Here is a 72,089-nt window from a genome sequence, read left to right as displayed (position 1 = left end):
CTCGTGAAAGATTTAGGAGTGTAGGATCAGATCTGTAGAGTCTGTTTGTGTTTGATGTTTGCTCGATCTTTGCAATTCTTAATATTGCAAGCATGTCCTGTTTGATTATGTATAAGTATGTATAGGACTAGTATATCTTAGTAAATACATTTATGAGGAGATTATCGGGTCATTATGGATTAAGTTTGAACCTTCCCCGGTGTTAGCCATGTCTGGGATTCATGAAATCCCTTGGAACTTGTGTAACATCGGGAATACGGGGGTAAAAACTTTCCAATATTAACCTTCTAAGTATCCTTATGAATGTGTATACACGAAATATACTCGAATATACATAGTATATACATAATCCGTTGGTTTGCTTCAAATTACAATATACGTGTTTAGCCTTATTTATTGATTGTATACTAATCCTTTTCTTTTATTTTGTTGCATGACCACAGCATACGAGTCCGAGGGACTCGCTCTTCTCCCGAATTCGGTGTTGGGCTAAAAAGCCCGACGCAGTCTATCTTCTCTGTCCAGTTCTGTCCACAGCAAATATGAAAAAATATCTAGGCCAAGGCCCATATCGCGCAAAACAGAATTGCAGCCCATTCGAAGCAGTGTTAAAATGACTGGGCCAAAGCCCAACAGCAGCCTGGTCACGGCAGCCCTAAAATGGGCTGAGCCCCTTTAATTTTATTTCAGCCTCCATTTTATTTTGTGCATCTAATCTTATGTTGTTGACTAACACTTTATTTTATTGTTGTTTCACCTAGCTTAGATGAATTATAAAGAGATTAGTACGGGAATTAGTTTTAGTAAGGGGTAGTTTAATTTAAGGGAAATTAATAATTAATTCCATATTTTTTATTCTTTTCTTTCTTTTTTTTATGTTAAAACTACTTATAAGGATTAATATTTATTCTATGCGGAATAATTGATTTACAAAATAGCATGACCATATATTTTGAGTTAAAGGAATCATATTTTTATACTTACTGTCTTAAAAATTTCAAAACGTCACTAATATGTAAATAGTAACCTAAGTATATTTTATAAACATTGTTTCCAAGATTCATCCAATTATACATATTTTTAGCCGAGCATAGTTAAATAAAGTGAGTAAAAGAGAAAGAAAATTCATCACCTTTTGCATTCTATTTATAAAATAAGTCTAGATTTTCTACACCACTATCCTCATATAATGGAATTTTATCCCAAGTTTAAATTGGCTAGGTCTTCTCTTAAAAGCTTCTATTTATATGCAAATCATTATATTTTGCAAGTCCCAATTTTAAAATAACATTATTATTTAAAGCTTAGCAATACTTATAGTTTATTTTAAATAGCATTTGAAGTCTCTTTTTGTGTAAATTATCCTACAAGTCTTGTTTTAAATAGCATTTTTATTTAAAGCCTTAGCATATTTTTTCTCTTATTTTTAACAGCGTTATTATATTTTCCTTTAAAACCTTAGTAATATTATAAACCATTTTATTAAAATTTAAGAACCTTATTTAACCTTAATTAATTAACCTAAGTTTGGCCGGATAACCGTAGTTACGGATCCTAGAGGATGTCTAACCCCTTCCCTTTAGGACAATTAGAACCCTTACCTAGAATTAAAATTTAAGCAGACCATTAACGGGGTTTAGTTAGCTTTACCTTTGTTAATAATTAGGTGCCCTAATTCACCTTAAAATCAATTAGGTGGCGACTCCTTAAATAAAGCAATGAAAAAATCTCCAATATGTTGTACTCCTACTTTAACCCGTTTAAATGGGATATAACAACGGCCACTCAAATCCATTTAGAGAAACCAGTTGAATCTACCACTAACCCGATCTTGAAATAAAATCCAGAAGCCAACCTGTGGTTATGGCTCTGATACCATGTAGAGAAATATAGCAGAAGAAAAGTAAATCGGGTAGACCTTCTGTCACGACCCAATATAGGACCATGACCGGCGCTATGGGGTAGGATTCCCAAAGCAAACCTTAACGAAAATTTACAAAAAATCGGGCAGAGTTTCCCCTGTTTTTATGACTATCCAAAAATTTCCTGTCACAAAATCAACAACAGAAATAACCAATCTCAACCAAACTAACTGCAACCATTCTCAATCAACCCATTTTCAACATAATAATACTAAAACATTTCTGAAATACGGGAAAAACGTCTAATACTAGTCACTAGTCTATAATAAATAAAGAATACTCATGGAACAAATCAAATGACTGTGGAGCAACTCTAAGAGTTCAAAAGAAAAGATCATAATAAATAATAGACTCTCCGCCCATGCGAACAAGTGCAGGGCTTATCAGAAACTTTCAACTCGTGCTCTCTAGTTACCGTAATCCTCACCAATATCACCTGCGGTCTCTGTGAAAAAAAATAGCGAGGAGTGAGACGCTTGCTCAGTGACTAATAACACTTAACCACAACCGTTTTTATTGGGGACAAGTCATAAAACATGCTTATATAATATTCGATAACTATCATGAAATAAATGCCCTTTTTGGAAAAATGGTAACAATAACCAATCTTGTCTGTTTCCATGTAAGCAGAAATCATTTAGCAATTTAGTAATAAACTCTGTAAACATTGTCATATGAACTCTTATATCTGGGAGGTTTTCAAGAAAGGATCATGTAATCTATATCATCTGGACCCCTTCGTAAGAGGAGCCAAATATCAAAAAAGAAAGAAATTGCAACTGCATATCAAAATTGTTGCATGCAAAGTTGTATACACACAGGACGGAGCTACAATATTATGTGCAGGTTAAAAGAACTAGTAGCTTATGATTAGGTCAGTATTTGTATTAAAAAAAAAATCACTAATACTGTTATATCCCGTATTTTTTTTACGTCGGATTATTTGTAAGCTGAGGTGGGGCCCACACATCGAGATTTTTTTTTGGACATCTGAAAAGTCATATGAATCACATATGTGAAGTTAAACACAACTCAAGAAGGACCCTTGGGCCAAATCAAAGTGGAAGTCCTCCAAACGAATATTTTTAAGAAAACGTTTTCGGGTGATCTGACTTCTAGGGGCAAAAACGGTATTATAAGTTTGTAATTTGGAAAATACCAAGAAATAGAAGTTGTAGATAATTGAATTAGCTTTCCAACCATAGGTCGTGGGTTCCCAGGTGACATCGGTACAAGGAGATATGGACGTTTTAAGGTCGAAAGGTCAGTGGGCTAGGCCCAACTCGGGATCAACCGAGTTGGCCCAAAAAAATAAAAAACGAATTAAGGCCCAAAGGAGAGGGGTGGCCGGCCATCTTATGGCCCAAGCCCACAAAATTAATAAATTTCCCATGTGATAATTAATATAAAGGATCATTAAATTGTCTTGAAACATTTAGAAGTTTCAAGACAATTGAGAAAGAGAGAAACAAGAGAAAGAAGAGCAAGAATAAGAAGGCTATTTTCGGCCAAGCTCTAGACCAAAAAAAAAAAATTTTTTTTTTTTTTTCAAAAATCATTTTCTACCAATTAAAGGGTCCTTTACAACTTGGTGGAATTATTTTGGAAGAAAGAACACTTGTTTCTTCAAGTTGACAACTTGGTCAAGTGAAGAAGATTGTAGAAAAAGGTAAGAATTAATCCCTTTTTATTATGTTATGAAGGTTGGTTTATGTTGTAGTATGTAGAAATGAGTAGAATTTATGGAAATATGGAAGTTTACAAAGTGGGTGTGCATATATGTAAGTGGACATATATGTATATTGTTGTATAAATAATATGAGTTGAATTTTATGTTGTATTCTAGTTGTGGTTATGGTGAAATTTATATTGGAAATGGAAGAAAATGGTTCAAGTTGGCATGGAAAATTATTGGAAATAGTTATAGGAAATTATGTGATTTTAATGAAGTTTTTATGTAATTATAGAAGTGGAGTTTTAAATGTGAATTATTATGTTAGTTGGTGAATTTGGAAGGATAATAGTCCATATTGGCATGAAAGATTGGTTGTTAAGTGGTTATGAGAAGTTTTGTGATTTTATGGTAGATTTATGTAATTATGAAAATGAAATTATTAAGGTGCAAATTATGATTATGGTTGATGAAATTGGAAGATGGAAATATGTTATGAATATGTAGATTGAAGATTTGAAGTTTTGGATGGATTATGGTTTTGGTAGAAAGTTTGTATATTTTGTGTATCTTGTGAATATTTGGTAGAAATGATATGAAATGCTTCCGAATTAGATTGTAATGATCTTGATTAGTAATGAATGTAAAAACATTGAGATTGGTTTGGAAATGTGAAGTTGGAACGAAAGCTATTGCATTATGTTGGAAAGAAGACTAGTTGTGTTATATTGTGTTTTGTAGTCATGGTTGTTGTCATTGTGTTGATAGTTTGGCCGGGTTGAATTCCCGGATTGTTGTTGATAAAAAATTGGCTAAGTTGAATTTTGGGGATGGTGTATTTATAGGGGAGATGCTGCCCAAATTTTTGTAGACAAGTATTGGTTAAGATTGAAATCTTAAAGCCTTACAATTAACATTTGGTAATTGTGACCAAATTGTAGATTTTGGCGAACTTGAAACTTGATTTTGGAGACGTGTATGAAGCGGAAAAGGTATGTAAGGATTCACCCTTCCTTCTATGGCATGTCTTAAACGTAATAAGTTAGATACGAGCCTCGGGGACAACTCTATTTCCCGGAATCCGCACTTAAAGTGTCCCCTTTTTCATTCAGTAGAATTGAATTAGAAATTGTGTAAAATATTGGAGAAACTTCCTAAACATCTAGAACTGGCATAAATATGACCCGACTACCTTAAAACCCTCACAAGTGACGTCATGAAATATAATGTACGTAAATTTGGTACGCCGCCTCATTTGACCCGAGGTGGGCCCATTGTTCCCGGATTTCCCCTATTGCTCCGTTTGACTTATTTTGGGAGTAGAATCCAAAGGAAACTTTTGATCCTCGTTCCGATTATCAAACGATAAGTACTGTACCATTCTAATGGAAATATGTATATGTATATAAAATATGTATATGTATATAAGATATGTAAAAGTATATAAGACATGTATATGTATATAAGATATATATATATATATGTTTATAAAATATGTACATGATATACGTATATGTATACGATGAAAGATCCAGAGCGCTATAGACGCTGATATATGTATATGATACACGTATATGTGTATGATAAAAGATCCAGAGCGCTATAGTCGCTGATATACGTACATGATACCAGTATATGTATATGATAAAAGATTCAGAGCGCTATAGACGCTGATATATGTACATGATGTATGCATATGTATACGGGGAAGATGGGAATAAGGGCAGAGCGTTATACACGCATATCCACCTGATCAGTTGGCATTACATGACATGATATCGTCCCGGACGCGGGATGTGTATTTATGGCTAAATGGATCGGCTGCCGACGCCTCGGCAATATGACATGTTCTATTTTTATATATATATATGAACAAGAAAAGATTTTCAACGGAAAGCTAAGCTATGATATGATACGCTATGATACGCTATGCCATGATATGATACGCTACGACAAGCTATGCTATGATATGATAAGCTATGCTATGATATGACAAGTTACGCTATGGCATGATACACTATGACACACTATACTATGACATTGACATGATATAACACGATACGACATGCTGTAGTAAGACATGACATTACACGATATAATATGCCATGATAAGACACGATAGGATACGACCTGATATGCCACGATAGGATACGATAGGACACGATACGACAAGATACGACATAATATAAGTTCTATTTTCTACGTTCATGGAGGGGAAACGTTTTTAAAAGGGAAAGACAAGCCATGCATGATAGCCGCCCAAAAAGGGGCCTTCCTATGTACAGGTTACTTTCTTGCCTCGTTATATGTCCTGTGACTCCATGATATTATTAATCGCACTCTATGTTATTGCTTGCATTGTCTTCCATGCCTTACATACTCGGTACACTATTCGTACTGACGTCCCTTCTTGTGGACGCTGCGTTTCATGCCGCGCAGGTCAGCAGACAGGTGGACGTGATCCTTAGAAGCTCTACCAGCCGCACTTGACAGCGCTCCAGTTGTTCCGGAGCCTCATTCCAGCGGTACTATTTTATGCATATACATTCGGGCTTGGTAGCACCCCGGCCCTTTGTATGTATAAGTGTACTATGTCTAGAGGCTCGTAGACAGATACGTACAGTCAGTCAGGTACAGATATATGTATAGTGTTTTGGCATGTTAATATTGTTGTACAAGGTAATAACGGAGTTTATTAGTTTATGTTCAAGGAAAAAAAAATGGCTCGGTTTACACGGCTTGCTAAGAGGTACAGGTAATACGATAGATAAGGGGTGCTCGGTACAAGTATCGGGTACTCGTCACGGCCCCTAGTCGGGTCGTGACAAATACGACAATAACAACGCCTCAATCCCAAAAATCCACTAATGTGTATCAATTTTCAATTGCTAACTTAGTAGGCACTTGGACATAATAAATTGAGTGATACTTGAAAAAAGTAGCATTTAAAGTTGAAATTGAAAATAGTATTTGAAAAACTCATCTTAGATATTAACCAAACAATCATGCAAGTGCATAACCAAATAATATTTAGAAGGAAAAAAAAAACTCGTGTCCAAATTAATGGGTCCTTGGTAACAAAATGAACAATGAATTCCATAGCAAGTACAGGGAAAATAACACTCATGTCTATTTGGAGAAAATATTTACCCAAAATGGCTCATATTTCTAATATTACCCGAAATGGCCCTTTTATACATTATTATATACTACTTTTATACAAGGTTTATACATTATTTATAATGCATGTATAATGTTGTATATCGTGTGTATAAACACCACTGCAAAAAAGAATTGGCCATGCAGATGTAAATAAAAAATATGGCTATGTAAATGTAATATTTTATGTTGGATGTATATTATTGAAATTATCCCAATTTAAAACTCATAAACTTCAAAATTTGGCTCCCCTGTGTGTATCACACACTAAGCAAAAACAACAGAAAAGCAAAGATAGATTTCTATTGTCATGAAGGGAAAAACAAAAGAAAAAGAAATCAACCTTGATAGTAATATGTAGTAGGACAAAGTAAGCAATATCAAAGAAGAGATACTCAAATGAATGATCAAACTTTCTTTATATTTCTCTATTTTTTTATTATTATTTTTTTGGGTATACTCCAAGTTAAGTCTGTTGCTTTATTAATAGCAAAGGAGTAACTAAAATGAGGATACAGAAACCATTTATGTACAATAAAAGGAAAGAAACAAATAGTTCTTGGAAAACGGAAGGGCGATCTTTTCATCTTCCTCAAGGTCCTACTCCTTTTCTCATGATTTCTTTTTTTTAATTACTCCCTCCGGATCAAAAATAGTGTTCACGTAATCTGTTTTTTCTTGAGTCAAAAAGAATGTCCACTTATCAAATTAAGAAAGAGTTAAATCTTAATTTTCCAGATTTACCTCTATTAAGTGCGATGTGATTAAATCTTAATGCATATTTAATTAGAGGCAGTTTAGTTAAATTATCTCTTTTTGTTTACGAGTTAGTATTTTCTTAAGGAGTGTGTAAATTGTTAAATGAACTCTTTTTTACCTGGACGGAGTAATTAATTAACTACTAGTCCTCTATTGGAGTACTCCCTCAGTTTCTAAATAAATAGTGTTTTAAGCTTTTCACAATTTATAAATAAATAGTAGTGTTTTAGGTTTTTCATTTGTTTTCAAAATAGAGGATGCTTTAGAATTTTAAGAAGTTGATTTTATTCATCTAAAATTACCCTTACTTAGATAATCAAGAATCATTAAATAGTTTTTTTTTTCTATACATTTAATTAGGTACTCCCTCCATTCACTTTTATTTGTCCACTATACTAAACATAAATTTTCACTTTTACTTGTCCACTTTAGCATATCAATAAAAGATAAAGTTTTTTTTCCTATTTTATCCTTAACATTAATTACTCATTTTTAAATCATTCTCCAAGTTCAATGTGACTATACACCAATTAATATGGTATTATAATAAAATACATACTTCATTTATTAATTCTTAAGGAACGTGCAAAGTCAAAAGTAAATAAGTAAAAAGTGAATTGAGGAATTATAAGTTAGTAAAAGCATTTCCAATTTTTTTAACCGTGAGCACTTACTTAAAGTGGGTGCAAAAGCTTAAAAAAACTACTTATTATGACACGGAAAACGGAGAAAGTATAACATATTTAGGAGATAGTACTAGTGCTTTGAGTAACTTTGCTTCCGCTAATTATCCGAAATGTGGTGAAATCGACTGATCTTTTTTTTTTTTTTTTTTTTTTTTTTTTTTTTTTTGCTTCAAGAGATTTTAAGTTTGAGGATAAAAGAATTCTTTTAAAAAGTGGTTTTCTGTTAACGAGCATATATTACACATTTATACTATGTGAATTTGAATTAATCGGATAATGTGTTTCGAATACTAAACTGTTAAACCAAAAAAATACTCTGTTCCTATCATTCTTTAATCAGAGGTCTTATATTCTAATTTTAAAAATAAAAAACCACTTATAAGAAACACTTCTCTCTTTAATGGGACATATGCAAATCTAAATTATCAAACCAATTAATCTTGAGTACTAGATGATTAAACTAAAAAAATATTACTTCCTCATTAATACTGTGAAATCATCTGGAAGAAGGTGAATAAAGAAAATTACTTACTTGTCCTTTAATGTTAGACCAAATTAATGAGTACATTATATTGGATTTCACCATAAACTTTTTGTCAATACGTGTTTTCATATTAAATGATAGTATTAAAGTAATGTATCACCAAAGAATGTGGTGTAGTGGATGGAACTGTTTCTCTCTTAATTAGAGATTTAGGGTTCGAGTGCTGAATATGAAAAAAATCTTCATAGGAAGTTTTTCTCAATGGGTCCTACGTGGGCCGAATTCAATTCAAATACCGATTATCGGATGGAAACAACAAAAGGGTAAAGTAATGTAGTTTAGTGTAAGTATGAGTTGACTAGATAATTTCTCATATCTCATAGGCTTAATACATAAACAACTCACTAAATTTTTCCTTTTCTAAACCAAAAAAAAAAAAAACTCTTTAAATTTTTCAATAAATTTTATTTACACATTTAAATTGCCACTCGTTTCAATTGCACCTGAACACAAGATGAAGTGTTTTTATTACACATTTCTAGTGTAAAATTTTAGATTTTTTTTTTTATGTGTGTTTTCAAGTATCAATTACATAAATAAGTTAATTAATCACTTCAAATATGTTACCTCTTCTAATTATACGCAACAGCCCTAATAAACGGTAAAACATCTGCATTTCTCAATTGAGGTTGATATTATAATAAAAAAAGATGGCATATTTTATGCGGTTAACTTAACTATCTAATCGATGCTTGAGAACATGATCAATTTATTTTTTAACAATTTACATTAAAATTGTCCAATATAAACACTTTATCATGTATTTAAGTGTTCAATCGTAGTTCGAATGTTGACGGCGCCATAAGCCAGTTGGGATACCGAGCCTAAGATTACAATTCGAAGGCTAAGCATAATATGGCCGGTTCAATGGCCTTAAAACTTACAAGCTAACTCTACTCTTTTTATCTTTTTTTGTAATTTTTGGGATTAAATTAATTAATACATATCGACCTTCTAACTTGCACAATATTTTCTTTTACGCACAATTTCTTTGTCATGGTCATAAGTTATGCATAGTAAATTAATTAAGTAAATTAATTTAGTTTAACCTAAATATCGATTCACATTATGTTATTTTCCGGGAGGGGAACTAGTGCATTGACCTCTTCTGGATCCTTCAATCAATCTCAAGTACAAAAATCAAAGAAGGAAAGGAAAATTGACGGTTGAAGTGTTGGCTCATTTGAATCGAGGCTTCGAGCATAATGATTTTATTGACTTGTAAAAAGTCGGCCTAACCTTAGAGATGCGCTAATATATCTAAGAAATTATTCCACCAAACATACTCCCCTTTGGATGCAGGAAGTGTTTTTGGCGATATTAATTTCTCTCTTAAATTTAGTTGTAGAAAAAAAAGAGGTCTTAGATTATTCTAGATATTCAAGAAGATAAGTTTTGGCTAGTTGTTGTCCTTGTTACTCTACATGGGGTCGGGATCCATAATCTATTAGTTGTTTTTAGAAGTCAATTTCAAGAATAGACTTATCTTGAAGTTCTTGAATATTTGATTAATTTCTTGACCCGTTCTTAAATTCAAGAATCACTTTCTTGAATGCGTTTTATCTTTAGTGTCCGTATATCTTGGTTTCTTTATATTTCTTTTTAGCTTCCGCACGTTGTTTGACTTTTCTTTAATTTTCTTGAATTTTCTTTTTTAAGTTCTTGGAACTCTAACGTGATTCTTATCAAGGAAACCAGGAATACGTACTTCGTGCAAGTGCACAACTGAGGCAAGATGAATTCTTATGTATTCTCCCTGAAATGCCATTCATTTGCACCTTCACTTTTTAAAAGGATCAATCTTAGATTGTGAACCAACAATATTTAGTCAAAGAAATAATTTTTTTAATCAAAGGAAACAATTCTTTTACTAGTAATTATTATACATGTCCTCTCTTTTTTTTTTCTTTTTTTTTTTTCCTTTTGAAACACGATCACTAGAACAATATTCTAACATCATCTTTAGTAAGAAGTGTTTTATTCTTTAAAACTAGCCTTCAAAGGACGAAATAGGTAAATATGCACTTTCAACACCGTCTACCTAATATTCCATTGTTTTCAAAGCTATTAGACCACCGAAATAGGTAATACTTAGCTGCTTCTTTGGTACAGAATTTTCTTGGACAAGAATGCCCCTAACTAAAACACAGGACAAGTTTGGCAAGTGGGTGCTTGAATTCGGAAGATTGATAAGTGGAACCTAAGTAACATTTCATCATGAGGATAAAAGATTTGCTGGAGTTCCAAATTAAAATCAAGGAAAGATTTTTGGAGTTCGGATCTTTACAAGTTCAATATTAAGGAACAATTCATAGGGTTCAAAATTTTGTTGGAATTTCAAAACCAACAAAAATTTATGAAGGTCGAATATTTATAAGTTCAAAACAAGTAGTAATAAAGTTGGAGCTTCAAAGTCAAACATGTATCCATAGAGAACCACCTTCTTGATTGACTATATTTGAGTCTTTGGAGTACTTTAGGGTTATACTCCGTGCTAAGGATTTGTGCTTGTGGGCTAGGGCGAATATTGCAGACCGGCGAATCTGATGATCGACAATCGTTGGCTTACCAGCACTTGTTCGCTGCTCCAACGGGTAGAGCGTTGATTGGTCGCTCAAGAGACTGACTCTCTCTTTCTCTCTGTTATAGAATTAAATACAAATAGGAAAGGCGAGTAAAGTGATTGAGAAAGTGTTCATTTTCACTGCAAAACGATCCATGAAATTCAAAATTTTATAAATTCTACTGTATTTTGAAGGAGAACTTTTTATCCAAATCTTATTTTCGCATTAAAAGTAACAAATACTCTATTATTTTAAAATGGTGACTAAAAAATCGTAACAAAACAAAAAAGACTGACCGTTCCACCAAATATTTATTACTAGTACTAGTATTAGTATTATTTTAAAAGAGTGAATCTCACTTTACCCCCTAACATTTAAGGGTTGGGAAACGATACCCCCCTCACATATTGAATGGGAACGATAACCCCCCTATCCAATATTTTCCGGTGAGAATAAATAATTAATTTCAAAAAAATAATAAAAAGTCACTAAACTAGCCATTAAAACGAGATTTAATCTTTGTTAAATTTTACCTATATTTTTCTCTATATGTCCAAGTTTTGAATCTTTCGTCTATATATATATTAACAATTAAAATTGAAACACAAAATTTGGAAGACTGGAAATCAAAGAGAAGATAATTCAATTGCTTATGTAAAATAGTGTTAAGTAGTAATTATTAAATTTATCAATATATCTCACTGACAAGTAACAAGAGAAAGTTTCTATTTATATTTTGGAGGAATTCAAAATCACGACTAAAATCATATATGATATTATTTTGATTAAACATAAGATACTAAATGAAAAAGAAAATAATTAAAATATCATAGTAAGAAAAAATGAGAAAAGGGTTAGAGAAATGTGTGTGTGTACATACACACACATATTCATTATGAATTAAATCTAAAGATTAAATCAAATAATATTTAAAAACATTTAATTTGTTTCCTTTAATTTCACAGAAATCGTTAATTTGAGTATATTATATTGAAAATTAGATGATACTTGACATTTTATTATGATACAATGCACTCAAACAAGCCACGTCACAATGTAACATAGATTAGTGTCTTTTAGTATCATCCACTCGCACGGGTACTAATACTAGGCTGTATTTAGATTGTTGAATAATTAAGATCTTGGCCCTCTAGTCCCCCAAACCAAAATAATAATAATAATAATAATCATAATAATAATAATGAAGGAAATATAGCTTGAAATTTATTAATAGAATTTTTCAAGCAGTTGTTATACATTATTTTCAGAAGAATAGGTAAATGGAACAATAACAAGAGTTATATATTATATTTAATTCTAGAAAGAAAAAGAAAAAAATATTTATTAAAAATAAAAGATTCTCACCGAAAAATATTGAATAGAGGGATTATCATTCTCTTTTAATATGTGAGGGGTATTTTTTTCCAATCCTTAAATGTTAGGGGTAAGGTGGGATATACTCATTTTAAAAGAAAATATCAAAGATCAAAGAGAAAACAAAAAACAAATGAATAAGGGCCCCCCAAAATAAAGAAAAGTGTAAAGCGTGTACAAGTGTCGGAAGAAAACAGAGCAAAATCTTATCAATGAGAGAGTAATAAAAGAAGGATTCGCTGACTAGGATTCGTGTCAAACTCAATTCAAATATTTATGGCAATGGATAAGATCCAGCTGATTAATGATGAATAATTCCTCGTATTTCCCACCTACTCAATTTTTCTTGATTTTATTTCTCGAAAAAGTATTTGAAAAGTTCCCTTATTCTCCAACAATCTAACTTAATTTAATTTAAAAATATAAAAGGACCTTTCAAATTTATTATTTAAACTAAAGATAGGTATAAATATTAAAACTATTTTTTAAAATTTTATATGTATAAACATTTCAACAACAACGTACTAATTAATTATTTATTTATTTAATTAATTTAATAGTGTAATTTGACAGATGAAATATCCCTACCTCATGGAGCTAGAGAGATATATTGTATCCGAAAGATCATCTATTCAAGTAATTTTTAACATGGCATGTCATTGTTAAAGGAAATGTCATTAAAAAATAAAATAAAATTTAAAAATTGTCAAAATATATAAATGACACTGGTCCCAATTCACCTTTTTCAGTATAAAATTTTGTATCGTTAATACATATTATCAAAATAAATAAGCAGCAGTGAATGATGTAGCATATAGCCAATGAGTTCAATTCCAACATTTTCAATCTAGATTATAAGTATATATGTAAAAAGAATTACAATTCTAGAAAAAAACTATTGAATCTTTATTTTAAAGAGCCTCATACCTTCCAAGGTAAGGTAAGGTCTGCATACACTTACCCTCCACAGACTCACATTGTGGATTTTACTGGATATGTTATTGTTGTTTGTTAAAGTATATTTAATGATGAGAATCAGGTTTAGTGATAAGAATTTAAAGGAACGTTATATTTATATTTTAGATCCACCTCTTCATAAAAATGCGCCCATTTTGTCGGAATCCTAAATTTGCCTCTATCTATTTCATTAGAATTAAAAAAAAAATCCAGCATTAGAATGAATGAGTAAGGTAAGATTTGACACCCTCCATATGCTTTTCTCATTAAGAAATTTCATTTTATTATTAATAAAAATTCATGTCGACACCCCTATCAGCTAAAAAGAAAATGGAGGTACTATTATTTTATCATTGTCACCTCCACCTCAGGAAAAAAAAAAAACATCTAAAAAAATTATAGTTTTCCTTAATTCAAGAATTGTTTGGCACTAAAATCTTCTTTCTTATTGCCCTTCCAAAAAAATTAAAAATCAATGGTCCACCACATGCCCACAGTTTAGAATAAAATTTTACCTCAGTTTCAAGATTCTAAATGGATAACTCTGACACCTCTATGACTCTTCTTATCTAATCTAAGAATAATAATCCCATCTTCTTTTTTCCCCCTATAAATACTCAAACCAATCACCAAACCTTTCATTTTCCATTCTACCTAATCATAGTTGATTCAATTTGCTTCTTTTTATTTTAAGATCTCTATTTGTTTGTTTTCAAAAGGTTAAAGAAAAATGTTGACAATATTCAAGAGTGGTGTTATTGATCCACCAAAGGAGTTACAAAGTCCAGCTTCATTACAAGCATCAATTAAAGCTGCAACACCTGAAGAAACTATGAAGAATTTCCTATCTGCAAATCCAAATAATGGTTTTTCTATTGGATTTATGGATAAAGCATTTTTGGCCTATTCTAATCGTGCTAGTTCATACAATACTTTGCAACGGTATATTATAAATCCTTTTTTTTTTTCTCTTAAAATTTGATTAATTCCGAATAGGGATGACAACGGCACGAGGCAGGACAGGACAAAAAATAAATGAGGTAAAGATGACAATAGGGTGGGGCAGGTGAAAACATTGTGCAACTTATAAATTTGACCGGTCGAGAAAAAAATAATTAAATTTACTAACCAAATGTGTAGTAAAATAACAGCAACATGTCCAGTGTGGTTCCATTCTAGGCAGGGTAATACCTTACCCCTAGGCAAGTAAAGCAGGAACATATACTATTATGTATTAAATATATATTTTATATATATTAGTTATCAATATACAAAAAATATACATTATATATATTATAAACTAATATACATATTTTCGTGCTATTATTTTAATTGGTAGCTATTTATGTCAATTTTTCAAACATAAATGAGTAAAACAACAAAGCGAGGCAAATGAGTAAGAATACTTAAGTATCCATAAATTTTGATATTAGTTCCTGTATAGTGTACTTTTGGTCCTTATGCTTTTGAATTTTCGCAAATTTTTATTTAATTGTTATATCATTTAATTAACTTTATTTAATTGCTATTTCATATATAATGGTGTAATATATACTCCCTCAGTTCCAAAAAAATTATCCTCCTTTTTCTTTTAGGTTGTCTTAAAAATTATCCTCTTTCTATATTTAAAAACAAAATTTTATGAAATTATTTACGATCACATCAATATCGAAGGTTTATTTTGAATCCTATATTTTAAAAAAATTCTTTTATTTTTTAAACTTTGGGTCAAATTAAAAAAGAACAATTTTTTTTTTGGGACGGAGGGAGTACGATTATTTTAACACAGCCTAAAAGTACTGGTCTTGTTAGGAGGCCACCGGAAATAACTTTACTACCTCCCAAGATCCCAAGGTAGTGGTGGTCTAAAAGTACCTAGTATTATCTCATGTTTTAATTGTTGTTCTCGAATTCTCCCAAGTTTATAATTTTTCTGCCTATGAATTATTTATATGATGCGAAATTATTGTTATATATATATTTATATATGTTTTTTTTGTAGGATGTTCTGTGGTGTGCATGACATATACTGCATTTTCTTGGGAAATTTAAACAACCTATGTGCTCTAAACAAGCATTATGGGCTATCAAAGTGTGCTAATGAGGCCATGCTTGTAAGTGAGGCATATCGGACCCTCCGTGACAGAGGCCCATACCCGGCCCATGAAGTCCTCAAGGATCTTGAAGGTAGCTTTGGATTTGTGATATATGATCACAAGGCTGATGCAGTCTTTGTTGCCCTTGTAAGTATATATTACAAACATAGAAATACTATTATGTTTATTTTACCTTTTGGACAAGTTACACATTTGGCCGTTCGACCAAAAATATTTATGGCGACTACCCTATACATATAGTATACTGTCGTTATACATATGCTGACTATAATTTTGCCTTAATTTGTTTTATAAGGTCATGCTATATTTTTTTGTGTCACTAATTAATATCATGAATGGTGTTATTTGAATAGGGTGGTGATGAAAAGGTGAAGCTCTTTTGGGGCATAGCATTTGATGGATCCGTGATGATATCTGATAATGTGGATCACATTAAAGCAAGTTGTATCAAATCATTTGCTCCCTTCCCAACCGGTATGTATCTCAAATCTCAAATTTAAAAGTAATTGCCTAATTTATGCTCGAATTAGTGCTTAGTGGAAGCTTAGTGCACCGAGTTATCATTTTTTTTTAATCCCCTAAACTACAAGGGTTACCAGGGTCGAATTGCACAAAATCATTGTCTTTGGTCACGTGCTAAGAATAGCGGGAGCTTAGTACATCATGGTGCCTTCTATTCTTTATTCACTAGGCTACAAGGGTGGATGATGAAAATAGTGATTAAATTGCACAAGGCCCCTACTTTGGTCACGTGGTAAGAACCCGACACGTGACGAATTGGTTAGGCCCAAATTATAGTTCTGAATCTTGCTTAGGACAAAGCTTAGTATTTAAACTTGTCGAAAGGTAGAGGAGTGGGTCCATACTTTGCAGAGTTTCAAACCTACGCATCAAATTTTGCTTGGTATCTAAAAGAAAGATGGAACAATTACATTACGAAATTTGGACTCATAGTTGTCAAAGTCCATTTTATTCTCAGGCAGGGGCAGATTCAGAATTTTACATTTGTAGGTTCCAACGATCTCAAGTTAATATATAATTAGAAATGAGTCACAATAACATTTATAGACATTTAGTAGACTTCGTACTGCATATATAGAATTTGAGCAAAAGTTGTTGAATTCCCTAATGCATATGTAGGGTCTTGAGTACAAGTTGTTGAGTTCTCGTGAACTAAGTTACGTGTAATTCCGCCTCTGATCTCGGGTGTGATTGATGTGTTTTTGCAGGGTGCATGTACCATAGTGAAACAGGATTGAAGAGCTATGAGCATCCAAGTTACAAGATGAAAGCAATGCCAAGAGTTGACAGTGAAGGTTCAATGTGTGGAGCTTATTTCAAGGTTGATGTATACTCAAAAGTTAATAGCATGCCAAGAGTTGGTAGTGCAGCAAATTGGGCAACTTGGGGCCAGTAGACACTATTTTGGACCTCATTAAAAAGAAACAACAACACTAAACATAGACTTGTTATCTTTGTCAATTATTGCTGTCTTTTCTGATTATCTCCATTGTATTTCAATCATTTCATCTTCCAAAAGGACTCAACCTTGTAAATTGTCTTTGAGATTCCTAGATTGTAAGATACTTGTTTTTTTTCTTCTCTCTTTTTGGTTTTCTTATTTATTTAGTTCTGTTTGAGTAGGAAAAAGTGAATGTGCAAATTTTCCTCTATGATTAGGGGGCTTTCATATCTTCATCTCTTGTATGTATAAGTTTCAATATCAATAAAAACTTGACAAAAAATAAATGAATGATTTAATTTTGAGTTTAGTAGGTGATGCAACAAAATTATAAAGTTTGAAAAGAAAAGAAGAGGTTATTACTACGCGCAATGCATTTATGTTTTGGAATCACTTGAAGTAATTTATAGATAAAATCTTCATAAAAATTGAAATTTATAATCTTAAAAATAATACATGTTATTTACCTGGGGCGGATTCATACTATTAGGTGTGGGTTCGTGGGAACCCCACAACTTTCATCCGAAGTTTGTATTTATAATGTGAAATTCTTCGAGTTGAGAACCCAGTAACAATAAATATTGCTAGTTGGGAACTCATAAACTTTAAAATTTTGGATTCGCCTATGTTATTTACTATAATATGTAAGAGTGATCCAATCGTGTAAAAATTGAATTAGGAATCAACTAATAAAGACCCTCTTTGCAAACATTTGTTCATTTTAAATTTAACAATTTAGATTTATTCTAGTTAATATATTAAAAATTGAAGATCCATAGAATTTACATTTGACGCTTCAAGACTTACTTTTGCAATTTGTATAATATAAACAGCCTTACTTTATGCATCGCGTAACACTATGATTTGACTTAATGCCTTCTCTCTAACTATTGTACCATTCTTCTGGGAAGTTTACCCTTTTTTCTTGCTCTCCATTATGTTCACTTATCATATTTAACTTATTCTGGGTATTAATTTTTTTTAGCAGGGATCGTTCTTTTAATAGGTTTTACGTAACATAAATTTGGATTAGTTAGGGTTTTTCGAACATCGGACAAGAAATAAAAAAAAATTACTTTCTTGTCTCAATTTTTGTGGCACGCTTTTCTTTTTTGTCTGTTCAAAAAATAATGTCACTTTTCTATATGCGTTTTTTATTTAGTTGGGTTGGGTTCAAATAGAGCGGGTTTAAAAATGAAATCAGGTTATGTTAGAGATTTCCGTTAAGACAGGGGTATATTTGAAAACTTTAATAGCGAGAGGGATGTTTTTGACCCTTTTCCCTAAAAATAATTTACTTTATGAGATGATTTATAGCAACACAAATATCCAAGGCTTGTTTTGGACAATAAATTTTAAAAGTCTTCATTAATTTCTTTAATTTCGTGCCAAATTAAATAGTACCACATAAATATTATTTAGGATAGAGAATCATATTTAGAGCCTGTTTGGATAGGCTTAAAATAAGCAGTTTATAAGCTGGAAACAGCTTATAAGCTATAAAAAAAAATTGGGGTGGGCTAACTTTTTTTTTTTTTTTGGCTTATAAGCTGCTTCAGATAAGTTAAGTCAAACGAGTCCAATTATTTTTTTAGGCTTATTTTATGCACAAAATAACTTTAAGCTGATCAGCCAAATACTCAAAAAAACTGAAAGCAGCTTATAAGCAACTTATAAGTCAATCCAAACGGGCTCATAGTGTACTCATTAACTTTAATTAGCTATGCCCTCAATATGCCTGACGTGTTTACAATGTGACCACAAATTACCAAGACCTTAAATTGTGGAAGGTCACCAAATCTTTCAAACTCGCTTGCTATATGACCACAAATTTATATTATTCTTTATTATCAATAGAGAAGGAAAACAGGCAGGAAACAGACCAATGATTATTAAGCAAATAAAAAGAAACTAAATATATATGAAGACGATTGTCAATGTGGACCACTGTACACATAAAGCACCAAATGTCCACCTCCCTATGCTGATTATGTCCCCCATCAAAATTTTCTATAGGAATAATTTGTACAAATGCAAACACTTCACGTCGTCATTTTATATTTAAATTCTATCTCAATCTAAAAAGTTGTACAAAAATAAACTCGGGTCATAATTTTGGTACACCAATCTTTGCCTGACTAGTAAAATTAACATTGTTCATAAATTATGTCGACGGGGACATGACTTTAATACAGATTGTTCACAAGTTTTTTAGATAAGCAAAACTTATCTTGCAAGTTATAGAGACGGTCGTAACTTTAATCAAATTGTCCACAAGTTGCTCAGATGGGCAAAATTTGTTTTGTTCTCAAGTTATATAGATGAACTTAACTTTAATCAAATTGGTCACAAGTTTTTATGGGCAAATTTGCTTTACAAGTTATACCGGCGGGCATAACTTGAGTACAAATTGTTCAGAAGTCCCATCAAATCGACAACTTGGGCTGTGACAATTTCACCAATTAAACAATTTTTATATCACCGTGTAGATTAAGATTTTTTGCTAATATTTTAATAAGTATAATGTTTAGTTATTCCATCCGTCTCAATTTAAGTGTCTTGCTTTCTTTTTTATTTATCCCAAAAAAAAATATTATTTCTCTTTAGTAAGTTGATAATTCAAACATTCTACATGACACGTTTATAACCACAAGATTCAAATGGTATTTTAGTATATTACACACATCTTTAATTTAGGACTACAAAATTTAAAAGTCTCTTAAACTCAATACCTAGTTAAACGAAGACACTTAAATTGAGATGGACCGATGGAGGGAGTATTATCCTCTATCAACGTGGCCCGCACGTTATTCCCTGTCAATCTCTCAAATGTTAGGTGATGTTATTTGAAATTACAGATTATTTATTTTATAAGATACAAAAATATTATTCGATCGATTGTATCCACTTAATATACTTCTCATTAAATATTATTTTTATATATATCCTTTACTTTTTTACTTACATGGAAAAATATGTTACGACTAAAATAACCAACATTAGAAATTGAGCTAGTGACCATATTTTATCATGCAAAATTAAAGAATGTCAATCATTTATTTGCTGAAAAAGTTGAATATATATTCTGATAAAAATAAAAGCGGTAGCATGTTCATCCATAAATAATTCACATTAAGATCGTATCCACTTAATATACTTCTCATTAAGGTTTGCGTACACTCTACCCTCCCCAGACCCACTTTATGGGATTCACTGGGTATGTTGTTGTTGTTTGTTATTGTAATCATTTATTTGCTGAAAAAGTTAAATATATATTCTGATAAAAATACAGGCGGTAGCATGTTCATCCATAAATAATTCAGATAAACTATAGGGACAAGAAGTTTTATTCATCACATGTGAGATCATAGTTTTTCTATCCCGCTTTACCAACTGACACAAAGTATAAATCCTAGTACTTTTACCCTCATCTTAATATAATTCACGCACAACTTCTCTTTGTTTTTATTTCTTTTAAGTCTTTTTTTCTATTCTGTTTTAATTGGAGCACCAATGAATAATTTATTTTCAGAAAATTTAAACTCTTTTTTCCGCGAATGATTCACATAAGTAATGCCTTAAATGAATATACTCAAGAGGAATATTCAATAGTTGAAATCGTTTAACAACCCAACGAAATTGGAGGTGGTTGTTGAAATGGTAATAAACAAAATAAAAATTTGTGGTTGGAAAAGTGAGAAACTAAAATAAACAGAAAGTTTAGAAGAATAATTATCAGTGTTGTTGTGGTGCTTACGCTTTTGGAAATTATACGTCTGTCTGCGTGTGTTACCTATTTATTTTTATTACATAAAGTCATCCAACTTAATGAAATTTATCACACAAAAAATACTTTCATTTTTTGTTTCATAATAATCATCCAATTTAATTAAAGTTTATCATACAATTTTTTTTAATAAAAGTCATTCAACTTTGACCAAGTTAACTACTAAGTAAATTTAACTCTAATTCTTATATTGTATATCAAAATATGACATGCCAGTACTCGATCTAAATTAGCTAGTTAACTTAATAAAATATAAATGTAATGGATCAATTTTAGAGACCTTCCCTCAGGATTCTCTTCATAACACTAACTACGTATTGCCATTAATGACAGTATTAACAGGGTAAGAATTGCGGCCTATTTTCTTGGTTGTTAAACTTTTTTTCCATGAATGATTAACATAAGTAATACTTTATGAATACACTCAAGGAATATTCAACAGTTGAAATCGTTTAACAACTCAACAAAATTGGAAGTGGTTGTTGAAATGGTAATAAACAAATTAAAAATATGTGGTCTGCAAAGTAAGAAACTAAAGTAAACAGAAAGTTAAGAAGAATAATTATCAGTGTTGTTGCGGTGCTTATGCTTTTGGAAATTATATGTCTGTGTGCGTATGTTACCTATTTATTTTTATTACATAAAGTCATCCAACTTAATAAAATTTTATCACACCAAAAATACTTTCATTTTTTGTTTCATAATAATCATCCAATTTAATTATAGTTTATCATACAATTTTTTTTTTATATATAAAAATCATTCAACTTTGATCAAGTTAACTAATAAGTAAATTTAACTCGAATTCTTATATTGTATATCAAAATATGACATGCCAGTACTCGATCTAAAGTAGCTGGTTAACTTAATAAAATATAAATGTAATGGATCAATTTTAGAGACCTTCCCTCAGGTTTCTCTTCGTAACACTAACTACGTATTGCCATTAATGACAGTATTAATAGGGTAAGAATTGCGGCCTATTTTCTTGGTTGTTACACTTTTTTCCATGAATGATTAACATAAGTAATACTTTAAATGAATACACTCGAGGAATATTCAACAGTTGAAATCGTTTAACAACCCAACAAAATTGGAAGTGGCTGTTGAAATGGTAATAAACAAAATAAAAATATGTGGTCGGCAAAGTGAGAAACTAAAGTAAACAGAAAGTTAAGAAGAATAATTTTCAGTGTTGTTGCGGTGCTTATGCTTTTGGAAATTATACGTCTGTGTGTGTGTCTTACCTATTTATTTTTATTACGTAAAGTCATCCAACTTAATGAAATTTTATCACACCAAAAATACTTTCATTTTTTGTTTCATAATAATCATCCAATTTAATTAAAGTTTATCATACATTTTTTTTTAAAATAAAAGTCATTCAACTTTGACCAAGTTACGTAATAAGTAAATTTAACCTGAATTCTTATATTGTATATCAAAATATGGCATGCCAGTACTCCATCTAAAGTAACTAGTTAATTTAATAAAATATAAATGTAATGGATCAATTTTAGAGACCTTCCCTCAGGTTTCTCTTCGTAACACTAACTACATATTGACATTAATGACAGTATTAACAGGGTAAGAATTGCGGCCTATTTTCTTGGTTGTTAAACTTTTTTTCCATGAATGATTAACATAAGTAATACTTTAAATGAATACACTCGAGGAATATTCAACAGTTGAAATCGTTTAACAACCTAACAAAATTGGAAGTGGCTGTTGAAATGGTAATAAACAAAATAAAAATCTGTGGTAAGCAAAGTGAGAAACAAAAGTAAACAGAAAGTTAAGAAGAATAATTATCAGTGTTGTTGCGGTGCTTATGCTTTTGGAAATTATACGTCTGTGTGCGTGTGTTACCTATTTATTTTTATTACGTAAAGTCATCCAACTTAATGAAATTTTATCACACCAAAAATACTTTCGTTCTTTGTTTCGTAATAATCATCCAATTTAATTAACGTTTATCATACAATTTTTTTTAATTTTTTTTTATAAAAGTCATTCAACTTTGATCAAGTTAACTAATAAGTAAATTTAACTCGAATTCTTATATTTTATATCAAATTATGACATGCCAGTACTCGATCTAAAGTATCTAGTTAACTTAATAAAATATAAATGTAATGGATCAATTTTAGAGACCTTCCTTCAGGTTTCTCTTCGTAACACTAACTACGTATTTCCGTTAATGACAGTATTAACAGGGTAAGAATTGCGGCCTATTTTCTTGGCTGTTATACTTTTTTTCCCTGAATGATTAACATAAGTAACACTTTAAATGAATACACTCGAGGAATATTCAACAGTTGAAATCGTTTAACAACCCAACAAAAATGGGAGTGGTTGTTGAAATGGTAATAAACAAAATAAAAATCTGTGGTCGGCAAAGTGAGAAACTAAAGTAAACAGAAAGTTAAGAAGAATAATTATCAGTGTTGTTGCGGTGCTTACGCTTTTGGAAATTATACGTCTGTGTGCGTGTGTTACCTATTTATTTTTATTACGTAAAGTCATCCAACTTAATGAAATTTTATCACACCAAAAATACTTTCATTTTTTGTTTCATAATATTCATCCAATTTAATTAAAGTTTATCATACATTTTTTTTTTTTAATAAAAGTCATTCAACTTTGACCAAGTTACCTAATAAGTAAATTTAACCTGAATTCTTATATTGTATATCAAAATATGGCATGCCAGTGCTCCATCTAAAGTAACTAGTTAACTTAATAAAATATAAATGTAATGGATCAATTTTAGAGACCTTCCCTCAGGTTTCTCTTCGTAACACTAACTACGTATTACCGTTAATGACAGTATTGCCGTTAATGGCAGTATTAATAGGGTAAGAATTGCGGGCTATTTTCTTGGTTGTTAAACTTTTTTTTCTGTGAATGATTCACATAAGTAATACTTTAAATGAATACACTCGAGGAATATTCAATAGTTGAAATCGTTTAACAACCCAACAAAATTGGAAGTGGTTGTTGAAATGGTAATAAACAAAATAAAAATATGTGGTCGGCAAAGTGAGAAACTAAAGTAAACAGAAAGTTAAGGAGAATAATTATCAGTGTTGTTGCGGTGCTTATGCTTTAGGAAATTATACGTTTGTGCGCGTGTTACCTTTTTGTTTTTATTTCATAAAGTCATCCAACTTAATGAAATTTTATCACACCAAAAATACTTCCATCTTTTGTTTCATAATAATCATCCAATTTAATTAAAGTTTATCATACAGTTTTTTTTAATAAAAGTCATTTAACTTTGACCAAGTTGACTAATAAGTAAATTTAACCCGAATTCGTATATTTTATAACAAAACATGACATGAAAGTACTCTAAAGTAGCTAATTAACTTAATAAAATATAAATGTAATGGATCAATTTTAAAAACATTCCCTCAGATTTCTTTTTGTAACACTAATTATGTATTGCCATTATTGGCAATATCAATAGGGTTAGAATCGCGGGCTATTTGCTTGGTTGCTAGGATATGATAGACAAGAAGAACAATCTAATCCCTAAATAAAACAATTTGAAAGATTTGTAAGTAACAGATCTCTTATATTTGAATTTTGATATTAGATTGTAATTTGGACTTTGGAATAATGGACTTAAACTTTTGGCCAACAAATTATTATATTACTTGGATTCTGGCCTACGAATTGAATAAGTAATCATTCGTTCTGCATTTAATGTTTTAAATTTGCTAGGAAACTTCTACAATTAGAACTCAAAATGGAAAATTCATTTTTAACTTTAGAATCCGGAATCATAATTCATCCAAAAATACGTAGGGATGTAGTAGCTCAGTTGGTTGGCTACCTGAACTTTCATCTTGTTAGTAAGGGTTCGAATCTCTATGTTGTAATTCCCTCCCCCCTTTCCCTACCCTCTATGTAATAAAAAACAAAAAAATCATCCAAAATACAAATTAGTTGTTATTACAATATTATCTAAGATGGAATGTATTTATTTAGTGTCGAAAGGGTATAAAAGTCGTTCAATAGTTGAAGGATATTTTGGTTAACCAACATTTATATTCGTGCCTTTATAATAACTAGCAATATATGCCCGTGCGATTCACGAGCCGAACATGTTTATTCACTTTAATTAACTAGTATTTAAGGTTTGTATTTTAAAAATAACTTTTAAAAACATTCTAATTGTTATTATATATAACAATATATACAAAATGTATTTTATGTACCATCACTTCAGTTATAATTAGAAAATGAAGTTTAAAATTTAAAAACATATGATGGAATTAAGTCTTTGATATGGAAAGAGTTGGACTTTTTCTCAAAAAGAAAATTAGTAAGAATATGAGGAAAAATTAATATTTTGATTCTAGATTTTTTCTTTTAAATTCTTCAATATCTATGTGTATACCAACAGATTGATATCCATCTCAATTAACTAATTATTCAGATCCAAACATAAGAACCATTATTGTATATATTGGATTTTTTAAAAGCAAAACTAATAAAATATTTTTATTAAATTAATTAAAAATATATTATAATTTTTTATATTAACAATTATAGATTTTTTAAAAAAAATACAAAGAAATTAAAATTAGAAAGATATATGTTATATCGTAAATGACCAAATTTTGATTCCGAAATGAAAATATAAAGTAATACATGTAAAGAAACAATAATTAGAGAATGCAAAAGAGAGTAAAATAAGTACAATATTGACAAAGAAGAAAAACATGGATAAAAGTCACTCCCTCCGTTCACTTTTACTTGTCCACGTTGACATATCAAGAGAAAAAAGAATTCTTCTTCTTATTTTAACCTTTACATTAATTACTCATTTTTAAATCATTTTCTAAAGCTATTGAGACTATACACCAATAAATATGGATATTATGATAAAGTATATACTTCATTTATTAATTCTTAAAAAACGTAAAAAGTCAAAAGTGGACAAGTAAAAATGTACGGAGGGAATAAATATGTGTAGAAAAATTAAAATTGAAGTGCATATGTGTATACATGAGAAGAGAATAAATACTCAGTACTATGACATATGTCCAAGTAGGATAAAAAAGTAGTTGGTTAAAGTGTACAATGTATATAACTTTTGATACAAATTTGCATTGCTATTATTCGTCCTCTCTTCACATTTAAAGTATTGACAAAGAAGGAAAATGGGGATAAAAGTCACTCCCTCCGTTTACTTTTACTTGTCCACGTTAACAAATTGAGAGAAAGAAATTTTTGTTCTTATTATTAATTTTACGCTTCACATTAATTACTCATTTTTCAAATTATTTTTCAAGTCTATTGAGACTTACACCAATAAATATGAATATTATAGTAAAATATATATACCCCTCCGTCCCATATTACTTGTCACTTTCCCTTTTGCATTCCCTTAAGAAATCATAAATAAAATATGTATTTTACTATCTTACCCCTATTTTTCTCCAATAAATACATTCTAATCAAAATTGACTATTTTCAAGAACATTTATTACTAAGGGTAAGATGGAAAATATTTAATTAATTTTATCTTAGTTTTGTAAATGAACAAGTAATTTGAACATATATTTTTAGTAATGTGGCCAAGTAATATGGGACGCAGAGGGTAAGATGGGAAAGATTTAATTAATTTGATCTTAGTTTTGTAAATGAATAAGTAATTTGGACATATATTTTCAGTAATGTGACCAAGTAATATGGGACGGAAGGAGTACTTTATTTATTACTTCTTAAAGAACGCGAAAAGTAAAAAATGAACAAGTAAAAGTGCGTGGAGGAAATAAATATGTGTTGGAGAATTAAAATTGAAGTGCATAGGTGTATACATGAAAAGAGAATAAGTAGGCGTTTGGCCATAGAAACCAAAAACTTTTTCAATTTTTTTGAAATTTTGGAGTTGAAGTTGTGTTTGACCATAATTTTGAAATTGTATTTTTTTTGGTTGAAATGTACCTATTTTGGTTGTGAAAAAAGTGAAAAACAAGTTTTTCTTGTTTTTGGAATTTTCATGGCCAAATGCTGATTCCGAAAAAAAGTGAAAATTTTTTTCGGAAAAAGTGAATAATTCTTGTAGCCAATCGGGTCGTAAATATTCAGTACTATGACATATGCCCATATAAAAAAGTAGTTTAGTAATGTGGCCTAGTATTATGGGACGGAGAGATACTTCATTTATTAATTCTTAAAGTACTTGAAAAGTAAAAAATGAACAAATAAAAGTGCACGGAAGAAATAAATGTGTCGAAAAATTAAAATTAAAGTGCATACGTGTATACATGAGAAGAGAATAAATATTCAGTACTATGACATATATTTATGTGGGATAAAAAAGTAATTGATTAAAGTATACAATTTATATAGTTTTGATACAAATATTTATTACTGTGTTAGTCTCTCTTGGATACTCATATATATAATAGAAATATAGATAGGTGTAGATATATAATAATTTTAAATAAATAGTAGTCATATGTTTCCAAAAAAAAAAAACAGTACTCATAAAATAAACCCGTTGAGACATTGAGAAGACAAATAATTTCACAATTATCCCAAAAATAATAGTAAAAGGACGTTGAGAAATACAGCTAGCGTGTTGACAGAGTGGCAAAAGAACAAGAGCCATCACTATCAAAGCTCCAAGTTTGGTACACGATATTAATTGGGATATTCTAGCATTAACTGTGAAATTAATTTTATATCATTTTTGGTAGAATGTATAAATTTATACCTTATACCAAACAAAGTATAAAATGCATTCCAAACTTAAAGATGTGATATTCCATCTTATCTCATTAATCTTGAAATTATTTTATTCCATCTTCTAAATGAGATAAATTAATCCAAAAAATAAAATAAATTAGTCCCAAAATAATAATTCTGAAATAATTCTATCTACTTACCAAACGACCACTAACATAATATATAACCAAATCAAAGTGGTGCGACAATACAGCCTGAAAAGCATAGCTATAATAAGTCGTCTTTTTTTTTTTTCTACGCATTTGCTTTCACACTACTCTCAAATTTTGGTTATTTTTGAAGCTCCAAAGTCCGTAAAGGTACGTAACAATTTCTTCTGTCACACACTCCGAATTAATCACTCTATCCCAATTTATGTAACATTTTTTTTTTATTCAGTTAAAAAAAAAAACACTTTGTAGGTTTAGTAGCAATTTAACTTTTAAATGTCCTTTATAGTTACACATACAATCAAACCTCTGTAACAACATCGTTGAGTCCTAAATTTTTTGGCTATTATAGAGAATGACTATTATACATGTATAACAACATTAACATTTAAATAATATTTTGCTGTTATAGGCAAAATAAATGCATAAAATCTAATTTCTCATTTTTAATTGCTAAATTCTAAGCTTGATAGAAAGAAAATCTTTTAATAATGAAAATATATATTTTCATATGATATTTTTTCACAAATAATATATTAAAGGATCAAATATTTGGTTAAAATCTCTATACTTATTATTGGTAATCATAAATATTCTATTTTTATAAAGATGATTAATTATTATATTAGCAAAGAAAGAAGATAACTGTTATATGGGGGTAATTTGACAAAGAGCAATCTGCTATAACGTTATTTGTCGTTGTTATAAGTAAAATATTGTTTTAAAAAAAATAAAATATAACATAAAAAATTAATTTCGAAAAAATTAAGTTGTTATGGAGGGGGTGTTTTATATGCGGAAAACAAGGTTTGACTTTATTTGTACCTTGTTTTAGACAAAAATTTCATCAGTTCTTACTTTATGTCTTAACCAAATGAAAAATGGCAAGACAATACAGCTTGAAAAGCAAAGCTTATGATAAGTCTTAAGAGCCTGTTTGGATGGGCTTATGCCTATAAGCTGTTTGTAGCTTATAAGTTAAAAATAATAAGTTGGAGTGGTCTAATTTATTTTTTTGACTTATAAGCTGCTTTAGATAAGTTAAGTCAAATAGGTCCAATTATTTTTTTGAGCTTATTTTAAGCACAAAATAACTTTAAGCTGGCCAGCCAAACACTCAAAAAAGCTGAAAACAACTTATAAGTAACTTATAAGCCAATCCAAACGGGCTTTAACTTTTTTTTTTTTTTTTGGCTTATAAGCTGTTTTCAGCTTATAAGCTGCTTTAGATAAGCTAAGTCAAATAGGCCCAATTATTTTTTTGAGCTTATTTTAAGTACAAAATAACTTTAAGCTAACCAGTCAAACACTCAAAAAAGCTGAAAACAGCTTATAAGCAACTTATAAGCTAACTTATAAGCCAATCCAAACGGGCTCTTCTCCTTTTCCTTCTTCGCCTGCTACCGTCCGATCGATCATTTCTTCCACACTAACGACATCGTTTTCACTCTCAAATCACTGCCTTTATGTTTTCAATTTTTTCTTCTTCATAAACTCAAAAATTAGTTCATTTTCACATCTCCCAACACAATTCCCTGTTGTTCCAAAATTTAAGGTACGTAACAATTTCTTTTGTCTCTCTCTGAATTACTACTATTTAGGATTTGAATTGAGTTAGCTATAGTTTAATTTCCTAATTTTAGTGGATTTTTTTTTCTTTAAAATTGCTGGCCATGCTGATCAACAGTAGAGAATTTAATTAAGATAATTAAGTTTGAAGTGATTAAGCTTAATCAGAGTTGGAGGTTTTATTTTATAGAAATTTGCAAAAAATGGTGATGAGATTAGTTCACAATGTTTATTTTTATTTTTGTAAATTGTGCTCATGAAGTTTTTACGTATAAATAAATGATATTCTCTTTTTAGGGTTTAAAACTATTTTTACGTATAAATAAATGATTTTCAGAAAACGAATGAAATGCATCAATTGACTGAAGTGCAATCTTCTCCTTGTTTTAATTATTTGGTTCGTCCGTGTTGGTGAAAATACAATAAATTACAGTTGAAAATAAAAGATATCTCGCTCTCTTTACGGAGATACAACTCCACTGCGGTAGAATCGTCACTGGTCCAAAAGTATAACTAAACTCCAACAGTTCGACACATCATAATCAAAAGGAATTGTGTCATTCTTTTTGCGATAGATTAAAAAGGTAGTCTATTACATAAATTAAGTAACTTTGGCAGAAATCTTGTATTTAAATTTAAATATTTATTTAATATATCTAAATAATTTATTCAAAACCTAATCAGTAAAAAAAAAAAAATGGGATTCAAAATCCTTAAATTAAAAATCCCGACTCTGCCTCTTTCTTCAAATAATAATTATGATCAAGCCAATATTACTTCATATGAGCACTAAATATTCTTTCAACACACTTTTTAGCTTTAACTTCATAGTTTCAAATTTTACATAGAAGCCAAGACCCTCTCTATTCTTTCTTTGGTTTTTGAGATCTCCTCATGTGTGAAAGATGTAAAATCATATAGATAATACATAACTGAAATTGCCAATTTCAAAACTCATAAAGAAACCCAGATATGCTCCTCGCTAATTATGTAAAATATACCTTAAAACAAAACAATGTAAAAACTAACTTACTTTAATAGGTCAAGCTTTGTTCTTCCTCATTTGAGAACTTAGTGAGACCAGACAACAAAACAACTTATTATAATTAATAATATGGTAATTGAATTGGCAAGTTTATAATTCCCATTCCTCGAATCAAGAAAAAATAATTAAAGCATGTGAAATTGAACTGCAAGAAAGTAAAACGAAATGACCATAAAAAATTCAAAACGAAAGTGTTTTAAGTTAAAATGTTAATAACCCAAATGCCAAAACTAAACAAATAAGTTGATCAAAATAGCAATTATCTGCTTGATACATATTTTCACACTTCGAGGACAAAAACTTCATCTAGATTGTAACTTATTTTCCACTGAAATCAGATTGTACCTAAAACAAAAGAAATGAAAAACATTACTTTCTCGGTCGAAAAAATTTGAAACACAAAAAATGAAAAGAAAATTGACAAGGCAGAGAAAGGAACGAGTGTTACTCATTACATTGTTCATCACAACTCATACCTCAATTTATACAATTTGAGATTACAAAAACGGAAACACTCCTGTTATAATTGAAACTCTAATAAATTGTTTGTTCAAATTGGATTAGTGTATACATTATTCCCTAAATCAAGGACAGTATATACTAACGGGATTTTCTTGCATATTTAGATAATGTAAAATTGAATGATTGCTAATTGATTAACTTTCTAACTCATTTTACACCATATGAATAGTTTTTGTCATATATAAGCATTCCTTATAAGTTATATCATCTCACATACGGTAACTTCGAATATTGAGCAACAAATTAGGAATAAATTATTTAGGTAGAAGTAGTAGATTATTTGTAACTAAAAAATAAGAAGAGATTATGATGTATCATTTCAATTATGGTAACTCCGAATTTTGAGCGACAAATTGGGAACAAATTGTTTAGGTAGAACTAGTAAAATATTTATAGCTAAAAAATAGGAAGCTATTACAATGTATCATTTCAATTATGGTACTTTTACCTTTTAATTCAAAGTTAAATTCAAATTGACTTTTAACACGATTTTTTGAAAATTAATTATCTTTCAAGTCAAATTTAAACCCATTAAACTCCATTAAACTATGGAATTTTAGTGAATAAATAACTCATTTTAGAAGATACCTATATCACATCAACCTTAGCATACGTGTGCTTCAACGCTTTAATTAAAAAAATTAAATTCTATCATGTAATATTATATGTTACTATTTAAAGGAGTATTCTTGATTATAAAGTAGATCCAAGAATATCAACTAATTATATTTCTCCAACCACCAAATTAGGTGAGTACATTATTATCTCAATTGACTTTTAACCAAAGTAACAAAGGACAATATTATATCTTATCATATAAAGGAGTATTCTTGACTATAAATTAGATCCAATAATATCAATTAATTATATTTCTCCAATCTACACCAAATTATGTGAGTATCAACTAATTATCTGTTAACCTATGTCACATTTGCCTCATCATACTTGTGCTTCAACACTTTTTACCATTTATTTTACTTGATTGTCAATCAATTATTAAACAGATTATAAGTAGTAAATGCAGTAAATAATATGCAAATCATATTGATTGGATCTAAGGGCGCGAATAATTCATTGGAATTCAATGATTTCTCCTTTCACTTTTAACCTATATCACATTTACCTTAGCATACGTGTGCTTCAACACTTTGAGTAAAAAAAAATAAAATTGAATTCCATCATGTAATATTATATGTTACGGAGTATTCTTGATTATTAATTAGATCCCATAATATTAGTTAATTAGATTTCTCCAATCAAATACACTAAATTAGGTGAGTTCATTTTATATTGTCATCTTATTCTTTATAAAATTTGAGACAAATAGAATTTGTTGCCAAGTGGCTTGTTCATATTACACCACTTGACTTAATATTAAGCTAGACTAACCTTCTTTTAATATAATATAGATAATTTAAATAATCTAATATAGCTAATAAAAGACCATAAATTAAGAAAACAAAAATGGATTATATACAAGATAATCATACGTATGAATTGATAAAAAAGGAGGGGAAAATATCAACATTAATTATTTATGGGAAAAGATGTATCAACATTAATTATGTGAGAATCTTCATGTATTGGGACAAACTAAAATTGAATTGATGAGAGATGATTCCTGCAGCTCTTGATTTAAAATGAAAAGGATAGCAATGTCATTATATTAAGGCTTAATGCATATGCAACCCCCGAACTTGTCCTTTTTTTTATTTTTTTTTATTTTGACATCTTAACTAAATATTGTTCATATTGAACCTCTGAACTTGGCCTCAAGTGTGTCTATCAAACACAATCTAACTTACATAGTATTCTATCTTCAATATAGCAGCATGCTAATATATATTTTTTAATTTAATTATGCCTTTTTTAAGCTAAAATTAGCAGCAATTGAGAGGAAAAAAAATCACAATTTATTTTTTGCTTCTAATAAAAATCAAATTTAAAGGATTTGATAGACATACTTGACGATGAGTTCAGGATTCAATAAAAACAACACTTAGTTAAAGTATCAAAATAAAAAAAAAGGGGACAAATTTAGGGAGCTCCATATGCATTAAGTCTTAAATAAATTAACATAAATGAAAACAAAGGATAGCAATGTGATTAAGGAGTCTGGAACCAAAATGCCCCCAAAAAAATTATTTTGAACCAAAATACCCCAACAAAAAAAAATGTTACAAAAATACCTTTAGCGCAGTAGCAGTTCACGGAGATGGAGCCGTTAATTGCTTTAGCGCAGTATTTTACTGTACTAAAGTTTTTATTGTTTTGTTTTTGCATAGCGCAGTAAAATACTGCGTATAGCGAGCACTAAAAAAAAAATTTTGGTAAACTTTTTTTTTTTTTTTTGCAACACTTAATGTGTTTTTTCATACTTTGACCAATGATTAGTCGCGTATGAAGACTTCGAAACGTCAATATTTTATATAGAACCTGATATTTTTTTCTGCTTATAGTAATGTAGGCTCAATACATCAAGGATACGTAGACGTTCGGATCGTCATTTTAGGGGTTGAAAAGGTGCCCAAAGTAAGTTTTGTTTGAAAAAACTTAGTGTTTGACTGTAAGGTTATTTTAGTCAACTTTATATGTCGAGAAAATTAGTCAGCTTTATTTTCAAAAATTGAAACCACAGAAGTGAAATTGACATTCATAGCTACATTACCGTGGGATTTTTACGTTGAAATCTATTGTGTATCATCATATTATAAGTAAATAAAACTGAAAATTTCACGCCAATTTGGGGGAAAATTGAAATTGAATGTGATAAAAGGTGTTTTTTTTTAAATCGGCTCGGCCAAACCACCTTGCGGCAGTTTGTCCGTATGGATCTCGAAAAAATATGCAAGTTCTAAAAAAAACGCGTAAAACGGACGTCCGAGCGCAAAGTTATGACCATCTAAAGTTTGACCACTTTACAACTAGTTTTTCTCCCTATATTTTTTAGAATTATATTTATATTCAAAATAAATTTATGTCTTGATTAAAAAATAACACGCTTAAATTAAAACCTTAAAAAATAAAACACTTAAACCTTAAACAAAACTTACTTCGGGTACCTTTTCAACCCCTAAAACGACGATCCGAATGTTTACGTATCGTATCCTTCATGTATTGAGCCTACATTATAGTATGCAAAATAAAAATAAAAATCAGGTTCTATATAAAATATTGACGTTTCGGAGTCTTGACACACGACTAATCGTTGGTCAAAATATGGAAAAACACTAAATTTTTTCAAACAAAACTTACTTCGGGCACCTTTTCAACCCCTAAAATGACTATCCGAACGTCTACGTATCCTTGATGTATTGGGCCTACATTATTGTACGCAGAAAAAAATATCAGGTTCTATATAAAATATTGACGTTTCGGAGTCTTGACACACGACTAATCATTGGTCAAAGTATGGAAAAAACACTAAGTTTTTTCAAACAAAACTTACTTCGGGCACCTTTTCAACCCCTAAAATGACGATCCGAATGTCTACGTATCCGTGATGTATTGAGCCTACATTATTGTACGCAAAAAAAAAATCAGGTTCTATATAAAATATTGACGTTTCGGAGTCTTCACACACAACTAATCATTGGTCAAAGTATGGAAAAAACACTAATTCTTTTCAAAACAAAACTTACTTCAGACACCTTTTCAACCCCTAAAATGACGATCCGAATGTCTACGTATCCTTGATGTATTGAGCCTGCATTATTGTACGCAGAAAAAAATATCAGGTTCTATATAAAATATTGACGTTTCGGAGTCTTGACACACGACTAATCATTGGTCAAAGCATGAAAAAACACACCAAGTGTTACAAAAAAAAGTTTACCAATTTTTTTTTAGTGCTCGCTATAGCGCAGTAAAATACTGCGCTATGCAAAAAAAAAATTCTTTAGCGCAGTATTTTTACTGTGCTAAAACAGTTAACGGCTCCATCTCCGTGAACTGCTTTAGCACAGTATTTTACTGCATTAAAAGTATTTTTGTAATAATTTTTTTTATTAGGATATTTTGATTCAAAATAATTTTTTCGGGGCATTTTGGTTCGGGACTCGTGATTGAGGTAGTTGACAAAAACAGCTAGCGTCTTTATAACAAGAGCCAATCGCTATCAAAGCGCTCTCCCCATAATAACCAAATGAAAAATGATGAGACAATACCGGCTTGAAAAGCAAAGCTATAACATAAGAGCCCGTTTGGATTGGCTTATAAGCTGTTTTCAGCTTTTTTGAGTGTTTGGCTGGCCAGCTTAAAGTCATTTTATGCTTAAAATAAGCTCAAAAAAATAATTGGACTCATTTAACTTAGTTTATCTAAAGCAGCTTATAAGCTGAAAATTCAGCTTATAAGTCAAAAAAAATAAGTTGGACTAGCTTATAAGCTGCAAACAACTTTAAGCTGTAAGCCGATCCAAACGGGTAAGTCTTCTTTCTCCTTTTCCTTCTTCGCCTGCTACCGTCCGATCGATCATTTCGGGGCATCGTTTTCACTCTCAAATCACTCTTCTTAAACTCAAAAATAAGTTCCATTTTCACATCTCCCAGCACAATTCTCTGTTGTTCCAAAATTTTAAAAGGTACGTAACAATTTATTTTATCTCTCTCATTTACTACTCCCTCCGTTTTAATTTATGCCAACTCATTTGACTGGATACGGAATTTAATAAAGTAGAGAAACTTTTAAACTTGTGGTGTAAAATGAGCCACATATATTTTGTGTGACTAAGGTAAATCATTCTTTTTGACACGAACTAATAAAAAAATAGGTTCAGATAAATTGAAACTGAAACGGAGGGAGTACTATTTAGGATTTGAATTGAGCTAACTATAGTTTAATTTCCTAATTTTAGTTTTTTTTTTTTTTTTGCTTTAAAATTGCTGGCCATGCTGATCAACAGTAGAGAATTTAATTAAGATAATTAAGTTTGAAGTGATTAAGCTTAATCAGAGTTGGAGGTTTTATTTTATAGAAATTTGCAAAAATGGTTGATGTGATTGGTTCACAATTTTTTTTTTTTTTTTAAATTTTTGGTAAGTTGTGCTCATGAAGTTTTTACGCATAAATAAATGATATTCTCTTTTTAGGGTTTAAAATTGTTTTTACGTATAAATAAATGATTTTCAGAAGGAATGAAATGCATCAATTGACTGAAGTGCAATCTTCTGTTTGTTTTAATTATTTGGTTAGTTCGTGTTGGTGAAAATACGATAAATTACAGTTGAAAATAAATAAATAAATAAATAAATATTCACGCTGAGGCGCGGATATTTCGCTGTCTTTAAGGAGATACAAGTTCACTGCAGTAGAATCGTCACCGGTCCAGAAGTATAACTAAACTACAACAGTTCGACACATCATAATCAAAAGGAATTGTGCGGTTCTTTTTGCGACATATTGAAAAGGAGAGTGTATTACATAAAATGGGACAGAGGACTACAAAAGTTAATATGTTATCGGCGGAATGCATAAGTTCCAATAGTTGACATGAGTTGCAGACAATGTGTTTCTATTGAAATTGTCGTTATGCCTCAATCTCAAACTAGTTGGAGTCGGTTATATGGTTCCTTGATATTAATTCTGCTCCTTTTGGTCCAGTTTATTCCAGTACTCATTTTCTTTTAAAAGGAGAAGTGACAACTTTTGCTTTGAATATATCTTACAACAGTGAATATTTTCACTGTCAGAAAAATTGGGGATGGCTACCATGTAATTCTCATGTCAACAAGCATTATGGTCAAGTAAGGAACCTACTAAAGTATAGATTGAAATGAATTGCGGCTGCTTTGGTGCCTCAACTCAGCGTCAAGATACACGAGATACTGGAGGTTGGTGCATACTTGAATCTTGGATATAAGTTGATTAGTTTTTTCTCAGTTGAATGATTTATTTAGTTGTTTGATGAATTTATCATAACTTAATATTGCCTTCAGCGTTAATTCTTATATTCCTCTATAGCTGGTTGATCTGTATGTGGCATTTCATTTTATCATGATTGGTGTGGCATTCTGTAAATCGCTCCAATTCATCGTTTTTCTCTTTCCTTTTCTAGTAATCTAGATATCCCTTAGACTGCTGTAATCACAGGGGATTTGCATAAATTCATTCAAGATTATTTGGTTATTGAAATAGGGTACTGAATGAATATAATGTGTGTATGTCTGCCATATAGATGATGAGACGTTCCAGAAGTAGTTGATATTTTGATTTTGATCCGAGGGGTCAATCTGTATTTGACCTTTGATTCCAAACGAAAAGAAAAAGCCAATCAATCAAAACTATATCTCAATCTGATTAGTTGTGTTGACCGTGTGACTACTCTGTCCAGTATTTAGAGAATTCATTGTAATTAGACCGTTTTTATGTTGACTGACAAGTGACTGAACCCTTCTCCCGGATCTGGAAAAATGGAAGTTCTCTAACATTAACTAATGATCGAGAACTTTGAGTATTCCGCTAACTAGCTTGCTCAGATATCTGTCTCAGATCATCTTATAAAGGGTAAGGATAAAAGACAGTTGGTCAAGTGGCACCACTATTAGTTATTTTGATAAAAGAAAATTTTACTGTACCAAGTGGCATGTAAAAAGTTATACAGCTGCCTGCATCAATAATCACAGTTAAAGGATGAAAAAGTTCCATCTAGTGTTTGTTTGTGGGGCAAATATGAAAATTTGGTGAATATGCGATTTCTTACATTAGTTGCTTAAGATATCCTTCTATCCATCTTTTTCTGCGACAACTTTAATTTTACATTCTGTTTCAATTTCATGGACACACTTATATTTTCTATGTCAGGCTGCTCCACTACAAAGACAAAGAAATTTTCATATAGTGAATTACGAAAAGCAACCAACAACTTCCACCAAAGTAATAAAATAGGGCGAGGAGGTTTTGGGACAGTATACAAGGTCAACTCTATTCTGTAAATACTTCTCTTCCTTTTCATGCCAGAGCTTTATTGCACAGACAACTTCCATTTGCTTGCAATTCGCATGGTGCTCTTTGCATAGTTACATTACCGGAACCTTTAAACCTTTGTCTTATAATTTATAGGAAGAGATATATTATCTGCGATTCTACAAAAGTTTGCACCCAAAACTTGTTACTATGTGATTTAATTCTCATATTTTCTGCCTCTTAAAGAAAGTTTTTTCCGAAACATTTTAAGTCCTGCAAGTGTCAGTTCATGATTTTGGCATATACGTAATATGAGACTAAGAGTTTTAGTGAATAACGAAGTCCTTGGACTTAATTCTTATGGTGCATTGACATGCTTCTTGAATGATTATTAACTTTAGTGCGACTTTGTAGGGAACTCTAAGAAGTGGAATAGAAGTTGCTGTGAAACCGCTTTCTGCTGAATCGAGGCAGGGGTTGCGTGAGTTTTTGACCGAGATTGAAACCATATCAGATGTCACACATCCCAATCTGGTTGAGTTGATTGGATACTGCCTTGATGGAAATAACCGGATCTTGGTCTATGAATATTTAGACAATACGAGCCTTGATCGAGCACTTTTTGGTAAATTTGCTTGAAATAAAAAAAAAAAAAAAAACTTCACCATCTATGAATGGGTTACTGAAAATGGTGCTTGCTTTGCAGGTTCCGGGACTAGGAATGTTCAATTAGACTGGGAGACAAGGGCTGCTATTTGCTTGGGTACTGCTACAGGTCTTGCTTATCTACATGAAGAACTAGTGCCACATATAGTGCACCGGGACATCAAAGCTAGTAATATACTGCTTGATAAGGATTATAAACCAAAAATTGGAGATTTTGGACTGGCAAAGCTTTTTCCAGACAATATCACTCACATCACCACACAGATAAAAGGAACGACGTAAGTCTCCTGAATTTATTGTTGAAACTTCAATGTTTTCTGTGGCTAGAAATTGGTCCTTCCTACTTTGTTTAATAGAGAGATTTAGAAATAGTTATACTGCCTATGGGATACTTACCTGCATGATGAGAAGGGCACTTTGGGGAATGGAGATGGATATGGGCATGGGTGGAGCTAGGGGGAGGGTAAGACTCGAAAAGGGTGATAATATTGGATGTGGCATTCAAATACACATTATTATTCCCACAGTATGCTAAAATTATTAGCTTTGTTTGTCATACAAATATAGCTTTAGTTATACCAAAAAGAATAGCTTTAGTTATACAATATTTTCTACTCATAGTTCTTACCTTGCTTTCTCTCAATTTCAACTGCCAATCACTATCTCTCAGTTGTTCTTGTTTGTTTGCTCTCTGCATTTATTGATCTATTTGGTGATCAAGTGCTTTTTTTACCTATGAACTTACTGAAATGGTGCATTCTCTCCAAAAGATGTCCTGTTTTAAAAGTTTAAATGGTGCCATGGAGTAACTGAAAGCAGTGTTCTTACTAATATATCTTTGTTTTTCTAAACAGTGGCTATCTGGCACCCGAATATGTAATGGGCCGTCAATTAACGTCCAAGGCTGATGTTTACAGTTTTGGGGTCCTAATACTTGAAACAGTTAGTGGCAGGAGTAGTGGCAGTGGTACATGGCAAGGGCAGAAGTTACTCCTGGAATCGGTGGGTAGAATTTTCAGCTTCCTTGATTTCTTTCTAGATCTACCATTCTGTTTCCCAATAGAATCAACAGTTTATTGCATGAGGTTGTTTACTTGCATTTGCTACTAGTATTTGCGTATACTGATTATTGTTATTTAAAATATGAAAATTCCCAGGCACATCAAGATGCGATTCTATAGATAATAGGGGTGAATCCATCTCTGTTATATATATGTCAGTCAACAAATTATAGATAAATAGGGGTGAATCCATCTCTTATAAGTATATATCAATCAAAAAATTAAATGTGCCTCAACTAATTTGGATGGTCATATGAATTATCCACCATGCTCTATTTGGGGCACATTTCTTTCCAATACTTTAAATAAATTGTCTTGTAAAAATATCCAATAGTGTCTGATTAATCTTTTACTCCCCCTAGAGATGTGAACAGTTGTTGGAGTTTCACCAATATTAGTGTGGTTTTAGCTAGAGCAGAGCATGTTGGAATCAAAGGATTTACATGGCCTCTGAACTAATGTTTAATCATTGTTATCACACTTATTTGGTTCCTTGTATGAAAAATTAGACTTACCTTATGTCCGTCGTTTACCAGTAGTCTTGTAGTCTTTGGTCTCATTAAAGATTTGTATATTTGATTAGGAATAGGTGTGAGATTTAGAGAACCTCTAATTTACTAGTAGTGGAAAGAAATGAGCCCAAATAGAGTGGAATGGATAGGGAGAACTCATACAGTTTGACCCTAAGGCATAGTTGTTTGGAGTCTCAAATGTAAATATGTGCAATATGAGATTTCTAGATTCAGAGTGGAAAAGAAACATGAACAAGACAATAGGGTATTTGAACCTGTTTCTCCAATCTGGGAAAAGGCACAAGAGTGCAAACAGATAATGCTATTACAAAGTGGAGCTGATCCGACAAGGTATTCATTGGTAAAAGATGGTACTTTACAGCAATAGGAGATTGTGCCGACCATCAAGGATTCATGTTATTCTGAGAAAGAGGATCTAAAGTCCAATTGTCCCGTTTGTTGTGCCAAATGGGTGTGTTTGTTAGTAGAATTGCAGGAACTCAATAGAATTCGAGTAATTCTGTGCCAATACAGGAGTTATTCAGAGACAACTCGAGTTGATCAGCTGAAAGAGAGAAAATGGAATAGAAGTAGAGTAGAATCTGTGTATTGTATTTTCATAGATGATTCCAATGTAGTGTATTACAATGCTTTATAGTGAATGAATTACTAACCTTAACTGAATCTAAGTACTAACTAGCTTCTAACAACTTGCTCTAACTAACTAGTGGAACAGTAACTAACTTTCCCGCCAATAACTAATTCAACTAACTACCATTTAACTTTTGGAATTCCACTGTAACTAACTCATTTCAATTGCTGATACTAATTCATGTATCAGTACTCCCCTCATCAAGAGATCCTTGACCTCAAGGATCAAATTGAGGAGACCTTGTCTTGAGATTGTTGAAAAATTCCCAAGTAGCATTGTCGGCAGGTAATCCATGCCACTTAACAAGTACCTGAGCCACAGGTTTGTTCCCACGCTTGACCATCCTCCTTTGTGAGATAGCTTCAGGTTGAGGGCAATTAGGATCAGCTATATCAACAGAAGGTGGAATAGAAATTTGAGCAGGTACTGCATAACACTTCTTAAGCAGAGACACATGAACTGTCTGGTAACAAGAGAGTATAAGCCACCTGACCCACTCTTTTAGTAATCTGAAATGGACCATAGAACTTAGCAGCAAGTTTATGATAAGGGTGCGTAGCAATAGACACCTGCCTATATTGCTGAACCTTGAAATAAACCCCACCAAAGTCAAAGTTTCTGTCACTTCTATGAGAATGAGCTTGTTGCTTCATTCTCAGCTGAGCCCTCATTAAATGATGCTTCATTAACTGTAACTTGAATTCTCTATTCAACAAGGTATTATCCACTTCAGCTGAGTCAGACTCACCAGGAAGGTATGGCAAGTGTAGAGGGGGAGGTCTACCATACAAAGCTTCATATGGTGTGGTGTGTATAGCACTATGAAATGACGTATTGTACCAGTATTCAGCCATAGGAAGACAGTCAAACCAATCAATAGCATTCTCATTACATGAGCATCTTAGATAGGTTTCTAAGCACCTATTGAAGACCTCAGTTTGTCCATCAGACTGAGGATGGTAAGCTGTAGAAGTATGTAATTGGACTCCTTGTAAGGCAAACAACTCTTGCCAAAAAGAACTTGGGAAAACAACATCTCTGTCACTAGTAATAGCATCAGGAAAACCATGTAGTTTGACAATAATATCTAGGAATGCCTTGGCTACTGTTTGAACAGAATATGGGTGTTTGAGAGTTATGAAATGACCATACTTACTCAACCTGTCCACAACCACTAAAATAACCTCATGACTTTTGGACTTAGGTAATCCATCAATGAAATCCATGCTAATCTGAGACCAAACCACACCAGGAATGGGCAATGGTTGTAATAAACCTGGATAAGCTGCAAGATCAGCTTTGTTTCTTTGGCATATGTCACACTTCTGCACAACACTTTGACATCTTTCCTTATGCCCTTCCAGTAAAAGAAGGTGAGAACCCTTCTCAATGTTGCCTCTACACCTGAGTGACCACCTTGAGGAGTGCAATGCCAAAGTGAAATGATGGAAAACCTCAGTTGTGGTACTCTATCAACCACCAGTTTACCCTTCCTCCTTCTCAGCCGATACCCATGAGAACTGACTAGGGCCCTGACCAGCTTGTAATTGTGCAACAATAGCCTTCAAATCAACATCTGTTTCCCAACTGTGAGCAATATCATCCATCAGCTGAGAACTAGTTGTTGAAATCACAAGTGTGAGTAACTCAGCACTAGTTACCCTTGACAAAGCATCAATAACCTTATTTTCAATTCCCTTTTTGTACTCAATAACATAATCAAAAGGCATCAGCTTAGTTAACCACATAATTTGGGAGTTTGTGTGTAACTTTTGCTCCATTAAGAACTCCAGAGCCTTCTGATCAGTTCTTATGATGAATCTCTGGCCAAGCAAATATTGTCAATCTTGCAAAGAGTCAAATGCTGAATATTTGCTGAAGTTAAATTTTCTTGTATGGATTTGTATCTTTTTGCCTCTAAATGTATCCTTTTGTAGCGTATCCTGCTATAATAATTTGAACTGCTCACATCATAATACTAGTAGCGTAAAGGCCGTAATTGGGAGGCAGCCATATATTTGACTTGAACACCATTTACCAGTCATTCAAATAGACAAAGAGCAAGCAACACCAAGAAATGTGAAAATATACTTAGATATGTAAATTTTGCTAGTTTTCAGGCTAAATAGTGAGGAAACTTTCAAGTAACTATAGCAAATAATATTTGTTCCTTTCCTTTTTTGTCTGCTCGCGAATTCATGATAACTGCTCTTGAAAATACAGCACCCAACATTCTTATAGCTCCCAAAGGTTTTGTTATCTAATGACAAATCGAATTACAATTTACTGCATCAGGCATGGCAGCTCTATGAAGAGGGAAAACTTTTGGAGTTGGTCGATCCAGAACTGGGCGATTTTCCAGAAAAAGAAGTCCTCAAGTACATCAAGGTAGCTCTCTTTTGCACACAAGAAACTGCAAATCGAAGACCGATGATGAGCCAGGTTCTTGACATGCTCACAAAAAACATCAAGCTAAATGAGAATGAACTCACACCACCAGGATTTTTCCAAGATTCGGGGGGTTCTAGTAGCACACAATTAAAACTGAAGTCATCTGAAAGCAGTACAAGTCATCAAATGAGTTCTGTACCTCTTACAATTACTCAGGTGACCCCTAGATAATCAATTTTTCATTTGTGAATGGCAATTGAATATTTCAACTCAGGATGAGTTGACAGCTTTAGCTCTACAAAAGAAGAGGAATTTAGGAAGAAACTATTGCCCGCGGGGCTTTGGGTTCAGTGATAAGGATATTGCAACACGTGATATGTGGGTTAGGCGCATATGTACACCAACTACAGTTGGACAGAAGCTGTAGGGAATTTCTTTTGTATTAAAAAAAAAAAATGGAAGAAGTTATGTGAATTAATGATACCCTATTTTTTCTAATTATTTGGTTTTATCCTTAAAGGTGCTCATATTTTTGTCATTCTGCATCGTCGAAAGCTTTCTTTTTTTCTTTTAAAGTGATGCAGTGAACGCTGTTTGGAGGTTAATAGTGTCTCTGGATCGACATGCATAGAACCAGACTAGGCGAATTGTTTTATCTTTAATTTCTTTTACTTTTCTACTGTTGTATTTCTGTTCTTATTTTATTTGGATCCCAGTTTTAATCGCTGCATTTGAAAGTAAGGGTCTGGATTAATCTTGTATTAGTATCATCTAATTGGGTTTTTAGTTTAATTTTACGATCTCCAAAGAAAGAAAATAAAAAGGTTATGCAAAGAAGGATAATAAAGAAAACATTGCAATCAAAATCGATTGCTTCAATTTTTTGAAGTTCTACACAGTTGCTCTACTTACAAAACTTCCCAATTTATACACAATTTTTTATGTATAAAGCTAGTTCATGCACGAGGGGTACGCGATAATGTCATGTTTTAATAGTTATGCTAACTTCAAATTAAACCTGGGGTTGTGCCAACTTCATATGCAGGTCCGTAGTTGGGCTCTGCAAATTAACTTCATAACTCAGGTCTAATTTAGAATTTAATTTCAGCCTTCTCCTTTCGACGCCTGTTCAAATTAAAGTAAAGCTCATAATTAGACATATGGTTCTGAAATTAGACTATGGCACTCAACTTCAGACCCGTATATCAAAAATTTGAAACTTCAAATCCACGATTTTCAACTGCAATCGTTCGCGAGTCTAAATTAGCCTTTCTTCATTCGCGATTTTCAACCAGCAGGCAAAGATTAAATGCAAACATAAAACATAATCTGGTGCGTTTCTTTGTACATCACAATGTAGCACATTTGAGTACAGCTAAAGCAACATATTAATATTGAATCCATTAACTTAAAGAACCAAACAACATTCTGTTACCCTTATTTAAAAAAAAAAAAAGAAAAGAACCGAACAACATTGACACAACCCTTGGAACAAGATGCCTGCTATGCAAAAAGAAGGTTTTAGAGGAGTATCTCCATAAGATCTTCTGCATCCAAAAAGATCGAATAATTGCAGCGACAATAAACTGGTTGTAGTGACAACTTTGCTGATCAAGGAAAGGAAATTTCTTGCCTTAAAGGACATCATACTACAAATCCATTAAAGCATTACCAAAATCTTCAAAAAGAACAAATAATTGCAACCACGGTAAACTGGTAGCAACAACTTTGCTAATAAAGGAAAGGAAATTTCTTGCCTTAAAGGATATCATACTACAAATCCATTAAAGCATTACCAAATTCTTCACCACCCCCAAAAGTTTCATATTGATAGAAATCAAACAACTTAGAACAAAGTTTTACGCATTTCTAGATTTGGACAGCTGAGCTCCAGGGCGAAGTACTGAAATTTCAAAACTTTCCAGTAATAGCAATTTCAAATCTCTTGACAACTAGAAAAATCCCCAACATCCCCCAACCCCCACCAAGGCAAAAAATTAAGTGCTAGTTTAAGAAAAAATGGCTAACCCCACGAAGAAAGGTGGAAACCACTGATGCAATAGTTTTCAAAACAGAAAGAAGTAGAAGTAAAAGTATGGATCCAACAACTCCTCACCATTAGGCCTCTATTGCAACTAGTATTCTTCAACCTTCAACACTCCTGTCAAGAAAATCATTAGCAGAATTCAGGCAAGATAAACAAGGCACACGAAACCAAAAAGCGTAAAAGAAATTACTCACAACTAATTTACATTTCCTCTTTTGTATACATAATCATACAACTAAAGATAGTAGTTTGGGACCTCCCCAAAATCAAAACATCATCATAGCATTTGACAAATGCCTCTACTTAGTGCATTTGACAAACATCATCAAACCAATTCAAACGGTTGTTGTGGATCAAAAGATAAAATTACACTCATTATCTTTACTTGCAACAAATAATTATTTATCCCTTAAAGAAATGACAAAGAGGTGACAAACAACTATGTTTTTCTGTTAGCATTGATGAATCTAGAAACTTGCAAAAAATACAATATTCCCTTTGTCCAAAAATTTGCCCCCTTATCGACAAAATTGCAATTGCAGCGGACGGAAGGAGTACCAAGTATTTATAATGTAACACTGTCATAATTGTTTATTTTTCATATTAGAATATTATGTAAAAATGTTAATATTTCAAAACGTATTACTAGGGACAATGATCTATAAAATGCACCTATATTGTTTAAACAAATTTATTGTTTCGTGTCCCTTGGTGTTTATAGTTACTTGTAGCTCTATATCATCAGAGAATGAATCACGTTTCAACTCATCCCAAGCTATTTTGATATGGGACACTAAGGTCAGATATTGTGTTACTAAAATGCAACTCGACCTTAGGGCTCAACCTTAAATTGGCACCATATTCTGGCCATCATATTTCTATAGGATGAGGGCTCAGGTGAGGTAGATCAATTTCTTAGAATACACAAACAGGACTTAGGCTTCTTAAAAGATATCAGGAAGTAATTCTGTAAAATTAAAAATGAACTTTCTTACCAAAATAAAGACAATTTAAAAGGGGTACTCACATTGCCTTGCCATCATCGAACCAAAGAGCGTCGAGCAGAGAACTTTCTTGAACAAGGTATACAAGCCGAACTAACTCCGTCAACACATTCAAAGAGTTAGCCTTCATCTCCACCTTAAAGCAGGCCATTATTAATTCTTCAGAACTTTCTTGAGGAAGAAACACCACGAATTTCCCATCTTGTGGGAGGCCAACCAAAATGGGAGCTACTGCAAAGCGGGTGTTATATTGCAGTTTGGGACATTGAGCTAAAAACTGATCATAGAGACATTGTGATGTGAACCATCATCTAGCCTTAACATCATAAGCATACAAGTACATGTCCAAGGTGAACCAATAGAATGTATTGTTAGTGAACACTGCAGGTACAGTCGCGGTAACCATGCGTAAATGAAAGTTTGCATCAGGACTGAGAAATTGTGGAGGTGGAGGAGAAGTAGCCGGAGAAGAATCCGGGGAAGTATCCGGAAAAGAATTCGGGGAAATAGGCCACAAAGCAAACTCCTTGACTATTTCATTCTTCCATATCTTACCAGTAGTTGCATTGAAAAACATCATAGCACCCTTAGCCAAGCAATAAAACACGATTTCGGTCGGCTCATCCCCATCATTTTTCCACAACAGATTGTATACGGTAAAAATCGGACATGTGATAGACCGATGAGATCGGAGATCGAGGGAAGAAATAGACAAGTACGAGCAGGAAGACTTCCATTCGAACCGGAGGAGTGCTTGATTTGAAGAAGGCGAAGGAAACCGTTTGGTCCGGTTTCTCCATAGCCGATTTGATCGTGGCCGTTGGCCCGGTTGATCGTGGCCGTTGGTCCGAATGATCCGTTACACAGTTGCCACGGGCCAAAACCGTTCTGCCACATTGTACTATCAATCGTACGGGTGTCAGACAGTACAACCAACCTTATCCTTTTTAGGGTTTTTCTTTATTCAAAAGGGCTTATGTTGTATGAGGCCCATAAGGAAAAACTATAAATAGGGGCCATTACCCTACTTTGAGGGGTTGACTTCTTCAGATCTAGAACATTTGTAACAGCAAAATATATAAGATCTCTCCCTCTCATTCTCTGATTTTGGTCCCGATCTAGTGTGTTCTTTGGCTTTGTTCAATCAAACAATACTCAATACATTATTTAATACATACGTTTAGTATAAACCATCGATTATTATTCATATTATTCGTAGTTGATCCTAATCCATTTTCTCACAATCAAAATAGATTAGAGCTCAACCACATATCCTATACCTCATTTACAAATTCAATTGATTATCCAAATTCGGGGTAAACAGTTTGGCGCCCACCGTGGGGCTAGGATAATAGTGGTCTTTGATCTTAGTTTCTAATCTCTTACCCGTCAGAATCGAAAAAATCTTTTGTTCGTCTCTATGAAAACGGACCAAATGGCTAACATCGGACAATCTGGTCACGTCAACAACAACGAGATAGTGGCCGAAAATGAAGACAGTGGGCCACGAGGATTACCAGCAAATCCCGCTGATCCGAACCCCGTTAAGTCGAGGGAGGGCCTTAACCGGCAAAATACCGTGAATAAGGAGAATGCCGCCCTGCCAGCCACTGATCCTTTAAATACTCACAATTCAATTACTTTGTCCCGGACTCAAGGCCGAAAAGTACCGGACGCCCCGGATGATAATATTGACTTACGTTTAATTTTTGAAATGTTGGAGGAACAGACAGCAGCGATTGCCGAACAAGGGATCGCAATAGCCCAGTTGCAAAACAAAAGTGATAAAACGACCCCGGAAAGGGCGAAAGGTGTTGTTGGACCTAGAAGGGACGAGACGTGGATGGTTGAGAGCAATGGATCCGGAGCTGGATCATCCACCGAAGTTCTGAGAATGCTCGAAACATTGGCTAAGCGGGTAGACTCGACAGAAAAGAGGGTGGAAACATATAACTCTCAGGTGGACCAAATCCCGGGGGCTCCGCCTATTCTGAAAGGACCAGATTCAAAGAGGTACATCCAAAGGCCTTTTCCCCCGAGTGCGACTCCAAACTTGATCCCGAAGAGGTTCAAGATGCAGGATATCCCGAAATATGATGGCATAACGGACCCCAGGAACACGTGACTTCATACACCTGCGCTATAAAAGGTAAAGATATGTAAGAAGATGAAATCGAATCCGTGTTGCTGAAGAAGTTCAAACTCTGTCAAAGGGAGCATTGACTTAGTACGACCATCTGCCCGAGCATTTAATCACTTCTTTCGAAATGCTCGTCGATGCGTTCGTAAAAGCACACGCCGGTGCCAAAAAGGTGCAGGCCCGTAAGGCGGATATTTTCCGTATAGCCCAAAGGGATGACGAGCTATTGCGTGAATTTGTCAACCGATTCCAAAGGGAGCGAATGGAGCTCCCTCTGGTTCCTGAGGAATGGGCTGCACATGCTTTCACCAAAGGACTCAATTCTCGGAGCTCGACGGCCTCATTCAAACTAAAGGAAAACTTGCTGGAATACGAGGCTGTGACCTGGGCGGATGTCCATAACTGATACGAGTCAAAGATTCAGGTAGAGGATGACCAACTCGAGCTTCCCCCGGGGCCCGTGAATATGAACAAAAGCTCGAAAAGATTGCAAAGGAATTACGAACCGGAGGCCAGACCATCGAGGGAAAGGTATCGGCCATACTCTCATTCGGAAAAGCCAAGCTTCAGGTCGGGAAAATCTAGGGTTGGCCCGAGTCATTTCTCTGGGCGAGGTGATAAATGGGCCGAGCGCCCATCGAACAGTCGAGGTATATCATTTAGGAGCGATGCCGGAAGCTCGGTCAGCAACAAAGACTTGCCGAGGATATCGGCATCACAGATGTAAGATGGCCGAGACCACTAAGGTCGGACTCGGGCTAACGGGACCCGAGCATGATGTGTGAATATCATGGAACCCATGGACACAGAACTGAGGATTGTCACCAGCTAAGAGAGAAGGTGGCTCGGTTACTGAAGAATGACCATCTCCGAGAATTGCTAAGTGAACGAGCCAAAGGTCACTACAAGGAAAGGGAGACTCATAAACGAGCCGAACCAGTGGAACCTCAGCATATAATCAACATGATAATCGGGGGTACCGATACCCCACGAGGGCCGATGATGAAACGGGCGAAGGTTTCTATTGTGCGTGAGAAGCGCAGCCGGGATTACTTACCCGAGGGTTCTATCTCTTTCAGCAACCAGGATGCAGAAGGCATCATTCAATCGCACAATGATGCATTGGTAATCTCTATACTTATTTTTAAAACACAGGTTAAACGTATTTTGATTGACCCAGGTAGCTCGGCCAACATTATTCGGTGGAGAGTGGTCGAACAGCTAAGACTACTCGATCAGATCGTACCGGTAGCCTGGGTGCTCAGCGGGTTCAACATGACGAGCGAAACCACGAAGGGGGAGATCTCTTTACCGGTCAACATTGATGGCACTATCCAACAAACGGTGTTCTATGTAATCGAGGGAGATATGAAGTACAATGCATTGCTGGGTAGACCTTGGATACATAGCATGAGGGCCGTGCCGTCGATATTACATCAGCTGCTGAAATTTCCGACCCCGGAGGGGATAAAAACCATCCGAGGTGAACAGTCCGCTGCAAGGGAGATGTTCGCGATCGAGGAAGCGACACCTCGCCCAAAAAATTGGATCAAAATGATGAAGATTTAACTGAGGGAAAGGACACCAAATAGCAACTAAAGCACACGGGGTTAGAACTGGGATATAAAGAGGATGATTTCGGTGTACCTAGATCATTCGGCATACCGGATGACTCCGATGAAACTAAGTCAACAGTAGAAGAGTTGGAGCAAATCACCATGTTCGAATGTCTATCGGACAGAAAGGTATACCTGGGCACGGGGTTAACGTCGGAGCTGAGGAACAACTTAATTAAATTTCTTATAGCTAATGCCGATTGCTTCGCATGGTCCCATATAGATATGACAGGTGTGCCACCAGAAGTGACAACTCACAAAATCAGCTTAGACGGGAGGTTCTCCCCGGTGAAGCAGAAGAGAAGGCCCATGGCAGAGGCAAAACACGCCTTCGTAAAGGATGATGTAACAAAACTTTTAAAAATAGGCTCTATCCAGGAGGTAAAGTACCCAGACTGGATAGCTAACGTAGTAGTGGTACCAAAAAAGGTAATAAATTTCGGATGTGCGTTAATTATAAGAATCTAAACAAAGCATGCCCGAAGGATTCATTTCCGTTTCCTCACATCGATAGAATGATCGATGCGACCGCCGGGCATGAGATGTTATGTTTTCTCGATACTTACTCCGGGTATAACCAAATTCGGATGCACCTGGAGGATCAAGAGAAAACATCCTTTATTACCCGATATGGGACTTACTGTTACAATGTCGTGCCTTTTGGATTAAAAAATGCCGGTGCAACTTACCAACGCCTAGTTAATGGGATGTTCGAAGAACAAATAGGGAAAACAATAGAAGTTTATATTGATGACATGGTTGTTAAGTCCCTAGAAATAGAGGACCATTTAAAGCATTTACAGGAAACCTTCGATGTACTTCGCATGCATAACATGAAGTTTAACCCAGAAAAATGTGCCTTCGGTGTTCGGTCTGGTAAATTTTTGGGTTTCATGGTGTCAAACCGGGGAATTGAAATCAACCCGAATAAGATCAAAGCCATCGAGGATATTGAGGTGGTGAATAACGTCAAAGGAGTGCAGAGGCTCACCGGAAGGATAGCGGCGTTTGGTCGTTTCATAACGAGGTCTTCGGATAAGAGTCACCGTTTTTCTCCTTACTAAGGAGGAAGAATGACTTCGTTTGGACACCGGAGTGTCAAAGAGCTTTACAAGAATTAAAAAGGTACTTGTCTAGCCCACCGCTACTGCACACACCAAAAGCGGACGAGCAACTTTTTCTCTACCTTGCCGTCTCTGAGGTAGCGGTGAGTGGCGTTTTGGTCCGAGAAGAGTCAGGTACGCAATTCCCTATATATTATGTGAGTAGAACCTTGGGGGATGCGGAGACCCGTTATCCCCACTTGGAAAAGTTGGCATTGCCATTGGTGAGTGCTTCGAGAAAGCTCAAGCCCTACTTTCAATGCCATCTGATATGTGTAGTGACTACTTACCCCCTAAAAAATATCACGCACAAACCGGAATTATCGGGTAGACTAACTAAATGGGCCGTAGAGATTAGCGGATATGACATCGAATATAAGCCTCGGACGGCCATTAAATCCCAGATCTTGGCCGATTTTGTGGCGAACTTCACCCCGGCTATGGTCCCCGAGGTTGAGAAAGAACTTCTGCTAACCTCGCGAAAAGCTTTGGGTATTTGGTCGCTGCACACGGACAGAGCATCGAACCTCAAAGGTTCCGGGCTTGGAATCGTCCTTAGAACCCTCGCCGGGGATGCCGTTTGACAATCCATTAGAACTGTTAAATTGACTAACAATAAAGCCGAGTATGAGGCTATGATTGCAGGTTTGGAATTGGCCCGGAGTATGGGAGCCGAAATAATCGAGGCAAAGTGCGATTCAGTTTTGGTCGTTAACCAGGTGAATGGCGTCTTCGAGGTCAAGGACGGACGGATGCAAAGATATCTGGAAAATATCCAAGTGATACTACACCGGCTTAAAGAATGGACTATGCAGCATATACTGAGGGAGCAGAATAGTGAAGCCGATGCATTGGCCAATTTGGGATCTTCGGTCGAAGGGGAAGAAATCAACCCCGGGACTACGGTGCACTTGATGAATTCGGCGATAGAAAACGGACATGCCGAAATAAACACAATGGGTTTAACTTGGGATTGGCGTAACAAGTACGTCGACTACTTGCAAGATGGAAAGCTCCCGAGTGACCCAAAAGAATCACGATCACTAAGGACAAAAGCTGGGCGTTTCTGCTTGGTAGATGGCTAATTGTATCGACGATATTTTTTCGGACCCCTGGCCAAGTGTTTGGGTCCCGGAGAAACGGAGTATGTTTTAAGAGAAGTGCACGAGGGGACTTACGACAACCACTCCGGTGCAGAAGCCTTGGTCTGAAAAATTGTCAGAGCCGGTTACTACTGGAATCAGATGGAGGAAGATTCGAAGAATTTTGTCCGGAAATGTGACGGGTGTCAGAGACATGCCCGGATGATTCATCAGCCCGGGGAGTTGCTGCATTCGGTGGTGTCACCTTAGCCTTTCATGAAGTGGGGAATAGACATTGTCGGTCCATTGCCATGGGCACCAGGTAAAGCCCGGTTTATTTTGTTTATGACTTACTATTTCTCCAAATGGGTTGAAGCGCAGGCCTATAAAAAAATTAGAGAAAAGGAAGTCATTGACTTCATATGGGACCACATTATTTGTCGTTTCGGTATCCCTGCCGAGATAACTTGTGATAATGGTCCTCAGTTCGTGGGCGACAAAGTCAATGATTTCCTCGAAGGGTTGAAGATCAAGAAAATCGTATCAACTCCATATCACCCGTGTGCAAACGGACAGACGGAATTCACGAATAAAATCATAATTCAAAATTTGAGGAAAAGACTTGAAGCTTCAAAGCATCACTGAAGGGAAGTACTACCGGAGGTATTGTGGGCTTACAGAACCATATCGAAATCAAGCACGGGAGAAACACCTTTCTCGTTGGTCTACGGGACCGAAGCCCTCATTTCTGTAAAAGTTGGTGAACCGAGTCTCCGGTTCAAGTATACCACCGAGGAGTCAAACGGGGAGGCCGTAGCCATAAAACTCGATTTCACGGATGAATTTCGCGAAAACGCGTTGGTCCGTATTGCAGCCCAGAAGCAGAGAATGGAAAGGTACTACAATCGGAGAGCCAATTTTGGGCATTTCCAAGTTGGGGACTTAGTGCTTCGGAAAGTTACCCTGAACACCAAGAATCCCAACGAAGGAAAATTGGGTCCGATCTGGGAAGGACCGTACAAGATAACCGAGGTAACGGGTAAAGGATACTACTGCTAAGGTATGGACACCTCGTGTTTATCTATAAACCTTTTTTTTTTTTTTTGCAGAAAGTACCGGATAAGGTTAGGATCTAGGTCTGAAAACGCGTGTTGCACTCTTTTCCTTAGTATGGTTTTGTCCCAAAATGGGTTTTCCGACAAGGTTTTTAATGAGGCAACAAGTACAACGTGTTACTCGACAAAGAGAAGGACAAACGCCGGGAAACTCGAGGTCACACCCTACGAGTAGGGACTTAATAGCGCTTACCCGATCTTGCAACTCAAGTAAGCACTAGGGGACTATTGTACACACATCGAGGTTTACCCCGGTTAGTGGAAAACGGAGGAGCTCAACAAATCAAAACCGGACCTTCTATATTAGGATTCGATGTAAGGACCAAACGATCAGAATGAATCGTGTCCACTCAATATTTGCTACGGCAAAACCAAGACCGGACCTTCTGAATTAGGTTTCAATGTAAGGACCAAACGATCAAAATGAATCGTGTCCATTTAGTATTTGCTACGGCAAAAGCAGAAGGAAACAAATTCTCATATCATGTATGTATAAAATATTTGCAATATAAAAATTATCGAAAGTTCGGATTATGGTATTTCAGATGTCTTCTTATTAAAATACCCTACCCCGGTGATTATCGCCGTATTTCAGCATCGCTTCATTCATGTACCCTATTCCGGGCACTACGGTCGAAATTAGACAAAGGCAACAAGGTCACAGTGAACCGAGCCAAAATATTTAAACTCCCTCGAACGGGGACTACTACATCAAATTTTGCTAAGGCTGGGATTCAGGTGTCCGAAAAATACCGGCCCTAAAAAATAGCCGAAAAATACCGGCCCTAAAAAATGCCTATCGTGATTCGGAGACGTCTGAATTAACAAAGCATTAGATAAGTCCCATGGGCAAAAAAACCCCATTAAATTCCCGGACAAAACGTACCGGACGAAGATAAAAGCCGATATTCATGCACAGTCCGAAATAATGACCCCGAGTCCGCTTGTCCTTAAAACGGACCGACAACTCGGGCAAAAGTCATAACAAACATTCAAACAAAAGAATAAAACAAATCAAGAAAAATGCATGTTCCATTTACACAAAGGTTTTTACATCGGAAACCCCTATAAAGGCAAAAAACAAAAGGCTAAGTACAGGCCCTGGTCTATCCGGTATGGCTGGATCCGGAATGTTCGGACACTGTCCGCTCGGAATCTTCGGAGTTAGCATCGAGGGCTCTTTTAGCTTCTTCCTCGACCCTTTTTGCCTCGTGTATTAGGGCCGGAAGATCCGTAAAGCCATATCCGGCTTGCTCAAGGGTGATCCTCCGAGACTTCCACCGTTCATACTCCACAGATATTATAGTATAAGCCTCGGCAGCCTCCACACTCTTAAGGGCTTCTGCCAAATCGGCCTCAGCATGGGCTAGTTTTGTCATCAGTTCATCCCGCTCTTCCTCGAAGAACCTTTGGACTTGAGTGGCCGACTCGAGCTCGGGCCTTAAGAAGGTCATTAGCATCGGCCGTCTCCTCGAGTTCGGTTTTCAGCTCATCACATATCCAGGCCCTGCCCTCGGCCTTCTGCTCAAACACCCTCATCCGCTCTTTGTACTTGGCACTCTCAGATTCGAGCAGCCGATCCCTTTCGGCCATGCTCACGGCATCAGACTTGACCTAGTCCAGCTCCCCCCGGAGTTGATAGATGGTGGTTTCAAGCTCACCAAGCCTCAAGGAAAAACGAGCGTTGTCCTGGCTAAGGCCGACCTTGTCCGTTTCTAGAAGCCGATTCTTTTCGACCATCTCGGCCAACTCATTTTTCAATCAAAGATTTTCGGCCTTCGTCGCATCGAGCTCGGGTTGAAGGTTGGAAAGAGTAACTGCTCGGTTCAATTCATCCTCCTTCACCCACAAAAGTTGCTGGAACTTCTCCGTTTCTCGACCTTGGGCATCCAGCTGGCCCTTGAGATCGTCAACCTCTTGCTGAGCACGGATGAAGGCTTCGTTAACAAGCACCACACTCTGTAAAAGGAAGCAAGTTAAAACTCAGATGAAAGAGAAACTAAAATTCTCAATGAGTTATGCAAGGATAGATGATAAAACTTACTCGATTGCCCGCGTGCATGCCCTCATTAATGAGACACTACTAGCGGACTCCGTTCATCTTCTGTTTGTTCGAGTTCAAGACAAGAGGCCTCAGGTAGCTTGTCACGCCCACCGAACGAGACAAAAAGCTGCAGTCCTCGGGAATAGTGATCACAACCGATCTTGTCCTCCGAGGTTCCACACTTGGGGCCGGAAAGATGCGCACCAAGCTATCCCTAGCACCGGTCTCGGTGGATTGGCTAGCCGCCCTCGTGACCCAAGGAATAGGAAGTTGTCCAAAACCGGCAGCTTCCCCGATAGCAGGAGGAGCATCCGAGAACATATCATCAAAATCATCCAACCTTGAAGCTGGAGTTGGAGAACTCGGGCCGGCCTCAGTAGCCTCGGTAGAGGCGGGGATCTCGGAAGGTGCGGCGGTCTCATAGCCGGGAAGTGGGCCCATATTTACTGGAACTTCGATCTCGGGGATCGGCTCAGCCCTCAAATCGGTATCGGGTGCACGCCCGGACCTTCTGGTCCTTTCCAGGGGGGTTTCCTCGGATGAACCATCACCTGAAATATCGACAAATTCAATCGACCGCAGAGGAGCCGGGTAATGAATTTCTTCCCCACCTGTGTATAAGGCCAGAGCTGACGGTCCTTCCCCGGCTGAAGGGAGTGATGAGTTGGTGATACCCTCCTCGGGAATAGAAGCGACGAGAGGGGTCACACTGATCCTCTGGACGAGGAACTCGGGCTCTGTTTCATCTCTTGGAGTCCGAGCGACGCTCCTCGCCCTCTTCTTCGGTTTCTGCCCTTTGTTAGAGGGTTTTTTCCTCTTGTTAGCGGTAGCAATGATATGGGATGTACCCGCTGAATCGAACTCGGGTGACAACGTTGATGGTTCAGCTACTGACTCCGATCTGGGGTCCACCGAGCCCTTGGGTAAACCTGAAAGCCGAAGATGTTACAAAAAGGAAGGGTAGAAGATGCAACGAATACGGATAGAAGCAAAATATTACCGTGGTTCTGAGCAACCCATCGGCCACGCGACAGGAATCCCCATGTCCGTGCTTCGTGGGTATGTTGACTGAAGAGAGCACTAACCCACTTGTTGATGTTCCGGACAACCGGAGGTATCCACGCCACGGCTGGTACAAAGAAGAGGACAGGTAGTGAGAATGTGAAAGGACTAGTATATGATAGTATTCAAAAGCAATTATTAAAAGAACTGAGACTTACGATTATCATTCCATCTCTTCGGAAAGGGCATGTAGTTGTCCGGGATAATGTCCGCGGTCCTCACCCGGACGTAACGCTCCAGCTAATCCCGGTCTCTATCCTCGTCCATCTTTGAAAAGATAGTGTTCCGGCTTCGTTTAGTGAGCTTTATTACACCACCTCGGAACTATCTCGGGGAGTATAACCGAATGAAGTGAGCGAACGTGAACTCCTTTCTCTGGCTATTGTCCAATAGCCGGAGGCAAGCCACGGTCCTCCAGATAATCGGACCAATCTGGGCCAGGGTTACGTTGTAAGTCCGGCACATATCTAAAATGACCGGATCAATCGGGGGGTCGAGCTTGAGGGTGAAAGGATAAGTGTAAACATATAAGAAGCTCTCCCGATGGTCGGTGACTGATTCATCTGGTTCGGGGGCAAAAACTTGGACCGGACGGTTATCCCATCCGCAATCAGCTCGGACTAAATCGAGTTTGTCCTCGGCAATGGACGAGGGGTTTCGTCTCACATCAAACCCTCTATCGGAAACCAGAGAAGGTTTCTCAACCTCGAAATCTTTGTTATAATTGGGTTTGGACGGAACAATATCCAAAGCAGTGGGCTCGAAGGTGATTTTTCCCTTAGGTTGAGAAGTTGGCTCGGTTCCTTGAGATGAAACCGAGGGAACATCATGAGAAGTGGTTTCGGTGTTAGTAGACATTTGGAAGTTATGAAGGAGATTTAGCGAATTCGAAAAGGAAGTTAAGAAAATAGGGTAAGGGAGCAGTGAAGAAAAAATTCAAAATGGTACGAGTAGGAAGAACCAACACTTTCTAAACAAGAACAGCTAAAGTTGGTGGAGCTGGTTTCTTCTCACACAATATAAGCAACAAATCAGCAAAGAAATATGAGATGAAGGATGATTAGAAGGGATGAAGTGAAGAAATAAAACAGAGAGATGAAATGAAATGAAGATGCAAAGTGGAAAAATGAAGAAGTAAAAGACGTTATATAGATATGGGATCAAGGCGATTTCAAATCCCAGCCAACCGGGGGATGCCACGTGTCCCATAATTAATGAAGTGACTTGAAACGACGTGCATTACGACGGCTGTCAGAGCTAACCATCCGGGACGAGACACGTGGCTGATGGCAGAGGGACGTGGAGCAACTGATCCCTCCAAAATGAAAAGATAAGAACGAGCATATGGAACCACCGGTTTCCTGATTCATCCACTTCCCGTTACTCCGGTAAAACTACGATCCGGAAAGTGTGGGGACTATCTGTATACGGTAAAAATTGGACATGAGATAGACCGATGAGATCTGAGATCGAGGGAAGAAAGAGACAAGTACGAGCAGGAAGACTTCCATTCGAACCGGAGGAGTGCTTGATTTGAAGAAGGCGAAGGAAATCGTTTGGTCCAGTTTCTCTATAGCCGATTTGATCGTGGCCGTTAGTCCGGTTTATTGTGGCCATTGGCCTAGTTGATCGTGGCCGTTGGTCCGAATGATCCGTTACACAGTTGCCACGCGCCAAAATCGTTTTGTCACATTGTACTGTCAATCGTACGAGTGTCAGACCGTACGACCAACCTTATCCTTTTTAGGGTTTTTTTTTTATTCAAAAGGGTTTATGTTGTATGAGGCCCATAAGGAAAAACTATAAATAGGGGCCATTACCCTACTTTGAGGGGTTGACTTCTTCAGATCTAGAACATTTGTAATAACAAAATATATAAGATCTCTCCCTCTTATTCTCTGATTTTGGTCCCGATCTAGTGTGTTCTTTGGCTTTGTTCAATCAAACAATACTCAATACATTATTTAATACATACGTTTAGTATAAACCATCGATTATTATTCAGATTATTCGTAGTTGATCCTAATTCATTTTCTCTCAATCAAAATAGATTAAAGCTCAACCACATATCCTATACTTCATTTATAAATTCAATTGATTATTCAAATTCGGGGTAAACAGAGATACAACTTTATAATCACGAGGAAACGATTCTAGTTCAGTATCCACCAAGTTCCAATATTTTCCTTCGATATCATAAATTTCACCACCTTTGTTCCGAAGAGGATCATCAGGTTCCTCCTCGCCAGGTAGTATTTCTTTATAGTTATCAATTGAGATGTGCTCGCCGCCCAAAGTTTTTTTTTTTCTTTTACCAACAGTAGCAGCAACACTTAATGAAACACATAATCCCACTCTCTAATCTAATTTTTTCCAAACTCAAATTATACCCACTAAACTAATCCCATCAATTAGTCAAAACTTAAATAAAATAATTTTTAAATAAAAATCCAAACACAAAAATGTTTGAGGCGATTTTTATATATAATATGTGTCATTTGTGTATAAAATATGTATCAGTACCTATTTGTAATGTATAAAAACTGTATAAAATATGAATCACTAAGGTATGTATCATTTTTGTATATAATATGTATCATTTGTGTATATAATGTGTATCAGCACAGTGCAACTGCCTTGTATAAAATAGAAAATTGTATCATTTTTGTATATAATATGTATCATTTTTTGTATATAAAGTGTATATATAATTCCAGCATGTGTATATAAATTGTATCAGTCTTGTATAGAAAGTGTACCATACGTATTAAAAATGTATAAAAGAAACCGTATCATTGTGGTATATAATATGTATCACTAATGTATATGTAAAAAAAAAATATCATATCATTATTGCATAATATGTGTACAATAAATGTATAATTAACGTATAATTTATGTAAAATAAATGTATGATTAATTTCAGCATATGTATATAAAATGTATAATTCTTGTATATAAAGTGTATATATAATTCCAACATATGTATATATGATGTAGCAGCCTGGGCTGTTGGCCCGGCCAGCCTTGGCAATTTTTTGAGCCGATCGGTCATTTTTTGACATTATTTTAGGCCGAGCGGACTCCTGGGGTATTAGGCCCAAATATTGGCCAAATGTGAAATTACTTTGGGCCATTGGACATTGTTCATTCATTTCGTTTTCTTTCTTCTGTTTGCGATTAAATCAGTTAGGAGTATTATTTTTGCCAATCATCCTGCTTCATTTTTTAAATGAACTACAAATCAAGACATAGGCTGAAAAGGCGTCAACATCAGTCTATTCGTTGTCAAATGGAAATGCCTTTTGACTCCCCTTCTTCACTTATCTTATAGTAGTATGTGTTTATCTCTTGATTCAATTGTGCTTAAATTTCTTTTCAAGTGATTATATTGGGGTTTATTCAATAGGTTCGGTTATACAATGCATTTATTTTGACTCTATTATGGTTTATTCAAATTTTGATTGTTTATTTGCACCTTTTAGTCATTTTTTTTGGAGGGCCATTGTTCCTGAATTCTTGATTTTATCCAATCTTAATTTCTCTTTCCTTTTCGTTCGTCCAATCTTCGAACAATTACTTAATTTGCTTTTTAAATTTTAGACTTAAACCAAGGTGGCTGATTGAGAATTTGAGGAACAAAGATGCACATGTTTGTGGGAGACTCACTTAATAGAAACCAAACATAGTTTGTTTTGTTCAATTACATACTATATGTATTGCATGGGGTTACGAGGCAACGATTTAGTGAGAGATGGAAAGCATATTTTATTTGTTCCTTTGCAACAAACATGTTATATGGCTTTACTGCTTATCCTTTCATTTGCCCTTAATTTGGATAATTTATGAATGTGCTTGATTTATACAGATGATTAAGTGGTTTTTGGTGGAAAAAGGTTAGTATAAGACTGGCTTACCATGCTTCTATCCAGTGGCCGGCAAGTAACATTTACTATGGATTTACAATTCATATGTTTATGTGTGAGAATATAATAAAATGAAGTATTTCATATAAATCTGTAGTTTTAAGCTATATTGAGACAATATGTTTTACTAAGTTAGACACGAATTGATTGAAGAAAATCGCAACTGATAAGAGTATATGTTTTGGCGCGCATATTGCTTATGAATGCATTGTCTCTCATTTATTTGGTTTGGCTTTATTAATTGAGTTCTCCTTTTGAATTAATAACTTTGTTTACCCCCGATTTGGTAACCAATTGAATTTGTATGTGGATATAGGATATGTGCTTGGGCCTAAATATGGATTACAAAGAGTGGATAAGAACGCTTTTTAATACACAAATAAGGAGCATAAATACCGGCTGCTTACACATATGACGAGTTGATTGAAGAGATTCAACAAGAATTGGATATATATATATATATATATATATATATATATATATATATATATATATATATATATATATATATATATGTATTGTGTTACAAATGCTCTTGAAAGTAAAAGAAGAATCAACCCCCCTAAGGGAGGTGGGAGTACTCTATTTATAGCAATGAGCCCATGGGCTCTCTCCAATGTGAATCAATAAAATAGTAATAAAAGGGACAGCCCCTGCACGGGTTTGGTGTGATGTGACTGACGGCGCCGTCTGACACACGCATAGTTGGTAGCTGTCCATGATGTGATACCACTGACGCGTCCTAGCAACGGTCGCATCGGACCAACGGACTCACGGATACCGGACCAACGATGATGAGACACCGGGGAGAGATCCCGAACCCTCGGTGGCTTAGAGACCGGGTCAGATGGCGCTTCTACTCGGCCTTGATTAAAGTGCTCATCCGGAAGTGTGATGTCCCCGTACGAACTCTCGCCCTTTTCTTTCTCCGATCCATAGTTATCCCGGATCTACCCGTATCCGGTTTTTCTACCGTATACAAACTTGAGAGTGTTTTTGCATTTGATGAGCTAAAATTATTTTATACATTACTAGGAGCCGAAAGGTGCCCAGCGTCTTGCTGAAAGGGTATGACCAATTTTTGAAAACTTTTTTTCATGTATTTTCAGTGAACAATGTCTGTCGACGACTATTCTTCTTATTGTTTGGGTGAGAAGACACAAAATCAGTGAAAGAACCAGGCTCCTTTTCAAGAGTTCACCAGTGATGATAAGGATACCTTAACACTTTGTTTGGTGAATGGTGATAGCAGGCTTATATTTATGTGACTCGCGAGTCAAGGTATACAAGATTTCGTTTTTGCAGCATCTTTTTTATACCAAAGTATGGTTAATTGCTTGGATCAAGACAAACCTTCATATCTTACGATTTTCTACATAAAGGCATCATCCCTCGATTTTGTTCTGTCTTTTACGTACTCATCATTTACCTATCCTTTTAACCATGGTTGATGATTACTAAAATAGACTAATATATCTGGATTTTGAAATATTCAGGGGCGGACTGACGTACTGATTTCCGGTGCTCGATGTTATACCCCACTTTAACCAAGTCAAATTAGGGTACAACATATTGGTGATTCCTAATTATTTGATTTAAGGAGTCGCCACCTAATTATTTTAATGGTGAATTAGGACACATAATATTAACTAAGATAAAGTCAAACTAAACTCTATTTTTTAAGGTCTTACGAGCCTAATAAATTATAGGTAAGGGTTCTAAATATCCTAATGGGAAGGTGTTAGGCATCTATTAGAATCCGTGAATTACGGTTACCGACCAAACTTAGGTTAATCAAAAGGGGTTAAAATATATTACTAAAATAGTTTAAAGAAAACAAAATGTCTATTATAACTAGGTGCGGATTAGCTTTTAAGATACGATAATGCTTAAAATTTGCTTACTTTAACTATAAATTCTCAAATGAAATGAACGTAAAGCCATTGCAATTTTGAAAGGGAGATCCAAATTAATTAAAAAAAAACAAAACTTTTGATGTATCAAAAGAGCGTGAAGGCATTTATTTCCAATTGAAGAAAGTCACCAAATATTTAACTTGCTTGCAGGGTCTAAATAACTTTTGGGACTTGAACTTGAAAAATAACTATAAATGATTACTTTCTAGCAAAGCTCGATAACTTAATTTTAAAAATGTGAGCACTTCATCTAATCATTTTTTTTTATGTATGCATTTGAAACCATTGAAAAATCATAAAAAAAAACGTTTCAGTAGCATTTCAAATCATAAAAATCATTTTTAAAAATAATAAAAAAACAAACCACTGAAAAATCATCTAATCATTTTTAAAATGAGAACTTGAGCCTACATTTACGTTTCAGTAGCATTTCAAACTCCAATCATAAAAACGTGGTCCTTCTAATTCAAAGATATATGCTCAAACCCCTGAAAAAAATCAATTATTCTGGTAAAAAATTATATCACATCTTCCTCTTTGCAAAGCTTATAGTGACAAGAAAAGAAAGCCACAAGTATAGACTTGAATGTTTCAAAGAAAACGTTGTAGATGTCATAAGTGACTCCAAAATAAGAAGAATAGAAAAAAGCTAACTACTAGTTTCTCCCCTATGTCGACTACCCCATCTACTCTAAGTGTTCTAAGGTCAATGATCTTAAGATAACCAAATAAACGTATATAAGAAGACAAAAATTAATTGGTCCTAAGGCGAGCTAAAAAATGACAATAGCCCCTCTCTTTGCTTCTGTTAGAATATTTTCACGAGGAGGGAAATGAATGAAGAGTAGACACGGATTCCAAATCGAGCAGCATGTTGAGTCTCAAAATGAGACTTCTTGTGGTAACGAGAGCCTTTACGAAGACCCCGATTTGCTCCCAAGGGTACATGTAAAAAAAGGAAAAATTAAAGATTAGCACTCATATAGGCACAAGTTGATTGAGACTGTAAATTTTAAACTAAGCTATCAGCCCAACATAAACTAAAACAAAACGCATGCTCGGATACTTAAGAGACAAAGGCAGAGGCAAATTTTAATTTGAAAGACTTTGAACCGAAACAAAATTTACACAATTGTACACCTAATTTCTTATTAGGAACTAATGAACAAAAGATCAGAAGATAGGCATATGAAGTTAAATCGTGTATAACTTTAGTTCTACAGCATAGGAATCATCATTACTTAGTATCCATGATCAACTGTAAACACATAACTTCAAAAGGATTATGTACAAATAGAAGTAGAAAGTAACAAGGTAAAACAGGGTGCAACTACTGAGGGTTACAGAAATCTAGAATTCTATCCACCACAGATTCAGATTTAGATGACTCCATTTCAAAAAAAACTAATGCAATCTCCACTGGAACTGAATTTAAAATAGAAAAGGAAGAGGCAGTAATAGAAGTACTGAGCATTTCTAAAACATATTATCAAACTCGAAAGCACTGGATAGTCATTCTTTAAGCAAGAACATTTGAAACCATCTTGAACTAAAACAAAATGGGACTAACGCAGCTAAACCTGACAACAATATCATGCTTGGACAGGGAACATTTTGGAATTTAAAACATATGATTCACAACCAATTTATATTAGCCAACTAACATAAACTATAGCTGAACCCTGCTAGCAATTATACCAAAACAGTGTACCATCTTAAACACATACATTAATCTCATCACAATTTGATCATGAGCCAATCTCACATTGAATAAAAAGAACCTGAACTAGATTATGACCCCAAATTTCAAGGAAAGAATTCGAACATACAACTCAGGATCAACTTGAAGATAAAGAAAGGTTCAAATTTTATAACTGGGAACAACAATCAATTGTGCTAACCTCTTGTCACGCCCCAAACCATGGCCCGGACGTAACACGACACTTGGTGCCTGACTGCATGTGACCGAGCGAACCACATGGCTTGCTGAATCATCATGATACATAACATAAGCGAAATATAACGTGAATGCATGATGAGCCTTTATAAAACGTAGTAAGTCATAATACTTAATAAAATACTTGTTTAAACATGAGTGAGCCAAAATGGCTATACGACTCCAAATGTCTGACATGACATAACTGACTTGTCTAGTCTACGAAACCTCTATCATGAGTCTGACTGGAAAACATAATTACTGGGACAAGGCCCCCAGCATACCTTTAGATGCAAAGCTAAATAAAGAAATACAATGTCTAAACCCCGAATGAGATGGGGCTCACCAATAAGCTGGTACGTGGAAATCCTAATGAGCAGAAACGTCGTCCTGTAAATCCGTACCTGCATCGTGAAATGCAGGCCCCTGGGCAATAAAAGGGGACGTCAGCACATTGAATGTACTGGTATGTAAAGCAACCGAAAGAAACAACACGGGACATGGAATAACATGATAAGAACTGAAACTGAAAACTTGGACATGAACATGAGCATGAGCATGAGTACATATATATATATATATATATAACATGAGTAAAACATGATAAGTAGGGAGAGCATTTCATAAACCGACACATGATATCACCACGTGGATACGTGGAGTCTGGTACCTCGCCGGACCAGCAGAGCCCCTATACCTTGCCATGGTATAAGGTGGTAACGTGCCTGATGGATCCATTCAGTTTAAAATTAAGGTATCGTCCTAACTGGGCGGAGCAATCCTTGTCCTATGGTGGCTACATAGTTTCAGGCTATCTGAGCCTTCTCGGTAATTCATGCAACTCCTAAAAACATGAACATAATATAGTTGGCTAAGAAGCCCATGACTTTCGTGAATTAACTTGTACTTGTCTTGTAATCACGATTTCACGAAATAACTTGTAAACATGGTTTCATGAAATAGCGTGTAAACATGTTCTTGATTTATGAGTAATACAATAGTTCATAATCATATATTTGTAATTGACTTGAAAACATGCTTGTAACTTGCTAGATAGAATCATAAAGTTTCATATGAACATAATGAGAACACATGAGGAAAAATTCATGATTCATGGATTAAGGTAGGATTCCTAATAGCCGTAATGGAAGATAAGGAATACAATAACGAATATAGATACAAAATTCATGTACATAAATACATAAGTACGGGCTACCAATATGTTGGGTTTAATGCCCTAGGATTTGAACTTCATGGATTTTAAGAAACGGATCATGGGGAAGAACGTAGAGATTCCCACATGTGGATGGAAGTTCTACATACCTTAACTTCCTGCTTTTGAGCGTATCACAATGTCCTTCAATCCCTTCAACTTTAATCTATAGCAATACAGGTGATAGGGACTCTATATTAGCAACAAAATCCATGCTTTGTTCATCTAAGCATTTTATCAAACACTTGGTGGGCATGAAGCTCCACAACCTTCATTAATGGTGTTTTCTTCACCCAATCCCCATTCTATTACTTCTAGTTGATTCTACAATCTCAATTAGATGTAATTGACGTCATTCTTCATCATCCATATGAATACAACAATCCCAAGTCAACAATCCAAAAACCCTAGCATATTTCATATAATTCTCTTTATCAAACCCATTTACTATTCTCCCAAGAATTCATCAATTTACAACTATAAATGATTAGGGAGTAGAAACATTACCTTTTTGAAGTTCAATCCTCTTGAATTCTGGTTCTAGGGTTTTTCACATCCAACAATAATGTTCCAATCACACTTTATGGATTTGAAGGGTTTACTTAAGTTAGAAAGGGATTTGAGACTTGGATTCAACCTAGAATTATGATAAAAACGTATTTTGGAAGTTCTTGAAGTTTGAGACTTGTTTTCTTTGAATTTGGGGTGAGTTTTCGTGGATGGGGTGTGAAAACTGAAATGAAAAACGTTAAATGAATTTTTATAATTGCTGTCGGTGCCTTTTTACGCCCAATTTTACATCCCGTAAAAACTTTTACGGACCGTATATGTTACCGTAAAACAATTCCAGTGATTTGGACATTTTGTGCTCATTTTACGGTGGGTTTTACGTCCCGTATAATGGTTTTACGGTCCGTATAATCCACCGTAAAATCAGCAGAACACTGTTTTAGTAAAACGGCCATAACTTCTTGCACAGATGTCCGTTTGACCCCCATAATATACCGTTGGAAATCTATTTCAAAGGGATACAACTTTCATCAAGGAAGTTTTCCAAAATTCCAAATTAATAATGGGGTTATGGTCGTTGGAAGTAAGACCTTCTATAAACTCACTTGCAAACATGCCCCGTAGAGTGGTTTTCAACTTTGCTTTGCCCAAAGACTTTTCTCATGTCTTGATTGGGTTTCAAAAACCATTTATACACTACTCAAATTGGGTTCATTATACCCCCATCTTATAAGACAAATCTTAACCCGAATGCACGAGGTGTTACAATATCTCCCCATTGGGATCATTCGTCCTCGAATGATGGGTCTTGGTTAAGGATATGGCTGGACATAACTTGAATATATGAATGTGAAGAAACATGACATGGAACATGAAAAACTGACATGACATAGTTTCATGAAAACATGAGTGCTAAATCGTGAGACATGAATAGAGAATACTTGAACTTGAACGTGAAACGTGAGGCATGAATACATAAGGGACATGACATGAATACTTAAGGTATTTACCTTGAAGTCTATCTGCTTGCTCTTCAAACAAGTGAGGATATCTGTTTTTCATATCTTTTTCGGCTTCCCATGTTGCCTCTTCAACCTTCTGGCTCCTTCATAAGACTTTTACTGAGGCTACTTCCTTAGTTCTCAACTTGCGAACTTGACGATCAAGAATGGCTACGGGGATCTCCTCATAAGTCAACCCATCCTTAACTGTTATAGTATCAGTAGAAACTACCAACGATGGGTCTCCTACACACTTTCTCAACATGGACACATGAAATACGGGATGTACAGCAGCCAAGCCTTGTGGCAACTCAAGTTCATAAGCCACTAGACCGACCTTTCGTAGAATTCTGTAAGGTCCAATATATCTGGGACTTAGCTTCTCTTTCTTGCCAAGTCTCATAACACCTTTCATGGGTGAGACTTTAAGGAACACCCAATCATCAACTGAAAATTCTAAATCCCTTCGTCTGACATCTGTATAAGACTTTTGGCGACTTTGAGCTATTTTCAAACACTCCTGTATTAACTTGACTTTCTCCATAGCTTGATAAACCAAATCTGGTCCTAACAACTCTGCTTCACCTACTTCGAACCAACCAATTGGTGATCTGCACCTTCGCCCATACAGAGCTTCAAATGGTGCCATCCCAATACTAGCATGATAACTGTTATTATAAGAAAACTCAATGAGAGGTAAGTGATCATCCTAATTACCTTTGAAATCCAAGATGCATGCTCTCAACATATCCTCCAGAGTCTGAATAGTACGCTCTGCCTGGCCATCTGTTTGTGGATGAAAAGCCGTGCTGAGGTTCACCTTGGTACCCAATCCTTTCTGAAGGGATTTCCAGAAGTTCGCTGTAAATTGAGCACCACGATCTGAAATAATGGACACTGGTGTCCCATGCAATCTGAAAATCTCATTAACATACAGCTTGGCATAATCTTCTGCTGAATCTGTGGTCTTGACTGGCAAAAAGTGTGCTGACTTAGTAAGCCGGTCAACGATCACCCAAATGGAGTCATGTCTCCTAGCTGAACGAGGTAAACCTGATACAAAATCCATATTGATCATTTCCCATTTCCAGACAGGAATATCAATATTCTGAGCCAAGCCACCAGGCCTCTGGTGTTCAACTTTCACCTGCTGACAATTCGGGCACTTAGCTACAAAATATGCCACATTCTTCTTCATATCGTTCCACCAGTAAATATCCTTGAGATCATGATACATCTTAGTGGAACCTGGGTGAATGGAATACCTGGAATTGTGAGCTTCTGACATGATTCGCTCTCTGAGCCCATCCACATCTGGGACACATAATCTATCTCGGTACCTCAAGGTACCATCATCTCCCCCCTGTTCGAAAGCCGTCATCTTATGCTTCTGAATCTCCTCTTTCAGCTGCAACAAGTAGGGATCATTAAACTGTTTCTCCTTGACTTCAACGACTAAAGAGGAAAGAGCTATGTTCTGAATAACCACGCCACCATCCTCGGAGTCCAAAAGTCGAACTCCAAGATTGGCCAAACGGTGAACTTCTTTTGTCATAACTCTCTTATCCACGTCCATGTGGGCTAAACTTCCCATGAAATGCCGACTAAGAGTATCAACTACAACATTCGCTTTCCCTTGATGATAGAGAATATCTACATCATAATCCTTAAGCAATTCGAGCCATCTCCTCTGTCTAAGATTTAGCTCCCTTTGCTTGAAGATATACTGCAAGCTTTTATGATCTGTGAAAATATCAACGTGCACTCCATACAAATAATGACGCCATATCTTAAGTGCAAAAACTACAGCTGCCAACTCTAAGTCATGAGTCGGATAATTCTTTTCGTGAACCTTGAGCTGACGAGAGGCATAAGCTACAACCTTACCATGCTGCATTAATACACATCCGAGACCAACTCCCGAAGCATCACAATAAACCACGAACCCCTCAGTTCCCTCTGGCAAAGTCAAAACTGGAGCAGAAGTCAATCTCTTCTTCAACTCCTCAAAGCTTCGCTCACAAGCATCTGACCATTGGAACTTAACTTTCTTCTGAGTTAACTTAGTCAACGGAGCATAGATAGAAGAAAATCCTTCTACGAAGCGTCGATAATAGCCTGCTAGACCCAAGAAACTTCTTATATCAGAAACTGAGGTGGGTCTGGGCTAACTCCTTACGGCATCAATCTTCTGAGAATCAACTTTAACACCTTCACCTAAGATCACGTGGCCTAAGAATGCCACTGATTTAAGCTAAAACTCACACTTTGAGAATTTTGCAAAAAGCTTGCGATCTTTAAAAGTCTGCAACACTATTTTGAGATGTTCTGCATGATCGGCCTCATTACGGGAATACACCAAAATATCATCAATGAAGACAATCACGAATAAGTCGAGATAAGGCTTGAAGACCCTGTTCATAAGATCCATGAAAGCAGCTGGCGCATTTGTCAACCCAAATGACATAACAAGAAATTCAAAATGGCCATAACGGGTCCTGAAAGCTGTCTTCGGAATATCAACTTCCTTAACCTTCAACTGATGATAGCCTGTTCTGAGGTTAATCTTGGAATAACATTGGGCGCCCTGCAGCTGGTCAAATAAGTCATCTATTCTAGGAAGAGGGTACCTGTTATTAATGGTGACCTTGTTCAGCTGACGGTAGTCTATACACATACGTAAGGAACCATCCTTCTTTCGGACAAATAAGACTGGTGCACCCCAATGCGAAACACTGGGCCTAATAAACCCCTTATCAAGTAGATCTTTCAACTGGGCTTTTAACTCTTTTAACTCTGCTGGAGCCATCCTATATGGCGGAATAGATATCGGCTGAGTATCGGAAAGTAGATCAATTCCAAATTCAATCTCCCTGTCAGGAGGGACTCCTGGAAGATCTTTTGGAAAGACTTCTGGAAATTCATTTACAACTGGGACAGATTGAAGAGTTGGAGTCTGGGAATCTGAATCCTTGACTCGAACTAGGTGGTAGATATAACCTTTGGAAATCATTTTTCTGGCTTTTAGGTAAGAAATGAATCTACCCCTGGGTACTACTGAATTACCCTCCCATTCTATGACTGGCTCATTAGGAAACTCGAATCTTACCACTTTGGTTCTACAACATACTGTGGCATAACATGAAGCTAACCAAGCCATACCCATGATCACATCGAAGTCTACCAATTCTAATTTCACTAAATCAGCTATAGTTCTGCGGTGATAGACTAAAACTGGGCAACCCCTATACATACGTCTAGCTATGACTGATTCCCCAACTGGGGTGGACACCTCAAAGGGTTCATACAATTTTTCAGGTTCAATACCAAATTTTTTAGCAACAAAAGGGGTTACATAAGATAGGGTGGATCCTGGGTCAATAAGGGCATATACGTCGAAAGTGAAAACTGTTAGAGTACTTGTAACAATATCTGGACGAGCTTCTGTATCCTGATGGCCTGTCAATGCATACAAATGATTTCGCCCACCGCTTGTGTTTCCAGACCTAGCTGCATTGTTCCCCTACTGGGCCTGATTATTACGAGGGACTGCTGAATTTATGGATTGCGTCACATTACCTCCAGTACCCTGTCTGGCTGATGTACAGTCTTTCTGAAAATGGCCTTTCTGACCACATCTAAAACAGGCATCAGTACCCACACGACAATCACCTGAGTGTCTCTTATTACACTTGCCACAGATCGGATGAGTATAAGTCGACTGACCCCCCACTAGCCTGAGAGTACGAACTTGATGGCCTGAAATTCTGCTTCTTATCATTACGGAACTTAGGAAGTGGGGCACTTTCTGTGGACGGAGCATGTATTGCTGACCTGTTCTTAAAGAATTTCCTATTTCGGTTCCCGCTGAACTGTCCGGTAGACTTGACCCTCTTGTTGAACTCCTTGTCTTTCTCTTTTTGTAAGGTTTCTTCCTCCTTTAGTCTTGTCTCATTGCCCTGTACAAAAGCAACCTTCTTGGAAATAGTCATTGCCCCATTCTGTGCAACAATATTGGCTCCATCATACAAATGGGAATCAAGACCTCCAACGAATCTTCTCACTTTTTCCCTCATATCGGGTAACATGTGTGGGGCATGCTTAGCCAGGCTAACGAACTCCAAATAGTAATCTTGAACTGGCCTGCCATTTTGTTTGAGCTTCAGGAATTGTTCAGCCTTAGCCTCTCTGACCTCTACTGACATAAAGTGGTCTAGGAATGCACTAGCAAATTCATCCCATGTAGCATCAGGCACATTCTCACCTCGGGACAATTCCCAAGATTCATACCACGTGTTAGCAATGCTCTGTAGCTGATGAGCTCCAAAAGTAGCTGCTTCGATTTCTGTAACTGTCATAATCCTGATGATCTTTTGGAGAGCATCAATGTAGTCCTGAGGGTCCTCATCTTTCTTTGTCCCCGTAAAGACTGGGGGATTCATTCTGAGAAAATCCTTTATCTTAGAAGACTCTCCATTACCTCCTGAACTTGACCCAGATTCCTGACGTTGGGACTAAGCTGCTACCAGTTGTGTGAGCATATTGATAGCATTCCTAACATCCCCATCTGAAGCACTAGGAGGTGTAACGGTAGGGGCGGCTGGAGCTGTTGCCTGAGTCGGAACGGTATCTTCGTGAGCTACTTCCGCGGCAGCCATTTGGCTGGTGGCTGTGTTTATCTTCTTGTAATTTCTTTTGTAAGGCATTTTGTGAAAACACGTACACGCACAAATTAGGAAGCCATCCTAAAAATACTGCTCTAACTGCACGATCTAGAATATGAAAGAAGTGAGACAATCCTGAATGTCCTGGTGGTCCAATGTTTATATATGTGGGGCCCTCACACATATAAAAGAGACCCCACTGGACACGATATCATAGACTCCCTAAAGATCCTTGAACCTAGGCTCTGATACCAAGCATTGTCACGCCCCGAACCATGGGCCGGACGTAACACGACACTTGGTGCCTGACTGCATGTGACCGAGCGAACCACATGGCTTGCTGAATCATCATGATACATAACATAAGCGAAATATAACATGAATGCATGATGAGCCTTTATAAAACGTAATAAGTCATAATACTTAATAAAATACTTGTTTAAACATGAGTGAGCCAAAATGACTATAT

General features: G+C 35.1%; 2 protein-coding genes and 1 long non-coding RNA gene across 4 annotated transcripts; 2 read left to right on the top strand and 1 right to left on the bottom strand.

Moving 5' to 3' along the window:
* Positions 1-14,271: 14,271 nt before the first annotated feature.
* Positions 14,272-17,515, top strand: LOC132617987 (stem-specific protein TSJT1-like). Its single transcript, XM_060333055.1, has 4 exons — positions 14,272-14,579; positions 15,640-15,880; positions 16,108-16,228; positions 16,984-17,515. The coding sequence occupies exons 1-4, from the start codon at positions 14,368-14,370 to the stop codon at positions 17,169-17,171; spliced, it is 762 nt and encodes a 253-aa protein (XP_060189038.1). The 5' UTR covers positions 14,272-14,367; the 3' UTR covers positions 17,172-17,515.
* Positions 17,516-35,284: 17,769 nt separating this feature from the next.
* Positions 35,285-43,760, top strand: LOC132617110 (cold-responsive protein kinase 1-like). Of its 2 annotated transcripts, none has more exons than XM_060332009.1 (7): positions 35,285-35,638; positions 36,747-36,887; positions 37,858-37,970; positions 38,374-38,584; positions 38,666-38,903; positions 39,480-39,627; positions 43,146-43,760. In XM_060332009.1, exons 2-7 carry the CDS (start codon positions 36,830-36,832, stop codon positions 43,470-43,472), a joined length of 1,095 nt encoding a protein of 364 aa, XP_060187992.1. In that variant the 5' UTR covers positions 35,285-35,638; positions 36,747-36,829; the 3' UTR covers positions 43,473-43,760. The 2 variants fall into 2 exon arrangements, with proteins under 2 accessions (XP_060187992.1, XP_060187991.1); XM_060332008.1 differs by having other exon boundaries at positions 36,728-36,887.
* A 707-nt stretch (positions 43,761-44,467) lies between these two features.
* LOC132617759 (uncharacterized) lies at positions 44,468-45,816 on the bottom strand. Its single transcript, XR_009573823.1, has 2 exons — positions 45,483-45,816; positions 44,468-45,402 (listed from the first exon to the last, which is right to left on the bottom strand). It is a non-coding gene; the product is annotated as an uncharacterized LOC132617759 (long non-coding RNA).
* Between the last annotated feature and the right edge of the window lie 26,273 nt (positions 45,817-72,089).

The sequence above is a fragment of the Lycium barbarum genome, chromosome 11 (assembly GCF_019175385.1).
Source record: "Lycium barbarum isolate Lr01 chromosome 11, ASM1917538v2, whole genome shotgun sequence".
NCBI classification, from domain to species: Eukaryota; Viridiplantae; Streptophyta; class Magnoliopsida; order Solanales; family Solanaceae; genus Lycium; species Lycium barbarum.
This window is presented reverse-complemented; position numbering and strand designations above follow the sequence as displayed.

Bases quoted from the DNA above. Each gene is read 5' to 3' on its own strand.
- LOC132617987 (XM_060333055.1), top strand. From the start codon at position 14,368: ATGTTGACAATATTCAAGAGTGGTGTTATTGATCCACCAAAGGAGTTA. The intron at 14,580-15,639 runs GTATATTATAAA...TTTTTTTTGTAG, and splicing joins TCATACAATACTTTGCAACG to GATGTTCTGTGGTGTGCATG. The intron at 16,229-16,983 runs GTATGTATCTCA...GTGTTTTTGCAG, and splicing joins ATTTGCTCCCTTCCCAACCG to GGTGCATGTACCATAGTGAA.
- LOC132617110 (XM_060332009.1), top strand. From the start codon at position 36,830: ATGAATTGCGGCTGCTTTGGTGCCTCAACTCAGCGTCAAGATACACGA. The intron at 38,585-38,665 runs GTAAATTTGCTT...CTTGCTTTGCAG, and splicing joins CCTTGATCGAGCACTTTTTG to GTTCCGGGACTAGGAATGTT. The intron at 38,904-39,479 runs GTAAGTCTCCTG...TTTTCTAAACAG, and splicing joins ACACAGATAAAAGGAACGAC to TGGCTATCTGGCACCCGAAT.